This window comes from Somniosus microcephalus, chromosome 6 (assembly GCF_052327205.1).
Source record: "Somniosus microcephalus isolate GS21.2 chromosome 6, FLI_Smic_1.0, whole genome shotgun sequence".
Classification (NCBI taxonomy): Eukaryota; Metazoa; Chordata; class Chondrichthyes; order Squaliformes; family Somniosidae; genus Somniosus; species Somniosus microcephalus.
Genome location: NC_140992.1, coordinates 111061808 through 111133896, shown reverse-complemented (window position 1 = coordinate 111133896; position 72089 = coordinate 111061808). Strand labels below are relative to the sequence as shown.

The window sequence follows — 72089 nt, the reverse complement described above, 5'->3', positions numbered from 1 at the left end:
CCACTCGGAAAACGACCCGTTTATTCCAACTCTTTGCTTTCTGTCTGCCAACCAGTTCTCTATCCAAGTCAATACCTTGCCCCCAATCCCATGTGCCTTAATTTTGCACACTAATCTCTTATGTGGGACCTTATTGAAAGCCTTCTGAATGTCCAAATACACCACATCCACTGGTTCTCCCTTATCTATTTTACCAGTTACATCCTCAAAAAATTCCAGTAGATTAGTCAAGCATGATTTATCTTTTGTAAATCCATGTTGACTTTGTCCGATCCTGTCACTGCTTTCCAAGTGCACTGCTATTACATCTTTTATAATGGGCTCTAGCATTTTCCCCACTACCGATGTCAGGCTTACCAGTCTATAATTCCCCACATTTTCTCTACCACCTTTTTTGAATAGTGGGGTAACATTAGCTACCCTCCAATCCATGGGTACTGTTCCAGAGTCTATCGAGTTCTGGAAGATGACCAGCAATGCATCTACTATTTCTAGGGCCACTTCCTTAAGTACCCTGGTGTAATGTATGTACCTTTAAGGGGGGAACTACTTTTTACAGCTCATGTATACTGTAGTACCGGCAGTGACCACACCTGTATATAACGCTCAGTAGTAATCTGTACAGATCAGTTGCAGTGTGAGCCACGTTGAGTAAACACCGTTGTACCGTTCTCCGCAGTCTGTTTCTGATTATACACGGACGTAACATTGGCGACGAGGTAGGTCCGAACCTACCTGCAACTCTGCATCACCTCCCGGGGATTCGTTTCTGGAGATCAGTGGATTGGAGGTCAAGGCCAGAGACTCGGGCGTCGACCACGGGCAACCGACCAGTCATCCAGCAGAGACTCGAGAATTGCGGGGAAGGCTGTCGAGAGCCAGGCTTGGCATTCCAGTCAAGGTGGTCCAGCGAAACGGGCTGGCAACAGGTAGTGTGCAGACCCTTCCTGGACAGCGGCGGGCTAGAGCCCGACCGAGCGGCACAGCAAAGGGCCGAGCAGCGTCGACGGGGGAGAGAGAGAGAGGGCAGAGCGCACAGGGCGCAGCCGGTGTTCAGGGGCCAAGCAGCGTCAGAGAGAGGGAGAGAGAGAAGTGCGCGAAACCTACAGGGCGCCGCCATTGCCACGAGAACCGCCAGGAGCAGCGTCGGCAGCAGCGGGGGAGGAAGGAAAGCGCGGGAGATGCCATTTTAAGCCATTGGGAGATGCCATTTTAAACCACACCCAAAATGCCGAAGAGTGGCAGTATCACCGCATTTGACAATGAAGTCGAAGATTGGACTACATATGTCGAACGAATAGAGGTGTACTGCAAGACAAATGAGGTGTCAGATGACAAGAAAGCGTCGGTATTGTTAAATTTAATGGGTGCAAAGACGTATGGTTTATTACGAAATCTAGTAACCCCAACGGAGCCAATGGAAAAGAGTTTTGAAGACATAGTAACGATACTAAAGGAACATTTAAACCCCACACCGCTGCTGATAGCAGAAAGATTCAAGTTTCACAAACGGAACCAGCATAAGGATGAAAGCAATGCTGATTATTTAAAAGAACTGCGCAAACTATCGAAACACTGCCAGCTTGGAGCGGGACTGGCAGATACCTTAAGGGACAAGTTTGTGTGTGGGCTTCAAAGTGAAGGAACCCAGAAATGGCTTTTATCTGAAAAGGACCTTACGCTGGAAAAGGCTTTCAGCATTGCGGTATCATATGAAGCAGCAGCACGGGGCGCTGCAGAGATACAACAGAGACTGCAAGAATATGGCACAAATGAAATGTCATATGGAACAGAGAAGTGCTATCGCTGCGGCAGAACAACACACGACCAGAATGATTGCTGGTTCAAAGACAAAGTGTGCAGACAGTGTGGAAAAGTAGGACACATAGCACGAGTCTGCAGGTCGGGAAAGAAAACCAGCAATAAGGAAGCCTCCCCAAAGACTGAATTTATAAATAGACTATTTTCAGCTAATGTTGCATGTTAAAAGTGTTAATTGTAATTAGTTGATATTTAATTGTTAAATGAGTGTTATGGTACTTTTAATCTAAAAGGGGAGGAATTGTAATGTATGTACCTTTAAGGGGGGAACTACTTTTTACAGCTCATGTATGCTGTAATACCGGCAGTGACCACACCTATATATAACGCTGAGTAGTAATCTGTACAGGTCAGTTGCAGTGTGAGCCACGTTAAGTAAACACCGTTGTACCGTTCTCCGCAGTCTGTGTCTGATTATACACAGACATAACACCTGGGATGTAGATTATCAGGCCCTGGGGATTTATCGGCCTTCAATCCCATCAATTTTCCTAACATCATTTCCCTACAAATACTGATTTCTTTCAGTTCCACCCTTTCATCAGACCCTATGTTCCCCGGCATCTCTGGGAGGTTATTTGTGTCCTCCTTTTTGAAGACAGAACCAAAATATGTATTTAGTTGGTCAGCCATTTCTTTGTTCCCCATTATAAATTCCCCTGATTCTGACTGCAAGGGACCTATGCTTGACTTCACCAATCTTTTTCTCTTCACATATCTATAAAAGCTTTTACAGTCAGTTTTTATGTTCCCTGAAAACTTACTCTCATATTCTAGTTTCCCTTTCTTAATTAATCCCTTTGTCTTCCTTTGTTGAATCCTAAACTGCTCCCAATCCTCAGGATTATTGCTTTTTCTGGCCAATTTATATGTCCTCTCTTTGGATCTTATGCTATCCCTAATTTCCCTTGTTAGCCACGGTTGAGTCACCTTTTTTGTTTTATTTTTATGCCAAACTGGGATGAACAAATTCTGTAGCTCATCCATTCGGTCTTTGAATGTTTGCCATTGTCTAGCCACCATCAACCCTTTGAGTGCCATTCCCCAATCAATCCTACCCAACTCGCTCCTCAGACCATCGTAGTTTCCTTTATTTAAATTCAGGACCCTAGTCTCTGATTCAACTACTTCATTCTCCATCTTAATGAAGAATTCGATCATATTATGATCGCTCCGACCCAAGGGGCCTCGTACAACAAGATTGCTAATTAATCCTTTCTCATTACATAATACCCAGTCTAAGATGGCCTGATCTCTGGTTGGTTCCTCGACATATTGGTCCAGGAAACCATCCCGTAAACACTCCAGGAATTCCTCCTCCACAGTATTGTTACTAATTTGGTTGGCCCAATCTATATGTAGATTAAAGTCACCCATGATGACTGCTGTGCCCTTACTGCACGCTTCTTTAATTTCCCTTTTAATGCCATCCCCAACCTCCGCCTTACTGTTTGGAGGTCTATATACCACTCCCACTAACGTTTTTTTCCCCTTAGTATTCCTTAATTCTACCCATACAGATTCCACATCATCAGAGCTAATATCCTTCATTACAATTGTGTTAATCCCTTCTTTAACCAGTAATGCTACCCCACCTCCCTTTCCTTTTTGCCTATCTTTCCTGAATATCGAATACCCCTGAATGTTGAGTTCCCAGTCTTGGCCATCCTTTAGCCACGTTTCCGTAATCCCAACCGAATCATATTCGTTTACCTCTATTTGCGCAGCCAATTCATCCACCTTATTACAAATGCTCCTCGCATTAAGACACAAAGCCTTCAGGTTGTTTTTTTAACGCTCTTAGACCTATTAGAATTATTATTTACTGTGGCCATGTTTGATTTAAACCGTTGATTTCTCTGACTGCCACTTTTGTTTTTCTCCTTCCTATCTTTTGCTTTTATCCTTGTTTCCCTTTCCTCTGTCTCCCTGCTCAGGTTCCCAACCCCCTGCCATTTTAGTATAAACCCTCCCCCACAGCCTCCCCCACAGCACTAGCAAACACTCCCCCTAGGACATCAGTTCCAGCCCTGTCCAGGTGCAAACCGTCCGGTTTGAACTGGTCCCACCTCCCCCAGAACCGGTTCCAATGTCCCAGGAACTTGAATCCCTCCCCCTGGCACCATTCCTCTAGCCACGTATTCATCTGAAGTATCCTTCTATTTCTACTCTGACTAGCATGTGGCACTGGTAGCAATCCTGAGATTACTACCTTTGAGGTCCTGTTTTTTAATTTATCTCCTAACTCCCTATATTCCGCTTTTAGGACCTCATCCCGCTTTTTACCTATATCGTTGGTGCCTATATGCACCACGACAACTGGCTGTTCACCCTCCCCTTCCAAGATGTTCTGCAGCCGCTCGGAGACATCCTTGACCCTTGCACCAGGGAGGCAACACACCATCCTGGAGTCTCATTTGCGGCCGCAGAAATGCCTATCTATTCCCCTTACAATTGAATCCCCTATTACTATAGCTCTACCCGTCTTTTTCCTCCCATTCTGTGCAGCAGAGCCAGCCCTGATGCCAGGAAGTTGGCTGCTGCTGCCTTCCTCTGATAAGCCACCCCCCCAACAGTACTCAAAGTGGTATATCTGTTTGAGAGGGGGATGTCCACAGGGGACCCCTGCACTACCTGCCTGCACCTAGTACTCTGGCTGTTGGTCACCTGTTCCCTTTCTTCCTGTCCAACCTCTACCTGCGGTGTGTCCAACTCCTTAAATGTGCTATTCACGATGTCCTGAGCATCGTGAACGCTCCAGTATGCATCCAATCGCAGCTCCAGTGCCACAATGCGGTCTGTCAGTAGCTGCAGCTGGATGCACTTCCTGCACATGTAGTTGTCAGGGACACAGGAAGTGTCCCTGAGTTCCCACATATTGCAGGAGGAGCATATCACGGGGCCGGGCTGTCCTGCCATGACTTACCCTTTAATTAATTGAATTTAAATTAAATCAATCAATCCCACTAATTACACTACAGTTAACTGGTTTACCGACAGTCCCCGCTACACCAGAGAGACCTTAGCAACTATAAACCAGAGTTAAAGTTTAAAAAAGAGAGAAATACTCACCAACCAATCCCTTACCTGCTTCCTGGTGATGTCACACTTTGATTACTTTTTACCTCTCTCCCCTGCTGTTGAGTTGGTATGCCTCGCTTAATCTGCCACTTTTAAGCCTCACTGCTCGCGCTGCACTCCTCACCCAGGTCCGTCGCTCTGGTCGGGCCTCGCTGAATCTGCCGCTTTTAAGCCTCGCTGCTCGCGCTGCACTCCTCACCCAGGTCCGTCGCTCTGGTCGGGCCTCGCTGAATCTGCTGCTTTTAAGCCTCGCTGCTCGCGCTGCACTCCTCACCCAGGTCTGTCGCTCTGGTCGGGCCTCGCTGAATCTGCCGCTTTTAAGCCTCGCTGCTCGCGCTGCACTCCTCACCCAGGTCCGTCGCTCTGGTCGGGCCTCGCTGAATCTGCTGCTTTTAAGCCTCGCTGCTTGCGCTGCACTCCTCACCCAAGTCCGTCGCTCTGGTCGGGCCTCGCTGAATCTGCCACTTTTAAGCCTCGCTGCTCGCGCTGCACTCCTAACCCAGGTCCGTCGCTAGATGTTGGACAAGCAGTCTGACAATTTAGAGACCGTGGAGTGATCGAGAGAAGTGGTGGTGAGGTAGAGCTGGGTGTCGTCAGTGTACATGTGGAAACTGACGCAGTGTTTTCGGATGACGTCGCCAAGGGGCAGCATGTAGATGAGAAATAGGAGGGGGGCCAAAGATAAACACCAGAGGTAATGATGTGGGAGCGGGAAGAGAATCCATTGCAGGTGATTCTCTGGCTACGATTAGATAGGTAAGGATCAAACCAGGCGAGTGCAGCCCCACCCAGCTGGACAACGGTGGAGAGGCATTGGAGAAGGATGGAGTGGTCAACCATGTCAAAGGTTGCAGACAAGTCAAGAAGGCCGAGGAGGGATAGTTTACCTTTGTCGCAGTCACAGAGGATGTCATTTGTGACTTTGATCAGAGCCGTTTCGGAACTGTGGCAAGGGTGGAAACCCGATTGGAGGGATTCAAACATGGAGTTGTGGGATATCCATTCAAGTATGCATCCCTTGGACTTAAGGGAGCGAAGATGATGGCCATACCAAGGGGAACGGCCAGGGTGAGAGAGAGTAATTGTTTTAATAGGGACTAGGGCATCAAAGTTGGTGGTGAGGGTGTGGTTGAGCAGATCGGTAGCTGCAGAAATGTCATGGTGAATGGAGGGCCAAAGGCTGGATATTTGGGATTTCATAAGTGCAGTTCTAAAAGATTTGGGAGAGTTTTTTCCAGGGACGGAGACAGAAGGAAGTAGCGTTGAGGGTAGGGGCGGGGGGGGGTGGAGAAGGGGGATGTGGGTGGAGAACGATACGAGGAAGTGATCAGAGATGGCCTTATCTGCGATTGACATGATGGGAATAGCGAGGCCACGAGAGATGGGCTAGATACAGAGTACATGGGTTAGATACAGTGTAAAGCTCCCTCTACATTGTCCCATCAAACACTCCCAGGGCAGGCACAGCATGGGTTAGATACAGAGTAAAGCTCCCTCTACACTGGCCCATCAAACACTCCCAGGGCAGGTACAGCACAGGTTAGATACAGAGTAAAGAACATAAGAACATAAGACATAGGAGCAGGAGTAGGTCATTTGGCTCCTCGAGCCTGCTCCGCCATTCAATAAGATCATGGCTGATCTGATCTTGGCCTCAACTCCACTTCACTGCCTGCTCCCCTTACATTCAAAAATTTGTCTATCTCTATCTTAAATATATTCAATGACCCAGCCTCCACAGCTCCCTGGGGAAGAGAATTCCAAAGATTCACGACCCTCTGAGAGAAGAAATTCCTCCTCATTTCCATTTTATTCTGAAATTATGCCCCCTAGTTCTACAGTCCCCCACAAAGGGAAACATTCTCTCTGCATCTACCCTGTCAAGCCCCTTCAGAATCTTATATGTTTCAATAAGATCCCCTTTCATTCTTCTAAACTCCAATGAGTATAGGCCCAACCTGCTCAACCTTTCTTCATAAGACAACCCCTTCATCTCCAGAATCAACCTTCTCTGAACTGCCTCCAAAGCAAGTATATCCTTCCTTAAATAAGGAGATCAAAACTGTACGCAGTACTCCAGGTGTGGTCTCACCAATGCCCTGTACAGTTGTAACAGGACTTCCCTACTTTTATACTCCATTCCCTTTGCAATAAAGGCCAACATTCCATTTGCCTTCCTAATTACTTGCTGTACCTGCATGCTATCTTTTTGTGATTCATGTACAAGGACCCTCTGTACCTCAGCATTTTGTAATCACTCCCCATTTAAATAATAATTTGCTTTTTAATTTTTCCTACCAAAGTGGATAACCTTGCATTTTCCCACATTATACTCCATCTGCCAGATTTTTGCCCACTCACTTAGCCTATCTATACCCCTTTGGAGATTCTTTGCGTCATCCACACAATTTGCTTTCCCACCTATCTTTGTATCATCAGCAAATTTGGCTACATTACACTCGGTCCCTTCATCCAAGTCATTAATATAGATTGTAAATAGTTGAGGCCCCTCAACTGATCCCTGCGGCACTCCACTAGTTACAGTTTGCCAACCTGAAAATGGCCCATTTATCCTGACTCTTTGGGCTGGATTTTCTCAATGGAGACGTGCTGGAGGCGGGACTTCTGGTTTCCAGGTTTCAGTCCCGCCCCCAGCGACATTTGACCAACCCACGTTATTTTCCCTTGATTGGTCTTGTTAAGCCCCCTACGGGCTTACCAGCCAATTAAGGGAAAGCCAGTGACAGATGACGTCAGTGTATGATGCTTCATCTGTCAAAATTATTTTGACAGATGAATTGTCAGCGTTTGACAGCTTTGAGAAGCTGTCAAACACTGACAATCTCTGTTCTAAACTGAGCCCTTTCACACAGGCTCACCAAGACCTCTCTCCTCTGCAGAAAGTAGATGGCTGCTGCATCTGAGAATGCAGCAGCCATTCTGTCATCTCTGCCGTTGAGATGAGGCACCTCCGGATCCTCAAAGGTTGAAGCCTGCAGAAAAGAGCAAAGGAAGGAAACTTTTTCCAACATTTTACACTCATCTCTCATACTTACCTGTCCACACTTGCACCCATCACTCACCTCTACAGCTGACATTTCAGCCCCTCTCACCCCCGCAGACACACTGCTCACCTCGCTGACCCTGATGAGGTTCGCAGCCATTGGGAAGCCCGCAATTGCAGGCGTAAAATGGGGAAAAGCCTCAAAACTGCCTGTTAACTACCTACGACTCGAGGACCCGTCTCCCGGGAAGATGGCACAGAGGCGGGATGGGAGAGGGGTCGGTACCCGCTCCTAGTTTCTGCCATTTTCCCGGCAGTCCCGTCTCCATACCCGCCTCCCGAGGGCTGTAAAAGTTCCCCCCTCTGTTTTCTGTTAGTTAGCCAATCCTCTATCCATGCTAATTTATTACCCTCAACCCCGTGACCTCTTATCTTGTGCAGTAACCTTTTATGTGGCACCTTATCGAATGCCTTCTGGTAGTCCAATTACATGACATCAACTGGTTCCCCTTTATCCACCATGCTCGTTACATCCTCAAAGAACTCCAGCAAATTTGTCAAACATGATTTCCCTTACATAAAACCATGCTGACTCTGCTTGACTCTATTATGCTCCCTCTACACTGCAGGTACAGCATGGGTTAGATACAGAGTAAAGCTCCCTCTACACTTTCCCACTTTCCCATCAAACACTCCCAGGGCAGGTACAGCACAGATTAGATACAGAGTAAAGCTCCCTCTACTCTTTCCCATCAAACACGCCCAGGGCAGGTACAGCAGAGATTAGATACAGAGTAAAGCTCCCTCTACACTGTCCCATCAAACACTCCCAGGGCAGGTACAGCACGGGTTAGATACAGAGTAAAGCTCCCTCTACACTGTCCCATCAAACACTCCCAGGGCAGGTACAAATCTGGTTAGATACAGAGTAAAGCTTCCTCTACACTTTCCCATCAAACACTCCCAGGGCAGGTACAGCACAGATTAGATACAGAGTAAAGCTCCCTCTACACTGTCCCACCAAACACTCCCACAGCAGGTACAGCACGGGTTAGATACAGAGTAAAGCTCCCTCTACACTGTCCCATCAAACACTCTCAGCTCAGGTACAGCATGGGTTAGATACAGAGTAAAGCTCCCTCTACACTGTCCCATCAAACACTCCCAGGGCAGGTACAGCATGGGTTAGATACAGAGTAAAGCCCCCTCTACACTGTCCCATCAAACAATCCCAGGGCAGGTACAGCACAGGTTAGATACAGAGTAAAGCTCCCTCTACACTGTCTCATCAAACACTCCCAGGGCAGGTACAGCACGGGTTAGAAACAGAGTAAAGCTCCCTCTACACTGCCCCATCAAACACTCCCAGGTCAGGTAAGCAGAGTAAAGTTCCCTCGCTGTGCCACAGGCTCACTTTAGTAAATCACCCCCTAATACACTTCTGTGACATGTTCCATTTCCCACAACACCTGTTGGATGGCCTCTCTGAACGAGATTGTCAATTTAGTGCCAGATTAGGGGCAGTTTCATACCTTATGCACATGTCCATTATGAAATTTTCTAAACTGATTGTGGACTAGATCCTTGCATCCAGCCGGGGCTTTCATCTCATCAGCCCCATCTGCATCTGAAACCAGATTTAGAGGATTTCAAGATTAAGGAGGCAATTGCCAAACCTGATTGTGGTGAAGGGTTCAAATTCCAAGTGACAGAAGTTAAAAATGAGGAAGTTAGGTGTAATGAAAGGAATGTTTTCACCCAAAGGGTAATTGAGTTGTGGAATACGCACCTTGGAATGAATTGTACAAATGGAGTCAAGAGACAATTAGGGAGTAAAAGTTCTGCTTCTGTACTCCACATTTGAGACAGCAAATCACAGGCTGAAACTCCAGTTTCATGATCAATGCTCCCAGGATATGCAAAGTGGCAGAATGTTTCACCCCAGGTGTGTTTCTGCAAATACAAGAGATTGAAGGTAACAGTGAGTGGGTGGGTAGGCAGGATTCAGAGATATGGTGAGAGGGTGGGTAGGTGGGGTGGAGTTGTTAACATGTTTTCCTGTTCATAAAGGCAAGAATCACTCTCAGCTCCACCTGTTCGCAGCTGAATTCCATTGATTTGTTCAATGGCATATTTCAAATTCCTGTTGCTTGAGTGAGTTTGTGGAATTCAGCCACTCACATTAAATCGATTTACTATTCAGTCATTAACAGAGTGCCACCAAAACAATCACAGCTGCAGGAGGGCTAAACCAGTTGCAGTGCTGTGTAACTGCAGCATTTTTTTATACGTTCCTGGAATGTGGGCGTCACTGGCAAGGCCAGCATTTATTGCCCATCCCTAATTGCCCTCGAGAAGGTGGTGGTGAGCCGCCTTCTTGAACCGCTGCTGTCCGTGTGGGGAAGGTACTCCCACAGTGTTGTGAGGGAGGAAGTTCCAGGATTTTGATCCAGTGATGATAAAGGAACGGCGATATACTTCCAAGTCAGGATGGTGTGTAACTTGGAGGGGAACTCGGAGCTGGTGGTGTTCCCATGCACCTGCTGACCTTGTCCTTCTAGGTGGTAGAGGTCGCGGGCTTGGGAGGAGCTGCCAAAGAAGCCTTGGCAAGTTGCTGCAGTGCATCTTGTAGATGGTACACACTGCAGCCATGGTGCGTCGGTGGTGAAGGGAATGAATGTTTAAGGTGGTGGATGGGGTGCCAATCAAGCGGGCTGCTTTGTCCTGTATGGTGTCGAGCTTCTTGAGTGTTGTTGGAGCTGCACTCATCCAGGAAAGTGGAGAGTATTCCATCACACTACTGACTTGTGCCTTGTAGATGCTGGAAAGGCTTTGGGAATTCAGGAGGTGAGACATTCACCACAGAATACCTAGCCTCTGACCTGCTCTTGTAACCACAGTATTTATGTGGCTGGTCCAGCTGGTCCAATGGTGATCCCCAGGCTGTTGATGGTGGGGGATTCGGCGATGGTAGTGCCATTAAATGTCAAGGGGAGGTGGTTAGACTCTCACTTGTTGGAGATAGTCATTGCCTGGCACTTGTGTGGCACGAATGTTACTTGCCACTTATCAGCCCAAGCCTCAATGTTGTCCAGGTCTTGCAGCATGCGGGGACGGACTGCTTCATTATCTGAGGAGTTGCAAATGGAACTAAACACTGTGAAATTATCAGCAAACATCCCCACTTCCAACCTTATGATGGAGGGAAGGTCATTGATGAAGCAGCGGAGATGGTTGGGTCGAGGAAACTGCCCTGAGGAACTCCTGCAGCGATGTCCTGGGGCTGAGATGATTGACCTCCAACCACCACAACCATCTTCCTTTGTGCTAGGTATAATTCCAGCCAGTGGAGACTTGGCTGCAGTGGTGCTGACCCAGTTGCAGTCCTGTGTAACCGCAGCTGCGATGGTGCTTGTTTTCAAGTTCTCACAATCCATTTTGAAGAGAGGACTATTAAGGTTTTCACAGGACTGCATTTGCACATGATCGGAATCTGAGTGCCATTAGTTCAAATTGTTTTCATATTGTAGTGTCCGAGTATCAATAATACACGGACTGCAGGAGAACAATAATAACAGGTATTTACTGAACAGAGGGTAACTTAAGACAGAAGTACAGACGCCTGCTATGGCTTTATATACAGGGGTGGTCACTGCCGGTACTGCAGTATAGAATCAGTTCTTCTCTTAAAGGTACATACACAACAATTCCTCCCCTTTTAGATAAATAGAACATAACATTCATTTAACAACTAAATAATAACTAATTACAATTACAATTTTCGCTGTACTATATACATCAACTGAAATAATCATTTATAAGTGCAGTCTTTGAGGAGGCTTCCTGATCCTGACTGGATAGCGCCTTTCTCGAGTATCCTGTTCTTGCGACGGAGTTGATTCTGGCTCATTGTCATTGGTTGGTTCGTCAGCTTCCAATACCACTGCTTCTGAGGCAGACGCAATCTGTCCTTCGGGTTTATTATCAGGTGCACCTGCTCGTGGTATGGGTTTGGCTTGTTCCTGTGACTCTAGAATCTGGTCAGCATGGCGTCTCACAATGCTCTCTCCAACGTCCACTGTGTACATTAGTGGTCCCTGCTGTGTGCATATCGTTCCTGGCTGCCACTTTTCTGTTCGGTAGTCGCGGGCCAAGACTGGTTGCCCTATCTTGAAGCTCCTGGTTGGCTTCTCATTTATGTGCTGGAATTGCTTGTCCTCAACATCTCGCCTTATGTTTGGTTTGAGCAAATCCAGGCGACATCTTAGCCTTCAGTTGAAGAACATTATGGCTGGAGCTTGGTTGGTGACTGCATGTGTTGCATTCCGGTAAGCAAACAAGAAATTATCCACCTTGTGTTGTAGTGGTATGTCGTCGTTATACATCGCCTTTATTGCCTTTTTAAAGGTCTGAACAAACCTCTCAGCCAATCCATTTGTGGCTGGATGATATGGGGCAGATGTGTAATGTTTCACCCCATTATTCCTTAGAAACCTCCGGAAATCCTCGGACACAAACTGTGGCCCATTGTTGGAGCAAATCTGTTCTGGCAAGTCATTCCTGGCGAAGATGGTCCGTAGGACTGCAATAGTTTTCTCCGTGGTGGTGGAGGACATTTTGATGACCTCTGGCCATTGCGAATGGGCGTCCATGGCGATTAGGAACATGGAGTCCATAAATGGACCAGCAAAATCAATGTGTACCCGTTGCCATGGAGATGAGGGCCACTCCCATGGATGTAGCGGGGCCTGTGGTGGAGCATTTTGGACCTTCTGGCATCCTGTGCATCTCTTGGTCATATCCTCGATTTCTTTATCAATTCCCGGCCACCACACAAACGCCCTGGCTAGGCTCTTCATTTTTACCCCTCCCAGATGACCCTCATGAAGCTCATTGAGCACTCTATCTCTCAACTTGGGTGGAATTACCACTCGGGATCCACACATCAAGGTCCCCCGGCACACTGACAACTGTTCTCTCCTTGGCGAGAATGCTGGCAACAGTGAGTCGCCATGTGCTGGCCATCCCTTCACCGTCAAATCATAGACCTGAGAGAGTGTCGGGTCATTTCGGGTTTCCTTCTCTATACTTGAGTTTGTAACAGGTAGACATTCGACTATGGCCGCATGGAATATCTCAACAGGGTCCACTGCAGGTGCTTCCTCAACCGTAGGCAACGGTAGGTGCGACAGCCCATCAGCATTTCCATGCTGTTTCATACCCTTGTACTCTATGTCGTACTGATGTGCCCCTAGAAAAAGTGACCATCTTTGCAGCCGTTGCGCCGTCATCACCGGAACGCCCTTCTTTGGGTTAAAAATGGAGACCAGGGGCTGATGCTCAGTCAGTAGGGTGAATTTCTGCCCGTGCAGATAGTGATTGAACTTCTTCACCCCCCACACCAAGCTGAGGGTCTCCCTGTCAATCTGGGCGTAGTTACGCTCGGCTGAGGTTAACGAGCGCGACGCAAAGGCTATTGGCCTCTCTGAACCGTCAAGGAATTTGTGTGACAGCACCGCTCCAATGCCGTAGGGAGACGCATCACATGCTAACCGAATCGGTAGTGTTGGATTGTAGTGGGCCAATACTTCTTTTGAAGTGATTAGGCATTTACATTTCTGAAAGGCACGCTTACACTCATCACTCCATTTCCATGTTACTCCAGTTTGCAGCAGGGCATTCAGTGGGTGCAGAATTGTAGATAAATTCGGCAAGAACTTATGGTAGTAGTTCACCAACCCGAGGAACGACCTCAGTTGCGACACAATTTCCGGTGCTGGAGCCTTGACTACAGCCTCAATCTTGTCCGGCGACTTATGCAACCCTTCCTCATCAATCATGTGGCCACAATACGAGATTTGTCTCCTGAAGAACTCGCATTTAGGGCGGTTGGCTCATAGCCCATATTCCTGTAATCTAGTGAGCACCTGCTCCAGGTTGGCAAGGTGTTCACTGTCATTTTCGCCCGTAACCAGGATGTCGTCCAAATAGCACTGGGTCCCCGGGATCCCTTGCAGGACTTGTTCCATCGGCCTCTGCCAAATAGCCGGGGCTGATGCTACCCCGAATACCAGTCGATTGTACTGGTAAAGGCCTTTGTGAGTGTTTATCGTGAGGTATTTCCTAGATGCTTCTTCCACCTCCATTTGTAGATACGCTTGGGCCAGATCAATCTTTGTAAAGCGTTTCCCTCCAGATAGTGAGGCGAAAATATCTTCTATCTGTGGAAGTGGATATTGTACTGTGTGCAGGACTGGGTTCACAGTTACCTTGAAGTCCCCACAGATGCGAACCTTCTTCGGCTCCCCAGGCGTGCTGCTCAATGATTTCTTCATTACAGGAACGATGGGTGTGGCCCACTCGCTCCAGTCCACCTTGGACAGCACACCCGAACGCTCCAGACTCTCCAGCTCTGCTTCAACGGCTGAACAGATCGCGTAAGGTACCGGTCTGGCCTTAAAAAATTTTGGGTTTGCGTTATCTTCGATTTTTATCGTTGCCGTTACTCCTTTTAGCGTCCCAAGTCCTTGTTGGAACACCTCTTTCGCGTCAGTTAGAATTTTTGACAGTCGTCCAGGTGTGACATCATCATCCTTTTTGCCAGTCACAGTTAGCGCCTGAATGGAATGCCAATCTAATTGTATTTTTCGGATCCATTCACGTCCCAATAATGGTGGTCCTCCATCTTGTAGTATATATAGATACAGTTTCTGTGTTTCCTTGCCGTTGTATTTAACTGGCACCCTTATTTTTCCTCTGGGGTAGACTTTTTGCCCCATGTATGTCTTCAATACAATGGACGTGTCCTTCAAGGGTATGTGTGAGAATAGCCGTTCATAGTCTCATCGATTCATGACAGTTAGGGCTGATCCTGTGTCCAATTCCATATTTACTGGGGACCCTGCTATCATGAGGGTGACCCAAATGGTTCGGTGATCCTCCTTTGCGATCACGTTGTGTAACTTTAGACAACTTAGTCTCCTGCTCCCGGAGCCATTATCACTCTCCTGATCTTCCGAACTACTGTCTGTCAATTTCTTTACTTTCTTGTACTTTTCCTTAGTAGTTCTTGTAGTGTTGGTTTTCTTTCCCGACCTGCAGACTCTTGCTATGTGTCCCATTTTCCCACATTGCCTGCATACTTTGTCCTTAAACCAGCAGTCCTTCTGATCATGGGTTGTTCTGCCGCAGCGATAGCACTTTTCTGCTCCATACGCCATTTCGTTAGCGCTGTATTCTTGTGGTTTCTGTTGTATTCCCGCAGCTCCCCGTGCTGCTGCTTCATAGGATACTGCCATGCTGAAAGCCTGTTCTAGCGTCAGGTCCTTTTCCGAAAGTAGTCGTTTCTGGGTTCCTTCACTCTGGAGCCCGCAGACAAACTTATCCCATAAGGTGTCTGCCAGTCCTGCTCCGAACTGGCAGTGCTTCGATAACTTGCGTAGTTCCGTAAGATAGTCAGCATTGCTCTCATCTTTGTGCTGGTTTCTTTTATGGAACTTGAATCTTTCTGCTATCAGCAGCGGTGTAGGGTTTAGATGTTCCTGTAAGATATTGACAATCTCTTCAAAACTTTTCTCCATTGGTTTAGCTGGGGTAATTAAATTCCGCAATAGGCCGTACGTTCTCACGCCCATCAAATTTAATAATACCGACGCCTTCTTTCCATCGGCCACCTCATTTGCCTTGCAGTACACTTCAATTCTTTCCACATACGTGGTCCAGTCTTCTACCTCGTTGTCGAAAGCAGTGATACTGCCACTTTTCGGCATCTTGGGTGATTTAAAATGGCGCCTCCCGCGCTTTTTCTTCTTCCCCAATGGATTAAAATGGCGCCTCCCGCGCTTTTTCTTCTTCCCCAATGGAATAAAATGGCGCCTACCGCGCTTTTCCTTCTTCCCCTTGCTGCCACGCTGCTCCTAGCGTCCTACAGGGTAATGGCGGCGACCCGCGGCTTCGGCGCGTCTCACTTTTCCTTCACCTCGTTTATCTTTGCTACGCTGCCCGGTTCTTGAGCACCGACCGCGCCCTGTGCGCTCCACCCTCTCTCTCTCTTTTCCTCCCGACGACGCTGCACGGCCCCTTTGCAGAGCCGCATTCCGGAAGGTTCAGCGCACTACCTGCTACCAGCACGATTTGCTGGAACTCCTTGACTGGGGAGCCAAGCCCAGCTCTCCACAGCCTTTCCTGCAACTCTCCGAACTCCGATGGATCCTTGGGCGGTTGCCCGCGGTCGACGCCCATTGCTCTGACTTCGACCTCAAAGAAGCTTCTTCTCAGGGAAAGATCCCCGTGAGGTGATGCAGTACTGCAGGTGAGTTCGAACCTGTTCCTCGCCAGTGTAGTGTCTGAGTATCAATAATACACGGACTGCAGGAGAACAATAATAACAGGTATTTACTGAACAGAGGGTAACTCAAGACTGAAGTACAGAAGCCTGCTATGGCTTTATATACAGGGGTGGTCACTGCCGGTACTGCAGTATAGAATCAGTTCTTCTCTTAAAGGTACATACACAACACATATCAGGTCATCACATAGTGTTTTCACATGATCACCACTGGGACCTGGTGGAATTTCCTGCAAATGGAGTTGATATTCTTTAAATTTTGGAAAAAATATTTTCATTTCAGTTGGTTCCATGCCAGGAAATGTCAGATTTACCTGTTCAAATTGTACCACAGTGCACAGCCAAAACGGACCAGCTCTGCACTTGTGCACTCCTTTAATCTTTTTGGCGGGGTGGGGTATTCATTAGTGTGAGAGATGTCTGGCCTCAGTCCTGTGATAAACCTCCCTCTATTCTTCCCCCAGTATGCCTTATCCTGAACATCAGCAAAGCCCCTTACTGTGTGACATTTTCCATTTCCCACACATCCTACCACCTCTCACAGTGAGATTGACAATCAGAGAATGATGCAGCACAGAAAGAGGCCATTCGGCCCATCGTGCCTGTGCCGGCTCTTTGAAAGAGCTAGCCGATTAGCCCCACTCCCCCGCTTTTTCCCCATAGCCCTGCAAATTATTCCACTTCAAGTATTTATCCAATTCCCTTTTAAAAGTTATTGAATATGCTTTCACCACACTTTCAGGCAGTGCCAATCAGTGTCAATTAGTGGTGAAATAGGGATAGTTTTATACTGCAAACTTGAATCCACTGACAAGAGGGTTGTGATGAAATATTCCATTCATCACTGCCTGTGACTGTGGTTGGTTTCAGTTTCATTTCCCTTACCTCTGTTCCGTTTCCTCACCATTGTATTGTACTATGTGTAGGGCTCCGCCCATACCTGGCCCATTGTATTGTACTATGTGTAGGGCTCCGCCCATACCTGGCCCCTATGTAAGCTGGCCCAGCCTGCAGCACATCCAGTACGGCAGAGCTCTGGATGGAAGATACCTCTCTCCTGTGTGTTACCTTCTAAGTCAATAAAAGCCTTGTTTTGTTTCGCTAACATCGAGTCTCGGATTTATTGAGGCACATCAAGGGTTAAAGCTGTTGGTAACTGCTCAAGCTCCAGTCATTGCCCTCATTACAGCAGACGCACAAAGGAGTCTTTGATCCTATCAATCAGGGCTGGATTCAGAGGTGAAAGACCAGTGCTCTCCTTCCATTCACTAATTTAAAGCTTTCCTCTTGCTATATCCCCTCCTGGTTTCTTTTTCCCATCGATTAACTCTTTCTCTTCACAGATAAATTGACTGGACCTAATTTACAGGTATTACAGTATTCTAGTTGAGCTGCGACACTCCCAAACCCCTCCCAGAGCTAACAAAAAGCCCTTGTTTATTTTAACCTGACACACATAGGCTGCACGAGCAGTGAGCAGAGACACTCAACAAGAGCCACAAGACTGCAGGAATCCGGAAACAGACTGTCAGCATGTGGTCGTCAAACAGGGACAGGCTGGGCTGGTACAACAGATACTTGTCGGGGATAAAAGCCCACCAGGACATGAAGATAATTGAAATACAGAAATGCGAAGATGTTCTCTTTACGATTCTTGACAGGGTCCAGCAGCAGGACTACAGGTTCCAGGTGGACTATTCCAGGGAGCACGCCTGCTTCGACTACACTATCAGGACAGAGTTTGACGAGTTGGACATGGAGGTGCCTCTGTGGCTCAACGATTTGTCCTTGAGGGTTGAAGAGAGCTGCGATACCCACTACACTGTGGATGGAATCACTCATAAAACCCCACCCAGAAAGGGGTCTGTTTACCTGGCCGTTCCGAAGGAAGGTGAAAGCAGATGGTCTGGGAGTGACATATTCTACCCGCTTCCTGAGTCCTCCCAGTGCAGTGGGCACGTTGTCCCTGGCAGAATCATAAATGTTCTGAAGGAGCTTCTTAAAGGAGCCATTGTTTACTGTGAGCAGAACTTCTTTCTTAGCCCAGGTAAGGAGCAGGTGTCAGAGCCTCTCTCACCTTCTTTAAATAAATACTTGGCAATAATACTACTCGCTCAGTGGGTGAATACATGGCCAGAAGTACTACTGAGCCGTACCAATGAGTAAAGACCCAGGGTTCGGTGTAATACGGAACACTGATCTACCCAGGGGTCAGATAGTGTATATAAAGGGGTAATGGGCACCGTCAGTGTAATACAGGGCACTGAACTACCCAAGGGTCAGCTAGTGTATATAGAGGTTAATGGGCACCATTAGCGTAAAAGAGAGCGCTGAACGAGCCAAGGGTCAGATGGCCTACATAAGGGGTAATGGATACTGTCAGTGTAATACACAGCACTGATCCACTCAGGGTTGGCTCTTGTATATAGAGGGTAATGGATATCTCCCAGTGAATTATGAAATGTTGATGCATTGATGGTGAGCCCCTAAGTATGTAGGTACCTTGTATAACAGAGAACCATCTATTATCGTCTGGCTATCCTTTACTTCATTTGTGTTATCCTTCTCCGCTACCTAATTGCAAATATGCTGAGAGTTGATTAGTCTACAGTAGGTGACCCACCTTCATCTCTATTCATCATTATTCATACATACCAATACATGAACCTGTAGCTTTGATGCAGTAAAGCCATATAACCATAGGATGACATTCCATTAACTCACCTTTACTGATTCTACTTTGAGGTCATAAGAACATAAGAACATAAGAAGTAGGAGCAGGAGTAGGCCATACAGCCCCTCGGGCCTGCTCTGCCATTCAATAGGATCATGGCTGATCCGAACCTAGACTCACATCCACTTCCCTGCCCGCTCCCCGTAACCCCTAATTCCCTTATCAGCTAGGAAACTGTCTATCTCCGTTTTAAATTTATTTAATGTCACAGCTTCCACAGCTCTCTGAGGTAGCAAATTCCATAGATTTACTACCCTCTGAGTGAAGAAGTTTCTCCTCATCTCAGTTTTGAAAGGGCAGCCCCTTATTCTAAGATTATGCCCCCTAGTTCTAGTCTCACCCATCAGTGGAAACATCCTCACCGCATCCACCCAATCAAGCCCCCTCACAATCTTATATGTTTCGATAAGATCGCCTCTCATTCTTCTGAATTCCAATGAGTAGAGGCCCAACCTACTCAACCTTTCCTCATAAGTCAACCCCCTCATCTCTGGAATCAACCTAGTGAACCTTCTCTGAACTGCCTTGAGAGCAAGTATATCTTTTCTTAAATATGGAAACCAAAACTGTACGCAGTATTCCAGGTGTGGCCTCACCAATACCCTGTATAACTGAAGCAAGACTTCCCTGCTTTTATACTCCATCCCCCTTGCAATAAAAGCCAAGATTCCATTGGCCTTCCTGATCACCTGCTGTACCTGCATACTAACCTTCTGTGTTTCATGCACCAGGACCCCCAGATCCCTTTGTACTGTAGCACTTTGCAGTTTCTTTCCATTTAGATAATAACTTGCTCTTTGATTTTTTCTGCCAAAGTGCATAACCTCACACTTTCCAACATTATATTCCATCTGCCAAATTTCTGCCCACTCACTTAGCCTATCTATGTCCTTGTGCAGGTTTTTTATGTCCTCCTCACTCACTGCTTTCCCTCCCATCTTTGTATCATCGACAAACTTGGATACGTTGCACTCGGTCCCTTCCTCCAAATCGTTAATATAGATTGTAAAGAGTTGGGGTCCCAGCACTGACCCCTGCGGGACACCACTCGTCACTGATTGCCAACCCGAGAATGAACCATTTATCCCAACTCTCTGTTTTCTGTTAGATAGCCAATCTTCCACCCATGCCAGTATATTATCCCCAATCCCGTGATTTTTTATCTTGTGCAGTAATCTTTTGTGTGGCACCTTGTCAAATGCCTTTTGGAAGTCCAAATACACCATATCCACTGGTTCCCCTTTATCCACCCTGTTTGTTACATCCTCAAAGAATTCGAGCAAATTTGTCAAACATGACTTCCCCCTCATAAAACTATGCTGACTCTGTCCGATTAAATCATGCTTATCCAAATGTCCTGTTACTGCTTCCTTAATGATGGACTCCAACATTTTACCAACCACAGATGTTAGGCTAAGTGGTCTATAGTTTCCAGCCTTTTGTCTACTTCCCTTTTTAAATAAAGGTGTTACATTAGCAGTTTTCCAATCTGCTGGGACCTTTCCTGAATCCAGGGAGTTTTGGAAAATTACCACTAATGCATCTACAACCCCTACCGCTACTTCTCTCAAGACCCTAGGATGTAAGCCATCAGGTCCAGGGGATTTATCCACCTTTAGTCCCATTATCTTACCAAGTACCACCTCCTTAGTGATTTTAATTGTGTTTAACTCCTCCCCCCCTATAGCCCCCTGTTTGTCCAGTGTTGGGATATTTTTAGTGTCCTCTACTGTAAAGACTGATACAAAATATTTGTTCAGCGTTTTTGCCATCTCCATGTTCCCCACCACTAAATTCCCGGTCTCGTCCTCTAAGGGGCCAACATTCACCTTAGCCACCCTTTTTCTTTTTATATAACTGTAGAAACTCTTGCTATCTGTTTTTATATTTTTTGCTAGTTTACTTTCATAATCTATCTTCCCTTTCTTAATTCATCTTTTAGTTATTCTTTGCTGGCTTTTAAATGCTTCCCAATCTTTTATCCTCCCACTAGATTTGGCTACTTTATATGCCCTTGTTTTCAGTTGGATACTATCTATATATATAAAGGAGTCGATCTGTCTTTCCTTCTGTCTGTCCTTCTGTCTGTCCTTCTGTCTGTCTGTCCTCGGGTGTGCGTCTGTCCGGCTATGCGCTCGAAAGTTACAGAGCGTACCTACGCGTGCGTTATGTCGAAAGAAAGCTCACCGTTCCGAAACCCTGGTAAGCGTATTTACGTTTCGGCCGGACGAAAATTGCGCCCGCGGTATCCGAAAAACCTTCAACATTCCGCTCATTATCCACTCATTACCATAGAGTGACACTGAGGTCGACCAATCATACGGTCGACCAACCCGATGGTCGACCAATCAATGCGTGGTGGGGGCGGGTTCGTCGCATGTGCGGCCGGGCCGTCCTAGAGTCGAGTGACAGGATGATTGACCAATCCTATGCTTCGGTGACATGACGATCGACCAATCAGTGCGTGTGTGGGCGGGCCTTATCGTTCTGAACTGAGGTGAGTGGCCGCCATCTTTATTCTCACCTTCTGTGTGTTTATTTGTTAGGAGCGATTTTTTTTTTTTTAAATGTGTAAAAACGTCAAAACACAATGTCTAAAACGTTAAAACACAATGAAGATGGTGTCCCATCTTCTTAACAGCCGTTTAAAAAAAAATAACTTTTGGTGTTTTCAGCAAGAATGCGCGTTCCTTCTCCGTGGCAGCTTTTTAAAAACATTAAAAAACTTTCAAGATGGCCTCCCATCTTCTTAACACCTGTTTATAAAAAAAAATTAAAAAGTATCTGTTGGTTTCACAGACTGCGCGTTCCTTCTCCGTGGCAGCTTTTTTAAAAAAAATTAAAAAAATTCTGTTCGTTTCAGACTGCGCGTTCCTTCTCTGTGGCAGCTTTAAAAAAAGAAAAAAAATTTTCTGTTGGTTTCACAGACTGCGCGTTCCTTCTCCGTGGCAGCTTTTTAAAAACATTAAAAAACTTTCAAGATGGCCCTCCCATCTTCTTAACACCCGTTTTTGAAAAAAATTTTTTTTTGCTCTTTCGCTGACCCCCTCAAAACACTCCTCCCCTCCTCCCACTCTCCCTCCTCCTCCTCCCCCCCTTCTCACTCTCTCCCCCCCTTCTCACTCTCTCCCCCCCTTCTCTCTCTCTCTCTCTCTCTCTCCCCCCCCGGCCCCCCTCGCCCCCCCTCTCCCTCTCCCTCGCCCCCCCTCCCTCGCCCCCCCCTCTCCCTCGCCCCCCCCTCGCCCCCCCTCTCCCTCGCCCCCCTCTCCCTCGCCCCCCCTCTCCCTCGCCCCCCCTCCCTCGCCCCCTCTCCCTCACCCCCCCTCTCCCCCCTCTCCCTCGCCCCCCCTTCCCTCGCCCCCCCTCCCTCTCCCTCGCCCCCCCTCGCACCCCCCTCTCCCTCGCCCCCTCCTCTCCCTCGCCCCCCCTCTCCCTCACCCCCCCCTCCCGCGCCCCCCTCTCCCTCGCCCCCCCTCCCTCGCCCCACCCTCCCTCACCTCCCTCTCTCCCTCGCCCCCTCTCTCCCTCGCCCCCCCTCTCTCCCTCGCTCCCCCCTCTCTCCCTCGCTGCCCCCTCTCTCCCTCGCTCTCTTCCCCCCTCTCTCCCTCGCTCTCTTCCCCCCCACAGTCGCTCGCTCTCCTCCCCCCCCACAGTCGCTCGCTCTCTTTCCCCCCCACAGTCGCTCGCTCTCTTCCCCCCCCCACAGTCGCTCGCTCTCTTCCCCCCCACAGTCGCTCGCTCTCCTCCCCCCCACAGTCGCTCGCTCTCTTCCCCCCCCACAGTCGCTCGCTCTCTTCTCCCCCCCCACAGTCGCTCGCTCTCTTCCCCCCCCCCACAGTCGCTCGCTCTCTTTCCCCCCCCCAGTCGCTCTCTCTCTCTCTTCCAACAACATGTCCTCAAAAAAGCCTCGGCACCGCCGGGCACTCCAGCTAGTCCTTTATAATAGCAAAATACTGCGGATGCTGGAAATCTGAAATAACAACAGAAAATGCTGGAAATACTCAGCAGGACAGGCAGCATCCGTGGAGAGAGAAACAGAGTTAACGTTTCAGGTCTGGGACCCTTCATCAGAACTGGAAAAAGCTGGAGATGTAACAGATATTAAGCAGGTGCAGAGACAAGGGGGGGGGCGGGGTTTAGGAGGGGAGGAAGGAATAGAAAGAACATCCTTTACTTTTGTAAGAGGCAGGAAAGATAAAATGTTGCAAATGGGAGTGGCAAAAATCATACTGCATGAAAAATGGGGGCAGGGATAATTATCTGAAATTGTTGAACTCAATGTTGAGTCCGGCAGGCTGCAAAGTGCCCAATCGAAAGATGAGGTGCTGTTCCTCGAGCTTATGTTGAGCTTCATTGGAACAATGCAATAGCCCGAGGACAGAGAGATCAGAGTGGGAGTGAAGTGATGAATTAAAGTGACAGGCAACTGGAAGCTCAGGGTCACCCTTACGGACTGAACGGAGGTGTTCCGCAAAGCGGTCGCCCAATCTGCATTTGGTCTCCCCAATGTAGAGGACACTGCATCGTGAGCAGCAAATACAGTATATTAAATTGCAAGAAGTACAAGTAAATCGCTGTTTCACCTGGAAGGGGTGTTTGGGGCCCTGGACAGTGGGAAGGGAGGAGGTAAAAGGGCATGTGTTGCATCTCCTGCGGTTGCACGGGAAGGTGCCAGGTGAAGGAGAAGGGCTGTTGGGGGTGATTGAGGAGTGGACCAGGGTGTCGCGGAGGGAGTGGTCCCTTCGGAATGCTGAGGGCAGGTGACGGGAAGATGTGTTTGGTGGTGGGATCACGTTGGAGGTGGCGGAAATGGCGGAGGATGATCCGTTGAATGTGGTGGCTGGTGGGGTGAAAGGTGAGGACAAGGGGAACCCTATCGTGGTTCTGGGAGGGAGGGGCAGGGGTGAGAGCAGAAGTGCGGGAAATAGAATGGACACGGTCAAGGGCCGTGTCAACCACAGTAGAGGGGAATCCTCGGTTGAGGAAAAAGGAAGACATGTCGGAAGCACTGGTATGGAAGGTGGCATCGTCAGAACAGACGCGGCGGAGACGGAGAAACTGGGAGAACGGAATAGAGTCCTTACAGGAAGCAGGGTGGGAGGAAGTGTAGTCCAGGTAGCTGTGGGAGTCGGTGGGCTTGTAGTGGATGTTTGTTGAAAGCCAATCGCCAGAAATGGAGACAGAGAAGTCAAGGAAGGGAAGGTAAGAGTCGGAGGTGGACCATGTGAAGGTGAGGGAAGGGCGGAAATTGGAAGTAAAGTGAATGAACTTATCTAGTTCAGGGCGAGAGCAGGAAACGGCACCAATACAGTCATCGATGTACCGGAAAAAGAGGTGAGGGAGGGGACCTGAGTAGGACTGGAACAAAGAATGTTCCACATATCCCATGAACAGGCAGGCATAGCTAGGGCCCATGCGGGTTCCCATAGCAACACCTTTAATTTGGAGGAAGTGAGTGGAGTCAAAGGAGAAGTTGTTCAATGTGAGAACAAGTTCAGCCAGGCGGAGGAGGGTGGTGGTGGATGGGGATTGGTTGGGCCTCTGTTCAAGGAAGAAATGGAGCGCCCGAAGGCCGTCCTGGTGGGGGATGGAGGTGTGGAGGGATTGGAAGTCCATAGTGAAAAGGAGACGGTTGGGGCCAGGAAACTGGAAACTGTTAAAGTGACGGAGGGCGTCAGAAGAGTCGTGAATGTAGGTGGGAAGAGACTGGACAAGGGGAGAAAAAATAGAGTCAAGAAAGGAAGAGATAAGTTCCGTGGGGCAAGAACAGGCTGAAACAATGGGTCTACCAGGGCAGTCCTGTTTGTGGATCTTGGGAAGGAGGTAGAAGCGGGCTGTGCGGGTTTGAGGGACTATGAGGTTGGCGGCCATGGAGCGACGATCTCCAGAGGAGATGAGGTCAGTGACACACTTGGAAACAATGGCTTGATGTTTGCTAGTGGGGTCATGGTCCAGGCGGACAACTACATAAAATAATAAAGCAGCAGAGACTGAGAGTAACTTCAAGAGATCTTTACTGGGTAACTGGAACTTCAGCACTGACTATACAAATCGATATGCATCTGTTATATACGCTCGCAACTAAGGATGTACATCCGCAAAACAAAGTAGTCCCTTCAGTGTTGTGTACATTACGCTTCCTCCCCCTTTAGTTTAATAGTATATTAACGCAAAATTTCTATAATTAACATACAGAGCCTGTCTTTACAGTAACTTTTTTGTTTTCTTAAAAGTAACAAAATTTAAATTCCAACATAACATTTTATTTTGTCAACAGCCCTTTTACAAGTCAAGTCTCTGGGGAGGCCTCCTCTGCCTCTCTGGGTAACGTCTCTCCAGACTCTTTTGCTTTGGGGAATGAGACTGTACAGGTACAGGTGCATCAGGTGAGCTATCAGCACAGGTAGAGCTCTCAGCTGTGGATGAGGCTGGTGCTGATGCTGAAGAATCAGGAGTGTCTGTTTCCATGTCAGGTGAGTCTGGGCGAGGTATAGGGGTGTTTTTCACTTGAACATCCAGAATTTGGTCCACATGACGTCTCAAAACATTCTCTCCCACATCCACAGTATACATCAGTGGTCCCTCTCTTGTGGATATTGTCCCTGGTTGCCACTTTTCCATCCGGAAATCACGAGCAAGAACTGACTGTCCCACACTGAAGCTTCTTGTTGGCTTAGCATTCAAACGTTTGAACTGTTTGTTCTCTACATTACGACGTACATTCGGTTTAAGAAGGTCCATGCGAGATCTCAGGTTCTTGTTCAGAAACATCATCGCTGGTGTCTGATTAGTGGCTGCGTGTACTGCGTTCTGATAAGCAAAGAGGAAATTGTCTATCTTGTGTTGCAGTGGTAGATTCTTGCTGTACATTGCTTTGATGGCCTTCTTGAAAGTCTGTACGCATCTTTCTGCCAAGCCATTTGTAGCTGGATGGTACGGGGCAGATGTGTAGTGCTTGATTCCATTTTTCCTCATGAAACCTTGGAATTCGTCAGAGACAAATTGTCATCCATTGTCTGTGCAGATTTGTTCTGGTAGGCCAGTTCTAGCGAACATGGTCCTCAGAACTGAAATGGTCTTTTCAGATGTGGTTAATTTCATTTTAATGACCTCGGGCCATTTGGAATGTGCATCGACTGCAATCAAGAACATGGAGTCCATGAACGGTCCAGCAAAGTCGATGTGCACACGTTGCCATGGTGATGAGGGCCATTCCCATGGATGGAGAGGGGCTTGTGGTGGTGCGTTCTGGACCTTTTGACATCCTGAGCAGCTCTTTGTCAGGTCTTCGATCTGTTTGTCAATTCCCGGCCACCACACGTATCCACGAGCAAGGCTTTTCATCTTTACCGTACCTAAGTGGCCTTCATGCAGTTCATCTAGCACTCGGTTACGAAGCTTGGGAGGAATCACAACTCGTGAGCCACACATCAGTGTTCCCCGACACACTGATAACTGCTCCCTCCTAGCTGAGAATGCTGGAAACAATGAGTCACCATGCGCTGGCCATCCCTTCACAGTGATGTCATAAACTTTTGACAATGTAGGGTCATTGCGTGTTTCTCTTTCAATGAGGGAGTTTGTCACTGGTAACTGCTCAACTATTGTTGTGTGATATACCTCTGCTGAGTCAACTGTTGTAGTTCTTTCTGAGGTCGGCAGTGGTAAACGTGACAAACCATCGGCGTTGCCATGTTGCTTGGTCCCCTTGTATTCAATGTCATACAGGTGAGCTCCTAGGAAGAGTGACTATCGCTGCAGCCGTTGTGCCGTCATCACTGGAACGCCCTTCCTTGGGTTGAAGATTGAAACGAGAGGTTGGTGGCCAGTTAACAGTGTAAACTGTTGACTATACAAGTAGTGGTTGAATTTCTTGACTCCCCACACAAGGCTGAGGGCTTCTCGGTCAATCTGTGCATAATTGCGTTCAGCTGTAGTCAATGATCTTGAGGCAAAGGCTATTGGTCTTTCTGAGCCGTCTGGGAACTTATGTGACAACACGGCACCAATGCCATGGGGTGAAGCATCACATGCTAGTCGAATAGGTAAGGATGGGTCAAAGTGAGCTAGCACCTCTTCTGAAGTAATGAGTCTTTTACTCTCTTGAAAAGCTTGTTCACAGCTGTCACTCCACTTCCATTGTGACCCTGTCTGTAGCAGTGCATTTAGTGGATGTAACACTGTGGATAGGTTGGGCAAGAACTTGTGATAGTAGTTCACCAGTCCAAGATATGATCTCAACTGAGACACATTTTCAGGTGTTGGTGCATTAATCACAGCTTCAATCTTGTCTGGAGACTTGTGTAAACCGTCCTTGTCAATCACATGTCCACAGTGTGAGATTTCCTTTTTGAAAAACTCACACTTGTCTCGGTTCGCTCGGAGCCCATACTCCCGTAACCTGATGAGCACCTGTTCAAGGTTGGAAAAGTGGTCGTTGTCATTCTTGCCAGTAATGATGATGTCATCAAGATAACACTGAGTACCTGGGATCCCCTGCAGGACTTGGTCCATTGCCCTTTGCCAGATTGCAGGAGCTGATGCTATTCCGAATACCAGCCGATTGTACTGGTAAAGGCCTTTGTGCGTATTTATTGTCAGGTACTTCTTTGATGCATCATCAATTTCCATTTGGAGATAGGCCTGGGCCAAGTCAATCTTTGTGAAGCGTTCCCCTCTTGACAGGGAAGCAAAGATGTCCTCAATGCGAGGCAATGGGTACTGTACTGTGTGGAGGACTGGGTTAACAGTCACTTTAATGTCTCCGCAGATGCGCACTTTTCTTGGCTTTCCTGGTTTTGTGCTGGAGGTTTTCTTCATCACTGGAACTATAGGTGTGGCCCATTCACTCCAATCCACCTTGGACAGGACCCCTAACTGCTCCAAGTTCTCCAGCTCTGCTTCTACTGAAGGGCGAATTGCATAAGGCACTGGTCTGGCCTTGTGGAACTTTGGATTTGCGTTCTCCTCAATCTTAATTTTTGCTTTCTTGCCCTTAAGTGTTCCTATTCCCTTCTTGAACACTTCCTGAGAGTCAGAGAGTATTTGTGACAGTCTCTCCGGAGTGGCGTTGCTGTCCTCCTTTGCTGACACAAACAGTGCTTGGATGGTGTGCCAATCCAACTGTATTTTCCTGAGCCATTCGCGTCCCAGCAATGGTGATCCTCCATTTTCCACTACATAGAGGTTCAATTGCGGTATTTTTTTTTCTTTGTATGTCACTGTCACTTTTATTTTACCTTTGGGGCACACTCTTTGTCCTGTGTATGTCTTTAACAGTATCCTTTATTACTTTACTTAGTCACGGATGGCTGTCTTTTCTTTTACGCCTCTTTTTCCTCAGTGGAATATATTTTTCTTAAAAGTTGTGAAATATCTCCTTGAATGTACACCACTGCTCATGTACCGTCTTACACTTTAATCTATTTTCCCAGTCCACTTTAGTCAACTCTGCTCTCATACCTTCATAGTCTCCTTTATTTAAGCTTAGTACGCTGGTTTGAGATCCAACTCTCTCACCCTCCAACTGAATTTGGAATTCAACCATGTTATGGTAACTCATTCCAAGGGGATCCTTTACTAGGACATTTTTTATTAATCCTGTCTCATTACACAGGACCAGATCTAAGATTGCCTGCCCCCTGGTTGGTTCAGTAACATACTGCTCAAGGAACCCGTCCCTAATGCACTCTATGAACTCTTCCTCAAGGCTGCCCTGCCCAATTTGATTTGTCCAGTCAATATGAAACTAAAATCCCCCATGATTATAGCTGTTCCCTTATTACAAGCCCCAACTATTTCCTGATTTATACTCCGACCAACAGAGTTGCAACTGTTAGGAGGCCTATAGACTACGCCCACTAGTGACTTTTTCCCCTTATTATTCCTTATCTCCAACCAAACTGTTTCACTATCCTGATCCTTTGACCCAATATCATTTCTCACAATATTGCAGTGATTCCATCCTTTATTAACATAGCCACCCCACCTCCCTTTCCTTCCTGTCTGTCCTTCCTAATTGTCAAATACCCCTGGATGTTTAGTTTCCAGTCATGGTCACCTTGCAGCCATGTTTCTGTAATGGCCACCAGATCACACCCATGTGTAGTTATTTGTACCGTCAACTCGTCTATTTTGTTACGAATGCTGCGTGCATTCAGATAAAGAACTTTTAAATATGTATTCTGACAATTTATTCCTGCTTTTACCCCCTTTACTACTTTACCTTTATCTTTATACATGCTGTCCCTTCCTGACATGCTCTGATTTTTAATTCCCCCACTGCTACCTTGCTCTATTGCCTTCTCCGCTGACATTTTTATTTTTTGCTCTGGCAATCAAACCACATGAGAATAGCTGTCAGTAGTTACAGGGATAAGCTCAGGATAAGGATAATGTACTGCTTGTTATACCACAGCCTTCTCAGTGTATCTGATCCTTACTATTTTAGGAATGCCTCATGCAGTTGTCATAGAAACATAGAAACATAGAAGATAGGAGCAGGAGTAGGCCATTCGGCCCTTCGAGCCTGCTCCGCCATTCAATGAGATCATGGCTGATCATCCAAATTCAGTACCCTGTCCCTGCCTTCTCCCCATATCCCTTGATCCCTTTAGCCTTAAGAAATATATCCAACTCTTTCTTGAATATATTTAATGAACTGGCCTCCACCGCCCTCTGTGGCAGAGAATTCCACAGGTTCACCACTCTCTGGGTGAAGAAATTCCTCCTCATTTCAGTCCTAAATGGCTTACCCCTTATCCTTAGACTATGACCCCTGGTTCTGGACTCCCCGGCCATCAGAAACATCCTTCCTGCATCTAGTCTGTCCAGGCCTGACAGAATTTTATAGGTTTCGATGAGATCCCCTCTCAATCTTCTAAACTCCAGTGAGTATAAGCCCAATCGACACAATCTCTCCTCATACGTCATTCCTGCCATCCCAGGTATCAGCCTGGTGAATCTTCGCTGCACTCCTTCCATGGCAAGAACATCCTTGTTGAATCCTAAACTGCTCCCAATCCTCAGGATTATTGCTTTTTGTGGCCAATTTATATGTCCTCTCCTTGAATCTTATGCTATCCCTAATTTCCCTTGTTAGCCACGGTTGAGTCACCTTTTTTGTTTTATTTTTATGCCAAACTGGGGTGAACAAATTCTGTAGCTCATCCATTCGGTCTTTGAATGTTTGCCGTTGCCTAGCCAACGTCAACCCTTTGAGTGCCATTCTCCAATCAATCCTACCCAACTCGCTCCTCAGACCATCGTAGTTTCCTTTATTTAAATTGAGGACCCTAGTCTCTGAGTCAACTACTTCATTCTCCATCTTAATGAAGAATTCGATCATATTATGATCGCTCCGACCCAAGGGGCCTCGTACAACAAGGTTGCTAATTAATCCTTTCTCGTTACATAATACCCAGTCTAAGATGACCTGATCTCTGGTTGGTTCCTCGACATATTGGTCGAGGAAACCATCCCGTAAACACTCCAGCAATTCCTCCTCCACAGTATTGTTACTAATTTGGTTGGCCCAATCTATATGTAGATTAAAGTCACCCATGATGACTGCTGTGCCCTTATTGCACGCTTCTTTAATTTCCCTTTTAATGCCATCCCCAACCTCCGCCTTACTGTTGGGAGGTCTATATACCACTCCCACTAATGTTTTTTTCCCCTTAGTATTTCTCAATTCTACCCATACAGATTCCACATCATCAGAGCTAATATCCTTCATTACAATTGTATTGATCCCTTCTTTAACCAGTAATGATACCCCACCTCCCTTTCCTTTTTGCCTATCTTTCCTGAATATCAAATACCCCTAGATGTTGAGTTCCCAGTCTTGGCCATCCTTGAGCCACGTTTCCGTAATCCCAACCAAATCATATTCGTTTACCTCTATTTGTGCAGCCAATTCATCCACCTTATTACAAATGCTCCTCGCATTAAGACACAAAGCCTTCAGGCTTGTTTTTTTAACGCTCTTAGACCTATTAGAATTATTATTTACTGTGGCCACGTTTGATTTAAACCATTGATTTCTCTGACTGCCACTTTTGTTTTTCTCCTTCCTATCTTTTGCTTTTATCCCTGTTTCCCTTTCCTCTGTCTCCCTGCTCAGGTTCCCAACCCCCTGCCATTTTAGTTTAAACCCCCCCGAACAGTGCTAGCAAACCTCCCCGCAAGGATATTTGTCCCGTTCTGGTTCAGGTGCAACCCGTCCGACTTGTACAAGTCCCACCTTCCCCAGAAGCAGGCCCAGTGATCCAGGAAACTAAAGCCCTCCCTCCTGCACCAACTCTTTAGCCATGCATTCATCTGCTCTATCCTCCTATTCCTATACTCACTAGCACATGGCACCGGGAGTAATCCAGAGATTACAACCTTTGAGGTCCTGCTCTTTAATCTGCTACCTATCTCCCTAAATTCTTGCTGCAGGACCTCATCCCTCTTCCTACCCATTTCATTGGTCCCAATGTGAACCACGACCTCTGACTGTTCACCCTCCCCCTTCAGAATGCCCTGCAGCTGTTCAGTGACATCCTTGACCCTGGCACCAGGGAGGCAACAAACCATCCTGGAGTCACGTCTATGGCCACAGAAACGCCTATCTGTTCCCCTTATGATGGAATTCCCTACCACTATTGCTCTCCCACTCTTTTTCCTCCCTTCCTGAGCAGCAGAAGCACCCCTGGTGCCAGGAAGTTGGCTGCTGCTGCCTTCCTCTGGTAAGTCATCCCTCTCAACAGTATCCAAATCGGTATACCTGTTTGAGAGGGGGATGGCCACAGGTGTCCCCTGCACTACCTGCCTGCCTCTACTGCTCTGCCTGATGGTCACCCATTTCCCTTCTGCCTGTGCAGCCCTTACCTGCAGTGTGACCAACTCACTAAACGTGTTATCCACGACCCTCTCAGCATCATGAATGCTCCAAAGCCCATCCATCCGCAGCTCCAGCGCCGTAATGCGGTCTGCTGGTAGCTGCAGCTGGATGCATTTCTGGCACACATGGTCGTCAGGGACACCGGCAGTGTCCCTGAATTCCCACATAGAGCAAGAGGAGCATAACACGGGGCTGGGCTGTCCTGACATGACTTACCCTTTAATTAATTTAAATTAAATCAATACCACCAATTTAATGATATACTCAAGGGTGCTTGCCTGCCAGCAGTCCCCGCTACACCACAGAGACCCTAGAAACTATAAACCACAGAATTTAAGTTTTGGTGATCAGCTAATACCCACAGTGAGGTATTAATCTTCACATCTACTTTTCTAGTAGGGCATTAAGGAAGGATTGTCATTTAAATGGATCCAGGCTGGATTTCGAACTGTGTAAGTTTACATCACAGCAAGGGGCCCTCTGGCCCATCCTGTCAGTACTGTCTTTCTGCTACAGCAATCCAGAACTAATCCCATTGCCCTGTACTGTCTCCATAGCCCTGTATCTTCCTTTGCTCCAGTATTCTTCCTACATTACAACAGTGACTACGCTTCAAAAGTACTTAATTGACTGTAAAGCGCTTTGGGACATCTTGAGATAGTGAAAGGCGCTATATAAATACATGTCTTTTTTTCTTTCTCTTAAAAGATGTAATTGTATTTGCCTCAAAAGTTCCATGTGGCAAAGCATCCCATACTCGAACAACCCTGTGAGCAAAGAAATTTCTTCTATCCTCTCCTCACTTTCAGTGACAATTGTAAATTGATGAATCCTTAACTCTGACTCCCGATTCACCCAATCAAAACCATTTATAATTGAAAAGGCAGTTACTAAATCTCCTCTTAGCCATCTGTGCTCTAGTGCCAGTATCTCAAGTCTCTCTTCAGAACTATAATTTTCCATCCCTGGCTATTCTGATGAATTTACACTGTATACTCCCGATGGCATTAATATCTTTATTATAACGTAGTACCCAAAACTGTACTCAGTCCACTAATTATGGTCTAACCATTGCATTATATGACTTTATTATCTCTTTCTGTTTGTACGCTATACCCCTTTTTATAAAACCCCAAATGCTCTTGGCCTTTTTTTTATGGCTTTATTAACCTGCACTCACACTTTATTTGAAACCCTAGATCCCTTTGATCTTTCAAACCCTTCACTGCCTTTCCATTGAGTGGATATGCCCATTGCTTGTTATTCCGCAGAAAATACATGCCCTCACCTGTCTGCCTCTTCCAATAATCCGTCTAGGTCCTCCTCACTGTTTGCCAAACATCCGACTTTGGTGCTGTCACAAATTTTGATAACGTGCTCCCTATGCCCAAGTTCAAATGAGAGAGAAGAGAATAAAATTTGACCCAGCACTAACCTCTAGGATAAATCACTTCCAACCACTCTTCAATTGAACAACACCCATTTCGTTCCCTGCCCATCAATCGATTTACTATTCATGCTGCTGCATTTCTTCTTACACCATACAACCGAATTTTGGTAACAACAAGAACTTGCATTTATATAGCGCCTTTAACATTGTGAAACGTTCCCCAGGAGCTTCACAGGAGTGTTACCAAATAAAATTTGGCACCAAGCCACATAAGGAGATATTAGGACAGGTGACCAATAACTTAATCAAATAATTTAAGGAGCGTCTTAAAGGAGGAGAGAGAGGTAGAGAGGCGGAGAGGTTTAGGGAGGGAATTCCAGAGCTGAGGGCCGAGGCAGCTGAAGGCACGGTCACCAATGGTGGGGTTACTAAAACCGGGGTTGCACAAGAGGCCAGAATTGAAGGAGTGCTGAGATCTCGAAGGATTGTAGAGCTGGAGGAGGTTACAGGGATAGGGATGGGCGAGGCCATGCAGAAATTTGGAAACAAGGATGAGAATTTTAAAATCGAGACATTGCCGGACTGGCAGCCAATGTTGGTCACGCTTCATGTAAGACACCTTTTCAAATGTCTTTTGAAAATAAAAGCTTCATGCATTTACAGGTAGACTATCCTTTATCCGAAAACCTCGGGACCAGCCGAGTTTCGGATAAAGGAGAATTTCGGATTTCGGAAGGTGGGTCGGCGGGGGTCCGCGGGGGGGGGTTGGCGGGGGGTCGTGCGCACGACTTACGCTGACGCTCAGCGTAAGTCAGTCGGGGTCGGCGGGGGTCGGGGCCGGCGGGGTACGCGGGGGGGGGGTCGGCGGTTGTTGGGGCTGGCGGGGTCCGCGGGGGGGTCGGCGGTTGTCGGGGCTGGCGGGGTCGGCGGTTGTCGGGGCTGGCGGGGTCCGCGGGGGGGTCGGCGGTTGTCAGGGCTGGCGGGGTCGGCAGTTGTCGGGGCCGGCGGGGTCCGCGGGGGGGTCGGCGGCTGGCGGGGTCGGCGGTTGTTGGGGCTGGTGTTGTCCGCGGGGGGGTCGGCGGTTGTCGGGGCTGGCGGGGTCGGCGGTTGTCGGGGCTGGCGGGGTCCGCGGGGGGGTCGGCAGTTGTCGGGGCTGGCGGGGTCGGCGGTTGTCGGGGCTGGCGGGGTCCGCGGGGGGGTCGGCGGTTGTCGGGGCTGGCGGGGTCGGCGGTTGTCGGGGCCGGCGGGTCCGCGGGGGGGTCGGCGGCTGGCGGGGTCGGCGGTTGTCGGGGCTGGCGGGGTCCGCGGGGGGGTCGGCGGTTGTCGGGGCTGGCGGGGTCGGCGGTTGTCGGGGCCGGCGGGGTCCGCGGGGGGGTCGGCGGTTGTCGGGGCTGGCGGGGTTGGCGGTTGTCGGGGCTGGCGGGGTCGGCGGTTGTCGGGGCTGGCGGGGGGGTCGGCGGGGGGTCGTGCGCATGACTTACCCTTTATCCGAACTTCCGCAACCGGAACCCTCTAAAAACCGAAGGTTTTTTCCTTCAGCGTAAGTCGTACGCACGACTTACGCTGAACGAAAAAACCTTCGGTTTTTAGAGGGTTTCGGTTTTCGGAAGTCCGGATAAAGGGTAGTCTACCTGTATTACTTTTGGAATACATTCGCTGCTCAATCATGTCAATCATATTTGCACTGTTATTGTGACCATATGACAGAGAAGCTGCAATATAACAGGAATGAGAGGTTATAGTTATCAAGTAAGACTAAAAAAATTGGGCTTTTTCACCAGAACAGAGAAAGTAAAAGGTATGTAATAGAGGGTTTCAAAGTGATGAAACATTTTGAGAGGGTAAATAGAGTTCTTCTATTGGTTGGCAAGTGGGTAACAAGCAGGCATAGACTGAGGATTATTATCAGAAGAATAAAAGGGAAAGTTAAAAGAAATTTTTCACACTGTGGGTTATTAGAACATAGAATGCTTTACCGCACGTTGCTATCTGAGGCAGAGGTTATAACAGCATTGAAAAGGGAATTGGGTCAATATTTGAAAAGTAAGAATATAAAAGGATATGGGGAAAGGGTGGGGAAATATGATTGCAGCAGATAGCTGCAGTTGAAGAGCTAGCATCGATGGGCACAATGGGCTGAATGTCCTCCTTTTGTTTTATGGGTTCCGTGATTCCATAATTCATGAACTAGGTGATCTCCAATCCTGTTCTCCTGGGTTGGTGTGTTGATTTGTTTTGATTTAATTTGATAATTTTGAATTGATTTGAAAAAACTGGATGAAGGAAAATTCTCTGCTCTAGCAGCTGCCTAAACGTTCCTTCCCCTACCCCAGGTTAATATTTACTTTCCGCTTCGTGGGTTGCACAAACTGATTGGGCGAGACAACTTGCGATGAAACTCTGTAAAACTGGTTTAGCTGCCGGGAGCTGATTTCACAGCACTGGGAGTTGGGAGTTTCTTTAGTTTGGCATTCTGATACCTGAGATCTCACCTGGCTGCAGGGTACATCGCACCTAAAACAAATAACGCAAAACTGAATCGCTTTCAACCAATTGGAGAATAGCTCATTTGCATCTGTCTTTCAGTGACCGCTCAAAGCTGAATAATTCAGTTTGAGTAATGAAGCTCAACGCAAGCTTGAGGAACAGCACCTCATATGAACATAAGAAACAGGAGCAGGAGTAGACCAATTGGCTCCTTGGCATCTTTGTACTATGCACTTTACAGCCTTCTGGCCTTAACATTGAGTTTAACAGCTTTAGATCTTAACCACATTCCCATTTTCTCATGGACATTCCGTAAACATGTACACCTCCTCTGGACCCATATTTTATTTCCATGTTTGTCCCATTATCACCTTCTTTTGCCTTGTACCATCACTCCATTTTCTATTTAACCCCTCCTGCCCTCCACCCTATCACAGACCTTTTCCTTTTGTTCTTTCCCTGCCTCCCTTTTCGTTGGTGTTATAGTTGCTTAAAAACTGTTCCTCGCTAGCATCTTCCAGTTCTTAACTCTGTTTCTCTCTCCACAAATGCTGTCTGACCTGCGAAGTGTTTCCAACATTTTCTGTTTTTATTTCATAATTCAGTTCGAGACTGACTAATTCAGCCAGTGACTAATTCAGCCCTTGCCGACCATCCCACTTTCAGGTTGTAATTAAAGGGGACGAAGGGTGGGAATCTGAGTTTCGCTTTCGTTACGCGGTACTCTGCCCTCTTTTCATTCTGGCAAACGCGGATAATGGAAGTCTCAGTCAGGAGAACCGGGTTTCAAACTGGGCGAAGCAATGGGATTACGCAATGCTTTGGCGTTTTGACTTGAAAGTGAGTCAGTGTGGCAGTAATTTGTTCACAAATACCAGCACGTGGCCCCCTCCCTCCCCGAATAGAAAGAATTATACCAGGTCTGGTATCTGGGTCCTGAAACAGCACCTCCAGTGCAGCTGCAGCACAGTGGGAGCAGAAAATTGGGAATTTTATTCTGGTACGTGCTGTAGATTTTGTGTTGAGAGGCTCAAGAGTCTTGTGTTGCTGCTTGGGGACAAGCTTCATCTCAATATGTATTAGGTGCGTTCTTGGGGTGGCTCCAAGCTTCTTCAGGACTTGCAGTGCCCTGCGGTTTTGGTGAGCTAATGCAGGCTTGTGCAGTGTGCCAGCTTATTTTGCAGGCTACTCTTGTGTTACTAAAGCTTTAAGGGCCGGTTTTTAACTCCCGGCAGGAGTCGTGCGGGCAAGGGCTGAGGCGGAGGGCAAACCGTCCATCCCACCCCCCTCCCACCCCCTCATAGCCCCCCGTCAGTCTCCCGCACGAACCCGGCGGGCAGCAGGATTTCGTGCGGCAGGAGGCTGCTGGTGAGGACCCGCAGGAACGGTCCCCGGCAATCAGGCATGTGGTGGTGGGGAGGGGGATCGAGTGAGCATTGTAGTTGGAGGAGGAGGAGGAGGAGGAGGAGGAGGGGCAGGGGGAGGCCCAAGGTTTCATTGTGTGGTCCGGAGGAACACTCCTGCTCGCCCTGGCCAACAATGAAACAACAAAAAATAAAATTAACTCACCTTTCTGGGCACCTTTTGGTCCCAGCTTCTCGTTCCACCAGAAACACATGCTTTGGGTTAAAATTTCAATTGGGCCTCGATGACATCATTGAAGCCCAATTTGCATAGTTAAAGAAGGAATATAGGAACATTAGGAACAGGAGGAGGCCATTCAACCCCTTGAGTCTGCTCTTCCATTCAATTAGCTTATGGCTGATCTGTAATTCCGCCCCATTTACCCACCTTTCAAAAGTCAGGGGCATACTTAAAAAAGAAATTAGGAGGGCGAGGAGGGGCCATGAAATAACACTGGCGAGCAAAATAAAGGAAAATCCTAAGATGTTTTATAAGTATATTAAGGGCAAGAGGATAACCAGGGAAAGGGTAGGGCCCATTAGGGACCAAAGTGGCAATCTATGTGTAGAGCCAGATGATGTAGGCGGGGTTTTAAATGAATTTTTTGCATCTGTGTTCACTATGGAGAAAGACGATGCAGACATAGAAATCGGGCAAGGGGACTGTGACATACTTGAACATATTAGCATCGAGAGGGAGGAGGTGCTAGCGGTTTTAGCAGGCCAAAAAGTGGATAAATCCCCAGGCCCGGACGAGATGTATCCCAGGCTGCTGTGGGAGGCAAAGGACACAAATTTTCAGAACCTCTCTGGCCACAGGGGATGTACCAGAGGACTGGAGAACAGCTAACGTAGTACCATTATTCAAGAAGGGTAGCAGGGATAAACCAGGGAACTACAGGCCAGTGAGTCTAACATCTGTGGTGGGGAAATTATTGGAAAAAATTCTGAGGGACAAAATTAATCTCCACTTGGAGAGGCAAGGATTAATCGGGGATAGTCAGCATGGCTTTGTCAAGGGTAAGTCATGTCTGACAAATCTGATTGAATTTTTCGAGGGGGTGACTACGGGGGTGGATGAGGGAAATGCTGTGGATGTGGTTTACATGGACTTCAGTAAAGCTTTTGACAAAGTCCCGCATAGGAGGCTGGTCAAGAAGGTAAGAGCCCATGGGATCCAGGGTGCCTTGGCGCGTTGGATCCTAAACTGGCTGAGTGGCAGGAGGCAGAGGGTGATGGTCGAAGGTTGCTTTTGTGACTGGAAGCCTGTGTCCAGTGGGGTACCTCAGGGATCGGTGCTGGGTCCCTTGTTGTTTATGATCTACATAAATGATTTGGATGAGAATGTAAAAGGTATGATCAGTAAGTTCGCAGATGACACGAAAATTGGTGGGGTGGTAAATTGCGAGGAGGAAAGCCTCAGGCTACAGGACGATATAAACGGGTTGGTCAGATGGGCGGAAAAGTGGCAAATGGAATTTAACCCTGAAAAGTGCGAGGTGATGCATTTTGGACGGACAAATAAGGCAAGGGAATACACAATGAGTGGTAGGACCCTAGGAAGTACAGAGGGTCAGAGGGACCTTGGTGTACATGTACATAGATCCCTGAAGGCAGCGGAGCAGGTAGATAAGGTGGTTAAAAAGGCATATGGGATACTTGCCTTCATTAGCTGAGGCATAGAATATAAGAGCAGGGAGGTTATGATGGAGCTGTACAAAACGCTGGTGAGGCCACAGCTGGAGTACTGTGTGCAGTTCTGGTCGTCTCACTATAGGAAGGATGTGATTGCTTTGGAGAGGGTGCAGAGAAGATTCACCAGGATGTTACCTGGGATGGAGCGCCTCAGCTATGAAGAGAGGCTGGACAGGCTGGGGTTGTTTTCCTTGGAGCAGAGAAGGCTGAGGGGGGACCTGATTGAGGTGTACAAAATGATGAGGGGCATAGATAGGGTAGATAAAGAGGAACTTTTCCCCTTAGTGGGGGGGGTCAATAACAAGGGGGCATAGATTCAGGGTAAGGGGCAGGAGATTTAGAGGGGATTTGAGGAGGAACTTTTTCACCCAGAGGGTGGTTGGAATGTGGAATTCAATGCCTGAAAGGGTGGTAGAGGCAGGAACCCTCACAACATTCAAGAAGCATTTGGATGAGCACTTGAAATGCCATTGCATACAAGGCTATGGACCAAATGCTGGAAAATGGGATTAGACTGGACAGGGATGGATGGGCGGCGCAGACACGATGGGCCGAAGGGCCTCTTTCTGTGCTGTAAAACTCTATGACTCTATGACTCTATGACCTTTGCTCCATATCCCTTGATACCCTTACCCAACAAAAATCTATTGATCTCAGTCTAGAAAGCTCCAATTGTCCCAGCATCCACACCCTTTGGCAAAGAGAGTTCCAGATTTCAACTACCCTTTGTGTGAAAAAATGCTTCCTGATTTCACTCCTGAATGACCCAGCTCTAATTTTAAGATGGTCACCTTGTTCTTGATTCCCTCGCCAGAGGATATACTTTCTCTGTATCTACCCAAAGAAATCCTTTTAACATTTTAAATACCTCGATCAGATCACCCCTTAATCTTCTATATAAGTTACCCCCCTGCCTTCTAGGCAGTAGTCCCTCTCACCTGCTCAAAAGAGCAGGTTAAACTTGCAACCCATAGGAAGACAGTGAGATCGGTGTGGGTAAGTCGTTGCAGCCATTTCAACTGCCTGCCCATCCAGTTTCCAACAGGTGGCCAGGGTTACAATCGGCCCTTTAGAATTGCTGTTTTCTGATCAGATAACTAGGAATGGGAAAGGTTACAGACCAAGTCATTCTCAGGGGTCAGGTAGCTAGCAAAGCCCAGTAAGAGCACAGTTGACAACACATGACAATGTAATGATAAAGTTGTACCTCATAAAGAAGGCACTGGATAGTTGGTGAAGTACAATAGATGTTGTAGGTCTGAGAAGGGGGTAAAACCAGTCCATCCTTACGAAACAAGGCTGTTCAGAAGAGAAGATTAAACAAGCTATTAACTGTACCAGGCTATTAGATGGAAAGACTGGTCTCCCCTGAGTAATCAGAGAAGTCCTGCTAGATATTGTACTTGGGTTCAACATTACCAACCATTCCTGTAAGCGGTCCTTGTGGCGCCAATGAAGTAGAGAAGCTTTGTCAATGTAATCCAGTTGACGTTCCCATGTGATTCTCCCCATCTTCAGTAGACAGCTTGAATGGGAGTGAAATTCATCTTGCACGGAGCACAAATGGGCAATGGTGAATCCCCAGCTCGTTTTGTGCGATCAGTCATAAGAACATAAGAACATAAGAAATAGGAGCTGGAGTAGGCCATTCAGCCCTTCGAGCCTGCTCCGCCATTCAATGAGATCATGGCTGATCTTCTGCCTCAACTCCATTCACCAGCCCTATCGCCATATCCCTTGATGCCCTTACTAGTCAGAAATCTATCGACTTCTGTTTTGAATATACCCAGTGACTGAGCTTCCACAACCCTCTGGGGTAGAGAATTCCAAAGATTCACCACCCTCTGTGAGAAGAAATTTCTTCTCATCTCAGTCCTGAATGGCCTACCCTTTATCTTGAGGCTATGGCCCCTGGTTCTAGACTCCCCAGCTAAGGGAAACATTCTCCCAGCATCCATCCTATCAAGCCCTGTAATAATTGTGTATGCTTCAATGAGATCCCCTCTCATTCTTCTGAATTCAAGAGAATACAGGCCTAGTTTACTCAATCTCTTCTCATACGACTGTCCCGCCATCCCAGGAATCAATCTCGTGAACCTTCGTTGCACTCCCTCTATGGCAAATATATCCTTCCTTAGGTAAGGAGACCAAAATCGTACACAGTACTCCAGGTGTGGTCTCACCAAGGCCCTATATAATTGGAGTAAGACTTCTTTACTCCTGTACTCAAATCCTCTTGTAATGAAGGCCAGCATACCATTTGCCTTCCTAATGGCTTGCTGCACCTGCACATTCACTTCCAGTGACTCATGTACAAGGACACCCAGGTCCCTTTGAGCATCTGCATTCCCCAATCTTTCACCATTTAGGAAATACTCTACCTTTCTGTTTTTTTCTACCAAAGTGGATAACTTCACATTTATCCACATTATATTCCATCTGCCATGTTCTCGCCCACTCACTGAGCCTGTCGAGATCCCCTTGAAGCCTCTTCATATCCTCTTCGCAACTGACACTGACACCTAGCTTTGTATCATTAGCAAATTTGGAAATGTTACATTTAGTCCCCTCATCCAAATCATTGATATAGATTGTGAATAGCTGGGGCCCAAGCACCGATCCTTACGGTACCCCACTAGTCACAGCCTGCCATCCTGAAAAAGACCCGTTTATCCCTACTCTTTGTTTTCTGTCTGTTAACCAATTCTCAATCTATGCTAGTATATTACCCCCAATTCCATGTGCCCTAATTTTGTTCACCAACCTCTTGTGTGGGACCTTATCGAAGGCCTTCTGAAAATCCAGATACACCACATCTACCGGTTCCCCTTTGTCTACTCCACTAGTTACATCCTCAAAGAACTCCAATAGGTTTGTCAAACAGGATTTCCCTTTCATAAATCCATGTTGACTCTGCCCAATCTTACTATTTGGTTCTAAGTGCCCAGTTATTGCAAGCTTTATAATAGATTCCAGCATTTTCCCAACTACTGATGTGAGGCTAACAGGTATGTAGATCCCTGTTTTCTCTCTCCCTCCTTTCTTAAGTAGCAGGGTTACATTTGCTATCCTCCAATCTGCAGGAACCATTCCAGAATCTATAGAATTTTGGAAGATGACAACCAATGCGTCCACTATTCCAATGGCCACCTCTTTTAAAACCTTAGGATGTAGGTCATCCGGTCCTTGGGATTTGTCGACTTTTAGTCCCATTAATTTTGCTAGTACTGTTTTTTTACTAATAATAATTTCTTTAAGCTCCTCATTCTCATCACCCCCTTGGTTTTCTCGTATTTCTGTGAGGTTTTTTGTGTCTTCCTCCGTGAAGACAGAAACAAATTATTTATTTAACTTCTCTTCCATTTCCTCATTCCCCATTATAAATTCTCCCATCTCTGTCTGTAAAGGACCTACATTTACCTTTGCCAGTCTTTTCCTTTTCACATACCTATAGAAGCTTTTACAATCCGTTTTTATATTTTTCGCTAGTTTGTGCTCATATTCCATTTTCCCTTTCTTTATCAATTTCTTGGTCCCCCTTTGCTGACTTCTAAAAGATCCCAATCCTCAGGCTGACCACTTTTTCTGGCAACTTTATAAGCTTCCTACTTTGACTTAATACAAGCTTTAATTTCTTTTGTTAGCCATGGTTGGATCACTTTTCCTTTTGGGTTTTAATGCCCTAGAGGAATATATGTTTGTTGCAAATTATGCATTATTTCCTTGAATGTTAGCCATTGTATGTCCACCTTCATACCTTTTAGTGTAGTCTCCCAATCTACCATGGCCAACTTGTCCCTCATACCCTTGTAGTTTCCTCTGTTTAGATTGAAGACCTTAGTTTCAGATTGGACTACATCACTCTGAAACTTAATGTAAAATTCAATCATATTATGGTCACTTGTCCCTAAAGGCCCCTTTACCACAAGACTATTGACTAGCCCTTTCTCATTACACAGTACCAGATCCAGAATAGCCTGTTCCCTGGTTGTTTCCTCCACATACTGATCCAGGAAACCATCTCGCATGCATTCCAAGAATTCGTCTTCCACACCATTAGTGGTACAGGTAGACTACCCTTTATCCGGACTTCCGAAAACCGAAACCCTCTAAAAACCGAAGGTTTTTTCGTTCAGCGTAAGTCGTGCGTACGAACGAAAAAACCTTCGGTTTTTAGAGGGTTCCGGTTTCGGAAGTTCGGATAAAGGGTAAGTCGTGCGCACGACCCCCCGCCGACCCCCCCGTGGACCCCGCCGGCCCCGACAACCGCCGACCCCGCCAGCCGCGACAACCGCCGACCCCCCCGCGGACCCCGCCGGCCCCGACAACCGCCGACCCCGCCAGCCCCGACAACTGCTGACCCCCCCGCGGACCCCGCCGGCCCCAACAACTGCCGACCCCCGCCGACCCCGACTGACTTACGCTGAGCGTCAGCGTAAGTCGTGCGCACGACCCCCCGCCGACCCCCCCGCGGACCCCCGCGGACCCCCCCGCGGACCCCCGCCGACCCACCTTCCGAAATCCGAAATTCTCCTTTATCCGAAACTCGGCTGGTCCCGAGGTTTTCGGATAAAGGATAGTCTACCTGTAATTTGATTTGCCCAGTCAATATGTAGATTACCGTATTGCCCTTGTTACATGCACTTCTAATTTCTTGATTGATACTGTGCCCTACATTACCATTACTGTTTGGTGGCCTATACACAACTCCCACCAATGTTTTCCACCCTTTGCTGTTTCTTAGCTCCACCCAAACTGATTCCAGTTCTACATCACGATCTGCCAAGCCAAAATCTTTTATCTCTACCATACCAATCTCATCCCTTATTAACAGCGCTACGCCACCTCCTTTTCCTTTTTGTCTGTCCTTCCTAAATGTTGAGTACCCTGGAACATTCAGTTCCCAGCTTTGGTTACCCTGCAACCATGTCTCTGTAATGGCAATTACATCATACTCATTTACTTCTATTAGTGCCATTAATTCATCCACCTTGTTGCGAATGCAATGTGCATTTCGATAAAGTGCCTTCAACTTTGCCTGTTTAATATTTTTCTGCACTTTGACCCTCTTTACTGTTGGCCTTTGTTTCTGCTCCCTACTAGTTTTGCTGACTACTTTTCTAACTTGCACTTCCAGCTTTGTTTCTCTCCGTTCTGGGCCCAGTCAAGACGGATTTCATCCTCAGTGTACTTTTTTTTAATCACACCCAGTTTCAGACAATCACTAACATGTGCCAGGTAAATGAACAGTATATTTACAGTAATTATATACTTTACTGTTCTCCTTAATAAAATCAAACTCTTCCTCTGAGCTATCTCTAAACACGTGGTTATGGTTGTTCACTTCTTGGATGTTGAAATATTAGAACTGAGCCACTGACTGCAGTCTCAATGCTAGCTTCAGACTGATTGGTGAACTGGGTGTGGTTGGCAGCTCTATACTAGAAGCTGACAACCACACAGCTGTCCATCAAAGGAGGCCGATTATTGAACTTGCGCTGTTTCACAGGTTTTGAGGCACATGTCAATCAAAACCGCCAGTTGGTTCTTTGATCTGTGCTACACAACATAAACTACCTGTCGCAACCTGAGAAGACATATCAGGGCAATAGACATTCATAAACTAACTCCTTTAATTACAATAGATTGTTTGGAATCCATTTTTTTTATTCGTTCCTGGAATGTGCGCATCATTGACAAGGCCAGCATTTATTGCCAATCCCTAATTGCCCTTGGGAAGATGGTGGTGAGCCGCCTTCTTGAACTGCTGCAGTCCTTGTGGTGTTAGGGAGGAAGTTCCAGGGAATGGTACCATAGTGGTTATGTTACTGGATTAGTAATCCAGAGACCTGGACTAATAATCCGGAGATGCGAATTCAAATCCCACCACGGCAGCTGGGGAATTTAAATTCAGTTAATTAAATAAATCTGGAATAAAAAGCTAGTATCAGTAATGGTGACCATGAAACTATCGATTGTCGTAAAAACCCATCTGGTTCACTAATGTCCTTTAGGGAAGGAAATCTGCTGTCCTTACCCGGTCTGGCCTATATCTGGCTCCAGACCCACAGCAATGTGATTGACTCTTAACTGCCCTCTGAAATGGCCTAACAAGCCACTCAGTTGTAAAAAACCGTTAGCAGAAACAATAATAAGAACAAATGGGACAGACCACACGGCATTGACCTAGGCACCAGCTTCGGACACAACAAAGGCACATCCAGCAAAGTCCTCCTCACTAACATTTGGGGATTATGCCAAAAACAGCCTGACAGTCACATTCACAGAATCATACCTTTCAGCCAATGTCCCATCACCATCCCTGGGTATGTCCTGTCCCACCGGCAGGACGGACCCACCAGAGGTGGCGACTCAATGGTATACAGTCGGGAGGGAGTGGCCCTGGGAGTCTTCAACATTGACTCTGGACCCCATAAAGTCTCATGGCATCAGGTCAAGCATGGGCAAGAAAACCTCCTGCTGATGCCCACCCTCAGCTGATGAATCAGTACTCCTCCATGCTGAACACCACTTGGAAGAAGCACTTAGGGTAGCAAGGGCACAGAATGTACTCTGGGTGGTGGATTTCAATGTCCATCACCAAGAGTGGCTCGATAGCACCACTACTGACTGAACTGGCCAAGTCCCAAAGAATACAGCTGCCAGATTGGGCCTGTGGCAGGTGGTGAGAGAACCATCACGAGGGAAAAACCTACTTGACCTTCTCCTCACCAATCTACCTGTCACAGAAATCATCTGCTCATGGCAGTATTGGTAGCAGTGACCACCGCATAGCCCTTGTGGAGACGAAGTCCCATCTTCACAATGAGGATACCTTTCATCGGGTTGTGTGGCACTACCACCGTGCTAAATGGGATAGATTCAGAACAGATCTAGCAGCTCAAAACTGGGCATCCATGAGGCGCTGTGAGCCATCAGCAGCAGCAGAATTGTATACCACCACAATCTATAACCTCATGACCTGGCATATCCCTCACTCTACCATTACCATCAAGCCAGACGGAAGTAGCATGCTATAGACAGAGCGAAGTGATCCCACAACGAACGGATCAGATCAAAGCTCTGCAGTCCTGCCACATCCAGTCGTGATTGTGGTGGTATACAATTCTGCTGTTGTTGATGCCTCACAGCGCTTCATGGATGCCCAATTTTGAGCTGCTAGATTTGTTCTGAAGCCTTCAAGGGGTCTGGAGTCAGTGTTCAGGACTCCCAGGGCCACTCCCTGTATACCACTGTGCCGTCATCTCTGGTGGGCCTGTCCTGCTGGTGGGACGGAACATACCCAGGGATGGAGGAGACCAGGACATTGGTTGAAAAGTGTGATTCTGTGAGTATGACTATGTCAGGTTGATGCTTCACTAGTCAATTTTGGCACAAGCCCCTATATGTTGGTGAGGAGGACTTTGCAGGGCCGACAGGGCTGGCTGTGCTGTTGTCGTGTCCGATCCCAGTGCCGAGATCGATGCCGGGTAGTCTGTCCGGGTTTATTCTTATTGGGCCAGTAATTCCTGTCCCAAGGCGTGAGTATGGACGGGGTACTCACGCGTGGGCCCGGAGGAATTGCCGGTTTTCAGCATGCACAGCGCATGCGGGGAAAACCGGCATTTCCTCTCCTCTGACCCAAGGGGTTAAGAGGCGGAGCACGTACGACGTATCAGGCAGCACGTGCGCGCTGAACTTCCCTTTTTTTATTAGAGTTGCCCGTGGGGAAAAGACTCCAGTTTTTACGCGTGGAAAAAGCAGCCGTAAGTACTTACTTTTAACAGGTAAGTGGTCTATTAAGTTAAATTAGAAAATTTTTCCACAGGTTCTTTTTTTTTGAAGACTTTACAGTAAGGTAAGTGTATTTTTAGCCCCGATTTTTTATATAATAATTTTTTTCAAAATTTAAAATTATTGTTTAAAATAGTTTTTTACAGTTATTTATAGTTTATTTAAGTAGTGCGATGTTTTTTTAAAATTTTCTTTCAACTTTAAGTAGTGTTTTGGGGCCAGGAGTTTTCATGAGTTTGACAGTTCTTACTATCAAACTCATGAATGAACTTTTGCAACCTCCCATTGGTTGCCCAGTGCTCACGTGATCCCAGCCGGCTCATCGCACTAAGTACGCCGCTGGGTCACGCACGCACGCAGGACCTGAAGCAGGCCAGTGACAGGAAATGCAATGCGGGCCAGGATTGAAATGTCAGCGCGCCGGGTAAGTGCGCGCCGGGTAAGTGCACACCGGGGGCTTGCACGCGCGGCAAGCCCCCGAACCTAATTTCTGGCCCATTGTTTTCCATAGCGGTTTGGTACAATTGAGTCATTTCAGAGGGCAGTTAAAAGTCAACCACATTACTATGGGTCTGGAGTCACATATAGGTCAGACCAGGTAAGGACAGCGGATTTCCTTCCCTAAAGGACATTAGTGAACCAGATGGATTTTTACGACAATCCAATAGTTTCTTGGGGGGAGAAATTGAGTCGCGACCCAGAAAAATTAGCTCCCCCACGGCCAAAATTGAGTGGTAGCGCCCCAAGAGGGAAGCTGGGCGCTACTGGAAGCACCCCGCCTCCCTCTTGGGGTGCTGCAAGGGAATATCGTGGTGCTACGTGCCGTGGTATTGCAGGCCTTCCTCCCCTTCTTAAAGGGGAGGGGCCTTGCGCTGCGCGACCCGGGGCCCACTCAAGAGAAGTGCCGGGCTCATGGAGCACAGCCGGCATTCCGCAGGGGAGCGGGTCAGGAGGCTGGGGGCAGGAGCGGAGGCAGGTGCTGGCAGGTGGCCAGCAACAAAATGGCCACCCGGCACCTCACCTTTAAATAGCGCCGCCTCGACTGCAGGCAGGCCAAGCCTCTGTATTGCTAGTCCAGTAACATAACCACTATGCTACCACTATGTACTCATAGTGCTTAAAAACAGGCATTGCTTGTGTAAAAAGTCTGGTGCTGGCTGGGTCAGTAGTACCAAAATGGATGGCTTGATCCATTTAAATAATGAACATATTAAATTCTCTTTTGCTTGACAGGAGTCAAAACTTGAATGCATATTAATTGACTTCAACCTGCCAGAGTGAAATGTGTATCTGTATCTGTACCTTGCAGAAACAGCTAAAAAAAAAACCTTCCCACTGTCCAGGGCCCCAAACACTCCTTCCAGGTGAAACAGCGATTTACTTGTACTTCTTGCAATTTAGTATACTGTATTCGCTGCTCACGATGCGGTCTCCTCTACATTGGGGAGACCAAACACAGATTGGGTGACTGCTTTGCGGAACACCTCCGTTCAGTCCGTAAGGGTGACCCCGAGCTTCCGGCCGCCTGTCACTTGAATTCTCCGCTCCACTCCCACTCAGACCTCACCGTCCTCGGCCTCCAATGAAGCTCAACGTAAGCTCGAGAAACAGCACCTCAGCTTTCGATTAGGCACTTTACAGCTTTCTGGACTCAACATAGAGTTGAACAATTTCAGACCATAACCTCTGCACCATCCTTTTTTTCCCATTTATTTTATTTATTATACATTTTTCTCTTTCTCCCACATGGCAGCTGTCTCTCCTTCTGCCAGTGTCATTTACACTTCATCTAGAGCCATCTTTTCTTAACTTGTCCCATTGCCATCTCCTTTTGCCTTAGAAACATAGAAGATAGGAGCAGGAGTAGGCCATTCGGTCCCTTGAGCCAGCTCCGTCATTCAATGAGATCATGGCTGATCATCCAAATTCAGTACCCTGTCCCTGCCTTCTCTCCATATCCCTTGATCCCTTTAGCCTTAAGAATTATATCTAACTCCTTCTTGAATATATTTAATGAATTGGCCTCTACTGCCTTCTGTGGTAGAGAATTCCACAGGTTCACCACTCTCTGGGTGAAGAAATTCCTCCTCATCTCTGTCCTAAATGGCTTACCCCCTATCCTTAGACTGTGACCCCCTGGTTCTGGACTCCCTGCATCTAGTCTGTCTAGTCCTGTTAGAATTTTATCAGTTTCAATGAGATCCCCTCTCATTCTTCAAACTCCAGTGAGTATAAGCCCAATCGACCCAATCTCTCCTCATACGTCATTCCTGCCATCCCAGGTATCAGCCTGGTGAATCTTTGCTGCACTCCCTCCATGGCAAGAACATCCTTCCTCAGATAAGGTGACCAAAACTGCACACAATACTCAAGATGTGGTCTCACCAAGGCCCTGTACAACAGCAGCAAGACATCCTTGTTCCTGTACTCAAACCCTCTTGCTACGAAGGCCAACATACCATTTGCCTTCTTAACCGCCTGCTGCACCTGCGTGCTTACCTTCAGCGACTGGTGCACAAGGACACCCAGGTCTCATTACACTTCCCCTTCTCCCAATCTATTGCCATTCAGATAATAATCTGCCTTCCTGTTTTTGACACCAAAGTGGATAACCTCGCATTTATCCACGCTGCCTTGCACCATCTCTTAATGTCTCTTAATCTCTCCTGCCTTCCATCCTATCACAGACCTTCCCTTTTGTTCTTTCCTCCCCTCCCCCCCTTTCCCTGCCCCTACACGTGCTTAAAAACCTGTTCGATCTCCAGCTTGTTCCAGTTCTGACGAAGTGTCATCGACCTGAAACCTTAACTGTTTCTCTCTCCACAGATGCTGCCTGACCTGCTGAGTATTTCCAGCATTTTCTATTTTTAGCTTAGATTTCCAGCATCCGCAGTATTTTGCTTTCGTAAAAAAAAATGAATTTTGAGTCAATTGGGCCAACAATAAAGAAACCAATTCATAAACTTGCATTTAAAAATGCTTATTTATTTGCATCGTCATCCTCAGCTTTTGTTATCATGGCATTGGACATTTCACACTGACAGTAATTTGCCCAGTCTCTGTACTACTTTCATTGCAGTTTGGTGTAAAGCATTCCATGGCACGTTTTCAAGAAGAAAATATTCTCCTTTCTCAACCGCCAGCACCAAAAACAGATTATCAAGTCATTGTGATTCAGTTGCCATTTGTGGGATCTTACTACTCACAAAGTGGTTGCTGCATTTGTCTATCTGACAACAGTGACTGCACTTGAAAGTACTTCATTGTCTGTGAGGTGTTTGGGATGCCCTAAGGATGTGATAAGGCATTACGTTCTTTCTTTCCTTGACCCTTATAATGCCCTGTAGTGCAATCCCACCAATTCAGCATCCTCAATATCTTAGCTGGATGAGAAGTAAGGTGCCAGAGGATTAAAGACATTGCTCCAATATATTCTAAGTGTCCCATCATAGAGACCCTCACCTTCTTGCCTCTTTGACTGGTCTGGATCAATTCTAGAGATGACAAGACTTTGACAAACCTTGTGGTATAGACCTTGCTGTAGAACATGTTTCACAAATGATACAGGCACAGTTCTGGGGTTTATGATATGTTATAATGCTATAAATCCTCTCCATCACCAAGACTGCCTACGTATCATCGCCCATCTCCGTCCCTACCTCAGCTCATCTGCTGTTAAAGCCCTCACCTCATCCATGCCTTTGTTACCTCCAGACTTGACTATTACAATGCTCTCCTGGCCGGCCTCCCATCTTTCACCCTCCGTAAACTTGAGCTCATCCAAAACTCTGCTGCCCGTGTCCTAACTCGCACCAAGTCCTATTCACCCATCGCCCCTGTGCTCGCTGACCTACATTGGCTCTCAGTCCAGCAATGTCTCAATGTTAAAATTCTTATCCTTGTTTTCAAATTCCTTCATGGCCTCGCCCCTCCCTATCTCTGTAACCTCCTCCAGCCCTGCAGTCCTTCGAGATCTCTGCGCTCCTCCAAATCTGGCCTCTTGCGGATGTGCCTTCAACTGCCTCGGACCTAAGCTCTGGAATTCCCTCCCTAAATCTCTCTGCTACTCTACCTCTCTCTCCTCCTTTAAGACACTCCTTAAAACCAAGCTTTTGCTCACCTGTCCTAATATCTTCTTATGTGGCTTGATGTCAAATTCTGTGTGATAACGCTGCTGTTGTAGGTTGTTGTAAATGTGAATGTAGAGTGTTGTGTATCTGTGATTAACCTCAAGCACTTATATCCAGATAATAGGAAATCCTAGTGATAATGCTACTTGATGTCAGCAGTCTTTGTCTAAAGCCACACTAGTCTGTTACAGTGACTCTACTTCAAGAAAGTGTAATAGGTTTAATCACATACCTTGCTTGAGTTTAGTGTAATCTCTCACCACTGTACACCTCTTCCTCGACAGGAGATGTGAATGCTTCTTTGTTAAATTTTGATGGTCCTCGAATAACACTGGTTCTAAGAAATGGGATGAAGCCTTTACGAGTTAACATCATTCCAGTGGTTCGGAGAGCAATAGAGAAGTTTCTTAGGGATGGAAATCAGAATGAGAAGGTTCTTACAGAGACAACTAAGCAGGTAACACCTGAGAACATTGACATCAGCAATGGGACTTACTACCGATGGAGGTAAATGCAGCTTCTTCCCATATTATAATTGGGGCTTCTGATTTACAGTGACTGATTTTCATTACTCAGGTTTCTGGGATTTTTGCCAGTGTTTTGGGAATCAAATTCTGTAATTCTATCCACATTTCCATCGAAATAAAAGTTCTTTTTTTTTTGCAGTTTATGATGCAAATAGAACACTGAAAATAGGTTGGTGCTTATCGTTCAATTCCACCAATTCAGCATCCTCACTGTGATTTGGATTTGAAGTGAGGTGTTAGAGATGAAAGGATGTAAATCAATGGCTTCAATAATGATAATATAATGGATTTTGTCCTGTACCCCAGTCACCTCTGGGGAAGCTTGGCCTTTGTTTTTGTGTTTAACTTCACAGACAGAAAGTTTCATTTTGAACCGTTCACATACTGTACTCTTTGGTTATTTGCAATGTTATAAGGATCACACTGTTTAAACTCTTTATTAATGATATTATTAAGATTAAATTGGCACTTGTGAGATGTCCAGAATCCAGACTGTGAAGTCTCCTTTGCTGGCCAGGATCCAGGTTAAATCCCTTGGCATGGTTAGCCTCGGAGCAGACAAAATGCTAAAGTTAGGATAATCTCAGAAGTGACCTGGTGGTCAGCCTAATGAAGGTGGGCTGATGATCCATTGCCATGGTACCAGTGTTGGGATCTATCATCAAGGTGAGCAGTAGTGCTGGTGTCTAATGCCATGATGAGCAGCAGTACCCAGTCGCAATTCAGGTTGGAGCATCTTGCAAAAGTATCTTGCAGGATGAAGCACCATAAAGCCAAGTCAGGGTACGCAATAAGCGTCTGCCATTACACTATTCTCAAATGACCTAAAAAACTTGGTCCAGATTACATTCTTACATATTACAGGCAACTTTCTGCTGAATATTATAGTAGACTCAGTACCGCTTCATGATAGATCTCCCATTACCATCACCATCACCAGCCCCACCACCACCGCAGGGTGCACTATCTGGGCGCCTGGGGAATGCCAATAGTCATTAATGTCAAAACCTACTACCTTCGACACTTCCTATCTCAGGTCTACCTTAGAAGAACTAAGGTGTTGCCATGAAGGTGATCCATGTTGTGTGTTCCAAATCCAGATTTTGTTTTGAACGACCGGTGTGGAAGTTGCTGGAGAAAGCGGATGCTGATGGGGGTCATCGTCTGGACAGCCTGTGCCTACTGGACAGGATTAAAACTGACCGCTGGCTTCCAGAGGAACACAAGAGAGGACTCACATTTAAGCAGCTGCAGGTGAGTAATCTATTTCTATATAAAAATAGTATGTGTATATTGAATCTGTAGTAAGAGTCCTTTTAAAGAGAGAGTGACATAATCATCCAAGGGTCAAACCAAACGTAGATAAACCATAGAATTTCATCTGTAGTCCCAAATGGCTCATATGAGTTTGTTCATGTATAATTTCGATTACCTCAACCATTCCTTTGGATGGGTATATCCTTGCCATCTATGGGGACTGCATTGTGATTGATTGTCTGGAGATCTGGATGTATTGTGTATATTTCATTGTTTGATTGGAGGAGGCGGAACTGAGGCTGTCCGTGCACAGCTCCTCTCAGCTGGCATTGTTGCATTCTCCATTTCTACCACTTACAGTGTAAATCCTTAGGCCGCATCACATACCTCACATAGTTATTTCCCACCAAACCCTCCAACTGCACGCTGCTATTTCCTGCACCATTGGATCTCAGTGAGCAGACTAGCAGAATTCTGACCTTGGAGGTGAGAAGACGGATATGTATTAAAAAAAATCCCATCATCCCTTTGATAATCATCTGATCAGCTAGTTTTATAAGAAAGAAAGACTTGCATTTATATAGCGCCTTTGATGACCACCAGGCGCCCCAAAGCACTTTACAGCCAATGAAGTACTTTTGAAGTGTAGTCACTGCTGTAATGTGGGAAATGTGGCAGCCAATTTGTGCACAGCAAGGTCCCACAAACAGCAATGTGATAATGACCAGATAATCTGTTTTTGTGATGTTGGTTGAGGGATAAATATTGGTCAGGACACCGGGGATAACCCCCCTGCTCTTCTTCGAAATAGTGCCATGGGATCTTTTATGTCCACCTGAGAGGGCAGACGGGGCCTCGGTTTAACGTCTCATCTGAAAGATAGCACCTCTGACAGTGCAGTACTCCCTCAGCACTGCACTGGAGGTCAGCCTAGCTTTATGTGCTCGAGTCCCTGGAGTGGGACTTGAACCCACAATCTTCTGACTCAGAGACGAGGGTGGTACCCACTGAGCCACAGCTGACACTTGAGGGATAAATATTGGGCAGGACACCGGGGATAACTCTCCTACTCTTTTACGAAATAGTGCCATGGGATCTTTTACATCCACCTGAGATGTCTCAGTTAGTCACTCAATTATGACAACAGTGCCAAATAAAACAACTTCGAACCATCCCATACCATCCTCAGATGAGCAGGCTGGTAGAGGGTTTTAACGGGATCCTGACTCGGATGCAGAGCCCCGAGTGTTGGGATAAAACGTTGCCGCATTTACTCAGGGTGGTATTCCGAGGATTTACAGGGTTCTGACCATTTGACTTGCTATATGGACACTGCGTGCGCAGTCTGCTCCTACTAATCAGAGAGGAAGGGTCAGGGACAACCAACTAACAAAGACAGAAATGTACTTGAATTGATGGATGACCCAAGTACGTGTTCAGACTGTTTGTTGAGCAAGCATTGGATAATTCAGAAGGTACACAGGGCTCCCAGGAAGACTGCTATGACCAGGAGTACCAGATGGGCCAGAGCATGTTGGTTCTATTGCCAGTCAGGCATCACAAATTATAGGCTCTGTAGGTAGGCCTGTATCCATTGATAGAAAGGCCTAGTGAGATGAGTTACATAGTCAATATCCACGAGACATCCACCAGGACCGCCAAAGAGAGTTGCTGTCCGTCCCACTTGCTAATGGCCCTGTATCTAAATGTGAATCATCTAAAGGAGAGAGAGTGAAAAGCAATGCAGCAACTTGCCAAAGCTTTTTCGAGAAACACCATCACCTCCAAATTCCCCTCCATGTTACACACCTTCCTGACTTGGACATATATCGCTGTTCCTTCATCGTCACTGGGTCAAAGTCATGGAACTCCCCACCTAACTGTGCTGTGGGAGTACCTTCACCGCACAGACTGCAGCGGATCAGGAAGGCAGCTGATCATCACCTTCTCAAGGGCAACTAGGGATTGGCAATAAATGCTGGCCTTGCTAGAGACGCCCAGATCCCAAGAATAAGTAAAAAGATTTTTTTTAATAAAGTTATTTAAGTCCCATGCCTGACAATGATCTGTTTTGGATTCAGTGAACGTTAGCAATCCTATGTGAAATTCTTTCCGGTTAGCAGCTATACTTTTTATTTTACCAGATGGTGTTGCTCTGGGCCATGAAGTTTTTTCCAGCTCCAGAAGACTGGGTTGACCTGGAGTCGTCTGTTTATCGGATGTTGGTGGTGCTGCTCCGGTGCCTTGTGCTCAGGAATCTCCCCAACTACTTCATGCACGAGATCAACCTTTTCCATGAGGATTTTCAGCCTCAGTTTGACTTTCAAACCATTTATAGCAAGGTGGAAGATTTCACTGATAACCCCGAAAAATACCTACAGATACATGTGACCCACCTCTTACCCGCGCAGCGCCAGCACATTGACAGTTACGTGAAGATGCTACTACACATCCAGGACGGTGAGGGACTTTACTGGAAAACAGCCTACTTTGACATCATCCTAAACAAGGTAAACTTCTGGATCTTGTTTTGGAAGGGATTGAGGAGAGAACATGGGGGACTGAAAAACTAATCAACATTCCTGTCCAATCAAAAATCCCCAGATCAGGTACAGCATGCGTTAGATACAGAGCAAAGCTCCCTCTACACTGTCCCATCAAACACTCCCAGGGCAGGTACAGCATGGGTTAGATACAGAGTAAAGCTCCCTCTACACTGTCCCATCAAACACTCCCAGCTCAGGTACAGCACAGGTTAGATAGAGAGTAAAGCTCCCTCTCCACTGTCCCATCAAACACTCCCAGGGCAGGCACAGCATGGGTTAGATACAGAGTAAAGCTCCCTCTGCACTCTCCCATTAAACACTCCCAGGGCAGGTACAGCATGGGTTAGATACAGAGTAAAGCTCCCTCTGCACTCTCCCATTAAATACTCCCAGGGCAGGTACAGCACATGCTAGTAACAGAGTAAAGCCCCCTCTACACTGTCCCATCAAACACTCCCAGGTCAGGTACAGTACGGGTTAGATACAGAGTAAAGCTCCCTCTACACTCTCCATTAAACACTCCCAGGGCAGGTACAGCACAGGTTAGTTACAGAGTAAAGCTCCCTCTACACTGCCCCATCAAACACTCCCAGGTCAGGTACTGTACGCGTTAGATAGAGAGTAAACTCCCTCTACACTGTCCCATCAAACATTCCCAGGGCAGGTAGAGCATCGGTTAGATAGAGAGTAAAGCTCCCCCTACACTTTCCCATCAAGCACTCCCAGGGCAGGTACAGCACAGATTATATACAGAGTAAAGCTCCCTCTACTCTCTCCATCAAACACTCCCAGGGCAGGTACAGCACACATTAGATACAGAGAAAAGCTCCCTCTACACTGTCCCATCAAACACTCCCAGGGCAGGTACAGCATGGGATAGATACAGAGTAAAGCTCCCTCTACACTGCCCCATCAAACACTCCCAGCTCAGGTACAGCACGGGTTAGATACAGAGTAAAGCTCCCTCTACACTGCCCCATCAAACACTCCCTGGGCAGGTACAGAATGGGTTAGATACAGAGTAAAGCTGCCTCTGCACTGTCCCATCAAACACTCCCAGCTCAGGTACAGCACAGGTTAGATACAGAGTAAAGCTCCCTCTACACTGTCTCATCAAACACTCCCAACTCAGGTACAGCATGGGTTAGATACAGAGTAAAGCTCCCTCTGCACTGTCCCATCAAACACTCCCAGCTCAGGTACAGCACAGGTTAGATACAGAGTAAAGCTCCCTCTACACTGTCCCATTAAACACTCCCAACTCAGGTACAGCATGGGTTAGATACAGAGTAAAGCTCCCTCTCCACTGTGCCATCAAACACTCCCAGGTCAGGTACAGCATGGGTTAGATACAGAGTAAAGCTCCCTCTACATTTTCTCATCAAACACTCCCAGGGCAGGTACAGCACAGATTAGATACAGAGTAAAGCTCCCTCTACACTGTCCCATCAAACACTCCCAGGGCAGGTACAGCATGGGTTAGATACAGAGTAACGCTCCCTCATCACTGTCCCATCAAACACTCCCAGGGCAGGTACAGCATGGGTTAGATACAGAGTAAAGCTCCCTCCACACTGTCCCATCAAACACTCCCAGCTTAGGTGCAGCACGGGTTAGATACAGAGTAAAGCTCCCTCTACACTGCCCCATCAAACACTCCCAGGGCAGGTACAGCATGCGTTAGATACAGAGTAAAGCTCCCTCTACACTGTCTCATCAAACACTCCCAACTCAGGTACAGCACGGGTTAGATACAGAGTAAAGCTTCCTCTGCACTCTCCCATTAAACACTCCCAGGGCAGGTACAGCACGGTTTAGATACAGATAAAGCACCCTCTACACTCTCCCATTAAACACTCCTAGGGTAGGTACAGCACAGGTTCGTAACAGAGTAAAGCCCCCTCTACACTGTCCCATCAAACACTCCCAGCTCAGGTACAGCACAGGTTAGATAGAGAGTAAAGCTCCCTCTCCACTGTCCCATCAAACACTCCCAGGGCAGGCACAGCATGGGTTAGATACAGAGTAAAGCTCCCTCTGCACTCTCCCATTAAACACTCCCAGGGCAGGTACAGCATGGGATAGATACAGAGTAAAGCTCCCTCTGCACTCTCCCATTAAATACTCCCAGGGCAGGTACAGCACATGCTAGTAACAGAGTAAAGCCCCCTCTACACTGTCCCATCAAACACTCCCAGGTCAGGTACAGTACGGGTTAGATACAGAGTAAAGCTCCCTCTACACTCTCCATTAAACACTCCCAGGGCAGGTACAGCACAGGTTAGTTACAGAGTAAAGCTCCCTCTACACTGCCCCATCAAACACTCCCAGGTCAGGTACTGTACGCGTTAGATAGAGAGTAAACTCCCTCTACACTGTCCCATCAAACATTCCCAGGGCAGGTAGAGCATCGGTTAGATAGAGAGTAAAGCTCCCCCTACACTTTCCCATCAAACACTCCCAGGGCAGGTACAGCACAGATTATATACAGAGTAAAGCTCCCTCTACTCTCTCCATCAAACACTCCCAGGGCAGGTACAGCACACATTAGATACAGAGAAAAGCTCCCTCTACACTGTCCCATCAAACACTCCCAGGGCAGGTACAGCATGGGATAGATACAGAGTAAAGCTCCCTCTACACTGCCCCATCAAACACTCCCAGCTCAGGTACAGCACGGGTTAGATACAGAGTAAAGCTCCCTCTACACTGCCCCATCAAACACTCCCTGGGCAGGTACAGAATGGGTTAGATACAGAGTAAAGCTGCCTCTGCACTGTCCCATCAAACACTCCCAGCTCAGGTACAGCACAGGTTAGATACAGAGTAAAGCTCCCTCTACACTGTCTCATCAAACACTCCCAACTCAGGTACAGCATGGGTTAGATACAGAGTAAAGCTCCCTCTGCACTGTCCCATCAAACACTCCCAGCTCAGGTACAGCACAGGTTAGATACAGAGTAAAGCTCCCTCTACACTGTCCCATTAAACACTCCCAACTCAGGTACAGCATGGGTTAGATACAGAGTAAAGCTCCCTCTCCACTGTGCCATCAAACACTCCCAGGTCAGGTACAGCATGGGTTAGATACAGAGTAAAGCTCCCTCTACATTTTCTCATCAAACACTCCCAGGGCAGGTACAGCACAGATTAGATACAGAGTAAAGCTCCCTCTACACTGTCCCATCAAACACTCCCAGGGCAGGTACAGCATGGGTTAGATACAGAGTAACGCTCCCTCATCACTGTCCCATCAAACACTCCCAGGGCAGGTACAGCATGGGTTAGATACAGAGTAAAGCTCCCTCCACACTGTCCCATCAAACACTCCCAGCTTAGGTGCAGCACGGGTTAGATACAGAGTAAAGCTCCCTCTACACTGCCCCATCAAACACTCCCAGGGCAGGTACAGCATGCGTTAGATACAGAGTAAAGCTCCCTCTACACTGTCTCATCAAACACTCCCAACTCAGGTACAGCACGGGTTAGATACAGAGTAAAGCTTCCTCTGCACTCTCCCATTAAACACTCCCAGGGCAGGTACAGCACGGTTTAGATACAGATAAAGCACCCTCTACACTCTCCCATTAAACACTCCTAGGGTAGGTACAGCACAGGTTCGTAACAGAGTAAAGCCCCCTCTACACTGTCCCATCAAACACTCCCATGGCAGGTACAGCACGGGTTTGATACGGAGTAAAGCTCCCTCTACGCTGCCACATCAAACAATCCCAGGGCAGGTACAGCACAGGTTAGATACAGAGTAAAGCTCCCTCGACACTGTCTCATCAAACACTCCCAACTCAGTTCAGCATGGGTTAGATACAGAGTAATGCTCCCTCTCCACTGTGCCATCAAACACTCCCAGGGCGTGTAAAGCATGGGTTAGATACAGAGTAAAGCTCCCTCTACACTCTCCATTAAACACTCCCAACGTAGGTGCAGCACGGGTTAGATACAGAGCAAAGCTCCCTCTACACTGTCCCATCAAACACTCCCAGGGCAGGTACAGCACGGGTTAGATACAGAGTAAATCTCCCTCCACACTGTCTCATCAAACACTTCCAACTCAGGTACAGCATGGGCTAGATACAGAGTAAAGCCCCCTCTACACTTTCCCATCAAACACTCCCAGGGCAGGTACAGCACAGGTTAGTTACAGAGTAAAGTCCCCTCTACACTTTCCCATCAAACACTCCCAGGGCAGGTACTGCACGTGTTAGATACAGAGTAAAGCTCCCTCTACACTGTCCCATCAAACACTCCCAGGGCAGGGACAGCATGGGTTAGAAACAGAGTAAAGCTTCCTCTGCATTCGCCCATTAAACACTCCCAGGGCAGGTACAGCACGGGTTAGATACAGAGTAAAGCTCCCTCTACACTCTCCATTAAACACACCCAGCTCATGTACAGCATGCATTAGATACAGAGTAAAGCTCCCTCTACACTGTCCCATCAAACACTCCCAGCTCAGGTACAGCACGGGTTAGATACAGAGTAAATCTCCCTCTACACTGTCTCATCAAACACTCCCAACTCAGGTACAGCACGGGTTGATACAGAGTAAAGCCCCCTCTACACTTTCCCATCAAACACTCCCAGGGCAGGTACAGCATGGGTTAGATACAGAGTAAAGTCCCCTCTACACTGTCCCATCAAACACTCCCAGCTCAGGTACAGCACGGGTTAGATACAGAGTAAATCTCCCTCTACACTGTCTCATCAAACACTCCCAACTCAGGTACAGCACGGGTTAGATACAGAGTAAAGCCCCCTCTACACTTTCCCATCAAACACTCCCAGGGCAGGTACAGCACAGGTTAGTTACAGAGTAAAGTCCCCTCTACACTTTCCCATCAAACACTCCCAGGGCAGGTACAACACGGGTTAGATACAGAGTAAAGCTCCCTCTACACTCTCCATTAAACACTCCCAGGGTAGGTACAGCACAGGTTAGTTACAGAGTAAAGCCCCCTCTACACTGTCCCATCAAACACTCACAGGGCAGGTACAGCACGGATTAGATACAGCGTAAAGCTCCCTCTACACTCTCCATTAAACACTCCCAGGGCAGGTACAGCACAGGTTAGATGCAGAGTAAATCTCCCTCTACACATTTTCCCGTCAAACACTCCCAACTCAGGTACAGCATGCGTTAGATACAGTGTAACGCTCCCTCTACACTGCCCATCAAACACTCCCAGCTCAGGTACAGCATGGGTTAGATACAGAGTAAAGCTCCCTCCACACTATCTCATCAAACACTCCCAACTCAGGTACAGCACGGGTTAGGTACAGAGTAAAGCTCCCTCTCCACTGTCCCATCAAACACTCCTAGGGCAGGTACAGCACGGGTTAGATACAGAGTAAAGCTGCCTCTCCACTGTCCCATCAAACACTCCCAGGGCAGGTACAGCACGGGTTAGTTACAGAGTAAAGCCCCCTCTACACTGTCCCATCAAACACTCCCAGGGCAGGTACAGCATGGATTAGATACAGAGTAAAGCTCCCTCTACACTGCACCATTAAACACTCCCAGCTGAGGTACAGCACAGCTTCGGTACAGAAACCCCTATTCTAGCACATTTCATCTTTCCTCACTAAACATCCCTGGGATCTATTTGAGTGACATTTTAATTTATTAAGAATGCCAGTTAAAGGATACTGACATTAATACACTTCCTGAGCCCACAAAAATATTTTTAAAAAGTGACGTACCTGTTTCAGGAGTGTCCTCCAATGGTCCCTTTAAGGAACTCTGGTTAGGCCACTCATTACTCAGTGCCACTGGGCTTAGCCTGCTTATTGGTACAGAAAAATGAACTGGGTGTGAAAAGCGGTGTTCACCAGAGATCTGTCCTGGGGCCTCAACTTTTCACCATATTTATTAATGACTTGGATGAAGGAGTAGAGAGTTGTATATCCAAGTTTGCAGGTGACACTAATTTAGGAAGGACAGTAAGTAGTGCAGGTGGGATCAGGAAGTTGCAAAGGGACATAGACAGGTTAAGTGCGTGGGCAAAGCTATGGCAGATGCAGTTTAATGTGGGCAAGTGTGAGGTCATCCACTTTGGACCCAAGAAAGATAAATTGGAATAGAAACATAGAAACATAGAAGATAGGAGCAGGAGTAGGCCATTCGGCTCCTCGAGCCTGTTCCGCCATTTAATGAGATCATGGCTGATCATTCAAATTCAGTACCCTGTCCCTGCTTTCTCCCCATATCCCTTGATCCCTTTAGCCTTAAGAAATATATCTAACTCCTTCTTGAATATATTTAATAAATTGGCCTCAACTGCCTTCTGTGGTAGAGAATTCCACAGGTTCACCACTGTTTGGGTGAAGAAATTCCTCCTCATCTCAGTCCTAAATGACTTACCCCTTATCCTTAGACTGTGACCCCTGGTTCTGGACTCCCCCGCCATTGGGAACATCCTTCCTGCATCTCGTCTGTCTAGTCCTGTTAGAATTTTATAAGTTTCAATGAGATCCCCTCTCATTCTTCTAAACTCTAGCGAATATAAGCCTAATCGACTCAATCTCTCCTCATACATCATTTCTACCATCCCAGGTATCAGTCTGGTGAATCTTCGCTGCATTCCCTCCATGGCAAGAACATCCTTCCTCAGATAAGGCGACCAAAACTGCACATAATACTCAAGGTGTGGTCTCACCAAGGCCCTGTACAACTGCAGCAAGACATCCTTGCTCCTGTACTCGAATCCTCCCGCTACGAAGGCCAACATACCATTTGCCTTCTTAACCGCCTGCTGCACCTGCATGCTTACCTTCAGCGACTGGTGCACAAGGACACCCAGGTCTCGTTGCACTTCTCCTTTTCCCAATCTATTGCCTTTCAGATAATAATCTGTCTTCCTGTTTTTGCCACCAAAGTGGATAACCTCGCATTTATCCACATTATACTGCATCTGCCATGCATCTGCCCAATCACCCAACCTGTCCAAATCATATTGGAGTTTCTCTGCATCCTCCTCACAGCACACACGCCCACCCAGCTTTGTGTCATCTGCAAACTTGGAGATATTACATCTAGTTCCCTCGTCTAGATCATTAATATATATTGTGAATAGCTGGGGTCCTAGCACCGATCCTTGCGGTACCCCACTAGTCACTGCCTGCCTCTCGGAAAAAGACCCGTTTATTCCAACTCTTTGCTTCCTGTCTGCCAACCAGTTCTCTATCCAAGTCAGTACCTTACCCCCAATCCCATGTGCTTTAACTTTGCACGCTAGTCTCTTATGCAGGACCTTGTCGAAAGCCTTCTGAAAGTCCAAATACACCACATCCACTGGTTCTCCCTTATCTATTCTACCAGTTACATCCTCAAAAAATTCCAGTAGATTAGTCAAGCATGATTTACCTTTTGTAAATCCATGTTGACTTTGTCCATCTTTTATAATGGACTCTAGCATTTTCCCCACTATCGATGTCAGGCTTATTGGTCTATAATTCCCCGTTTTCTCTCTACCACCTTTTTTAAATAGTGGGGTTACATTAGCTACCCTTCAATCCATGGGAACTACTCCAGAGTCTATAGAATTTTGGAAGATGACCAGCAATACATCTACTATTTCTAGGGCTACTTCTTTAAGTACCCTAGGATGTAGATTATCAGGTCCTGGGGATTTATTGGCCTTCAATCCCGTTAATTTCCCTAACACCATTTCCCTACAAATACTGATTTCATTCAATTCCTCCCTCTCATTAGACCCTATGTTCCCCGAAATCTCTGGAAGGTTATATGTGTCCTCCTTTGTCTAGACAGAACCAAAGTATGTATTTAATTGCCTGCCATTTCTTTGTTCCCCATTATAAATTCCCCTGATTCTGACTGCAAGGGACCTACGCTTGACTTCACCAATCTTTTTCTCTTCACATGTCTATCGAAGCTTTTACAGTCAGTTTTTATGTTCCCTGCAAGCTTACTTTCTAACTGATGAGAAATTAGGAACTGTACAGGAGCAAAGAGATTTGGGAGTCCAAGTGTACAAATCACTTAAAACTATAGGACAGGTCCAAAAAGACCAATGCAATGTTAGTCTTTATCTCAAGGGAGCTGGAATACAAAGGGGAGGAAGCTATGCTTCAGTTGTATATACTTGGGTATACAGGCCATAATTTCAAAGTTTGCAGATGGCACGAAACTCAGAAATGTAGTAAATAGTGAGGAGAATAGCGACAGACTTCAGTAGGACATAGACAGACTGGTGAAATGGGCAGACACATGGCAGATGCTGTATCATTATACTATGTCTGGAAGTCATAATTGATATGTTGCTGCCCTAGTGCCAGGGTAAAAGACATTACAGCAAGGTTGGAAAAACTCCTGGGAAGGGTCCATGTTGGAACCAATGACGTGGACTGAAGTATGTTTGAATTCTTGCAGAGGGAGTTTAAGGAGTTAGGGTCAGTGCTGGATTTACCTTTGTTCTCTGTGTATATGGATGCTTTGGACTTCCCCACTCAGATCTCAATTAAAATTGCAGTCGGATCCCGATGACGTCATTGGGACTTGTCCATGCATATGTAAAGAAGAACTCACCAGCTTTGGGCTGGTGTCCTTGCTGCCTGTTCAAGAGAGCAGGTTGAAATTGCAGATGATGGGGTCCTGGTGGGCAAGTAACCTGGGCAATTGCAACTGCCCACCCGCCAGACCTCCGCTGGGTGAGTAGGGTTAAAATTACCCCCACAGTTACTGCAGCAAATGGGTAGCTAATACCTAGCTGGATCTTGCTACAAGCACTGCTGGCTTATTCACTGGCTGTGCTGACGAGTGTACAGGCAATGAAACCTGGGCTAAAAAGCTGGTTTTCTGTGGCATTATATTGCTTTGAATCCCCAGGACCTGATGGTTTCCACCACAGGGTTTTAAAGGAAGTAGAGGATGAAACTGCAGATGCTTCAGCTATAATCTTCCAAACCCCTCTCGATTCAGGAGTTGTCCCATTGTCAAAGGAAATTTCTGTGCACTCACCATCTAAATGCGATGGTACACAGGCCTGTTGGGTATACTACCTGAATTAGGAACTGTAAATGCCATTCACATTTGTAGCTACTTTCACAGATGAGCTGTAAAGGACGCTGAATATTCATTTTCTTCCACTCTCTCTAGTTTCAGGTTTACCATGTCCAGGATGCTGACAGAATTGGGGCCATGCAGCTCGTCTGGTCCAGAACTACCAAACTAGTGACCGATGAAGGATGCTCATCATAACCCGTCATGGAGGAGATCACTCATATCTGCACCTTCTGCAGATTAGACAAAAACCCTTCTCCACACCTACTGTAGACTGGACCACAGCCCCATGTCCCCACCCACCGTAGACTGGACCACAGCCCCATGTCCCCACTTACCGTAGACAGAACCACAGCCCCATGTCCACACCTACTGTAGACAGAACCACTGCCTCATGTCCACACCTACTGTAGACAGAACCACAGCCCCCTGTCCCAACCTACTGTAGACTGGACCACAACCCCATGTCCGCACCTACTGTAGACTGGACCACAGCCCCATGTCCACACCTACTGTAGACAGGACCACAGCCCCATGTCCACACCTACTGTAGACTGGACCATAGCCCCATGTCCACACCTACTGTAGACTGGACCACAGCCCCATGTCCACACCTACTGTAGACAGAACCACAGCCTCATGTCCCCACCTACTGTAGACAGAACCACAGCCCCATGTCCACACCTACTGTAGACTGGACCACAGCCCCATGTCCACACCTACTGTAGACAGAACCACAGCCTCATGTCCCCACCTACTGTAGACAGAACCACAGCCCCATGTCCACACCTACTGTAGACTGGACCACAGCCCCTTGTCCACACCTACTGTAGACAGGACCACAGCCCCATGTCCACACCTACTGTAGACTGGACCACAGCCCCTTGTACACACCTACTGTAGACAGGACCACAGCCCCATGTCCACACCTACTCTAGACAGAACCACAACCCCATGTCCACACCTACTGTAGACTGGACCACAGCCCCATGTCCACACCTACTGTAGACTGGACCACAGCCCCATGTCCACACCTACTGTAGACAGAACCACAGCCTCATGTCCCCACCTACTGTAGACAGAACCACAGCCCCATGTCCACACCTACTGTAGACTGGACCACAGCCCCTTGTACACACCTACTGTAGACAGGACCACAGCCCCATGTCCACACCTACTCTAGACAGAACCACAACCCCATGTCCGCACCTACTGTAGACTGGACCACAGCCCCATGTCCACACCTACTGTAGACTGGACCACAGTCCCTTGTCCACACCTACTGTAGACAGGACCACAGCCCCATGTCCACACCTACTGTAGACTGGACCACAGCCCCTTGTACACACCTACTGTAGACAGGACCACAGCCCCATGTCCACACCTACTCTAGACAGAACCACAACCCCATGTCCGCACCTACTGTAGACTGGACCACAGCCCCATGTCCACACCTACTGTAGACTGGACCACAGCCCCTTGTCCACACCTACTCTAGACTGGACCACAGCCCCATCTCCACACCTACTGTAGACTGGACCACAGCCCCATGTCCACAGCTACTGTAGACAGAACCACAGCCCCATGTCCACACCTACTGTAGACAGAATCACAGCCCCATGTCCACACCTACTGTAGACTGGACCACAGCCCCATGTCCACAGCTACTGTAGACAGAACCACAGCCCCATGTCCACACCTACTGTAGACTGGACCACAGCCCCATGTCCACAGCTACTGTAGACAGAATCACAGCCCCTTGTCCACACCTACTCTAGACTGGACCACAGCCCCATCTCCACACCTACTGTAGACAGAACCACAGCCCCATGTCCACACCTACTGTAGACAGAACCACAGCCCCATGTCCACACCTACTGTAGACTGGACCACAGCCCCATGTCCACAGCTACTGTAGACAGAATCACAGCCCCATGTCCACACCTACTGTAGACTGGACCACAGCCCCATGTCCACACCTACTGTAGACTGGACCACAGCCCCATCTCCACACCTACTGTAAACTGGACCACAGCCCCATGTCCACACCTACAGTAGACAGAACCACAGCTCCATGTCCCCTCCTACTGTAGACTGGACCACAGCCTCATGTCCACACCTACTGTAGACTGGACCACAGCCCCATGTCCACACCTACTGTAGACTGGACCACAGCCCCATGTCCCCTCCTACTGTAGACAGAACCACAGCCCCATGTCCACACCTACTGTAGACTGGAGCACAGCCTCATGTCCACACCTACTGTAGACAGAACCACAGCCCCATGTCCACACCTACTGTAGACTGGACCACAGCCTCATGTCCACACCTACTGTAGACTGGAGCACAGCCCCATGTCCACACCATGTCCATTTCTTCTTTTTCTTGTGTTCTAATTTAGATTTGTACATAATGATTGAAGCCACCTTGCTTTCATCCTTGGAACCATGTGCGGGAAGCTGGGATGAGGAGAGCTGTTCCGATTTGGAATCTATTGGCTGAAACTGGGAAATGTCAACTTCAAAGCATCATAGTTTGGCCACTATTAAAATGAGTCAATGAATTAGCGGTACATCGATGTCAATTCCTGCAGCATTAACAGAATAAGGGCCTAATGGCTGATAACATTTAAGGGTTTCAGATTGTAACTAGAGCTGGCCAGATTGAACCACATATAATGTGCCATGGGATATTTACTACATTTAAAGGCACTATCAAAATTGTTGTTATAATGGAACTGTGGCGGTACCACCGGTTGTCCCTTACATTGAGATACATAATTCCCTTTAACTTACCTTACTGTATGTCTGTTACTATACTCAGGCTTCTCTCCTGTACTCTGACGTCATGACGTCAGAGCTCGGAACCTTCCAACAGTAGAGCTCGGAACCTGCTGGCAGTTGAGCTCGGAACCTGCTGGCAGTTGAGCTCGGAACCTGCTGGCAGTTGAGCTGGGAAACTTCTAGTTAGTCCTCGTGGAGTCCCCGCTGGGACAAGACCTACACCACGGTGCTCCTACAGTCAGCTATCTTACCTGCTATCTTACCTGCTGTAATTATCCTGTTCTGGTAAATAAACAACTTATTTATAGTTCGTCGATCTCAAACTCTCTTATTTAGTGGCAATCTACATGAACCGCTACAGAACCATATATAACTGGAGTGATCTACATATAACTGAAATTGAAATCCAGATCAATTCAAACTGACAGGAAGTTCCTCCATCTCGCTTCCTGCACATTCTTTCGTACTATTTCTTTTCCTTATGTTTTTTTAACTTTATTTATGTAATATTATGCACCAAATAAAATATTCATGAAATCACTGTTTGGGATCTCACTACAGGATTGCTTAATGTGATAGACAGGAGGTCATAGGAACATAAGAAATAGGAGCAGGAGTAGGCCATGCAGCCCCTCAGGCCTGCTCCACCATTAAATAAGATCATGGCTGATCTTCTACCTCAACTCCACTTTCCTGCCCTATCTCCATATCCCTTGATTCCCTTAATGTCCAAAAAGGTCATATGAGCAGGGCTGTTCCGGGAGACCATCCCACCATTTAACGTCACAGATTTAAAACTCAATGGGCTAGAAATTAGGTGCATTTGTGCCTCTCGTTAGCAAGGGCATTAATGGGGCGCAAACGACTTTTTGCCCGGGCGCAGCACCACTAATGACTCCTGCTAAATTCAGCGGGAGTTTAGCGGTGGCGGTAACCGGTAGCACCTCGCTCCACTGCGCAGGCGATGATGACATCATCACAGTGCGCAGCGCCCTGTTTTCGCTCCGCCTGCAATATTGGCCCGTGCCCCCTGAATCTGCGCCGGGCAATGACAGCGACCGATTCAGGGGGCGGGAACAGAGTGGCAGGAGGCTCACGGGGCGATAACTAAAGGGGAGGTGGCGGTCGGGAAAAAGAAATCGACCAACTTACTTGCTGTGTCTTTGAACGCGGGGTCCTTGCCGCGATCTGGCAGCCCGGCATTCCGCTTGTGTGCCGGTCTGCTGGCACGGCACCCCGCTCCCCGGTGGTCCAGGTAGGGCCCCGCAGAGTTGTGGGCTTGGGCCCTCCCCTTTAATGAGGGGAAGAGCCCTTTCCTTTGCGGCAGTGCTACATGGCCCAGTGCGTAGCGCTGCATAACGCATCACCCCAATATTCGGGGTTAGCGCTCTAAGAAGGAAGTGGAGCGCTTGAATTAGCACACCACCTCCCTCTTAGGGTGCTAAAACTGAAGTTAGCGATCGCCGGCACTATTTTTCCAAAATGGTCGCTAATGAATTTTCCCCCCAACATGTCAGGCTACCGTGGCCTCTGGTTAAAAGGTTAACAGGTATCTCAGCAGGCCCATGGCCTCAGATTAATCCCCACTTTAGTTGCCTTCAGAGAAGCTGCTGGCTCGGTGACATCACACGACCACCGCCGCGGAGAGCCACAACTGGCTGGTGTGCAGGCAACAGGCAGGAAGGGGCTGCTGGAGAGTCTGGGGTGGGGGTCCAGGGAATTGACTCACTCACCTGAGGATTTAATATCCAGCGCAATTGGGATAACTGAAGCTGCAGAGGCAGGAGGGTTTTGCATTCATCAAATGCCTCTTCTAATTCTTATTATGGACTATTCAGAGTTTCACATAGTTTCACGTTATAGTTTAGGTGCATTTGAAGTCCAGTCATTATCGGTTTCTATTGTATTTCTGAGGACCAGATCAAGAGAGGCTTTAAAGTAGGCCACCTCTCCTCTACTGGTGTGGAGATGGAGACTGGGGACTGGGGTAGAGAGAGAAACTGGGAAATGGGGCTCGGGGAGACTTGTGAATGGGGGAGAGGGAGAGAGGGAGACTGGGAATGTGGGCTCGGGGACAGAGGGAGACTGGGGATTAGAGGCTCGGGGGAATAGGGAGATTGGGGATTAGAGGCTCGGGGGGAGGGAGACTGGGAATGTGGGCTCGGGGGGAGAGGGAGACTGGGGTTTAGAGGCTCGAGGGAGAGGGAGACTGGGAATTGGGGGTCAGTGGGAGATGGAGACTGGGGAATGGGGGAGAGGGAGACTGGGGAATGGGGCTCGGGGGGAGAGGGAGACTGGAGAATGGGGCTCGGGGGAGAGGGAGACGGGAATAGGGCTTGGGGGGAGAGGGAGACTGGGGAATGGGGCTCGGGGGGAGAGGGAGACTGGGGAATGGGGCTCGGGGGGAGAGGGAGACTGGGGAATGGGGCTCGGGGGGAGAGGGCGACTGGGGAATGTGAGCTCGGGGGGAGAGGGAGACTGGAGAATGGGGCTCCGGGGGAGAGGGAGACTGGGGAATGTGAGCTCGGGGGGAGAGGGAGACTGGGGAATGGGGCTCAGGGGGAGAGGGCGACTGGGGAATGTGAGCTCGGGGGGAGAGGGAGACTGGGGAATGGGGCTCGGGGGGAGAGGGAGACTGGGGAATGTGAGCTCGGGGGGAGAGGGAGACTGGGGAATGGGGCTCGGGGGGAGAGGGAGACTGGGGAATGTGAGCTCGGGGGGAGAGGGAGACTGGGGAATGGGGCTCGGGGGGAGAGCGCGACTGGGGAATGGGGCTCGGGGGGAGAGGGAGACTGGGGAATGGGGTTCGGGGGGAGAGGAGGACTGGGGAATGGGGCTTGGGGGGAGAGGACGACTGGGGAATGTGAGCTCGGGGGGAGAGGGAGACTGGAGAATGGGGCTCGGGGAGAGGGAGACTGGGGAATGGGGCTCAGGGGGAGAGGGAGACTGGAGAATGGGGCTCGGGGGGAGAGGGAGACTGGGGAATGGGGCTCAGGGGGAGAGGGAGAGGGAGACTGGGGAATGGGGGTCGGGGGAGAGGGAGACTGGGGAATGTGAGCTCGGGGCGAGAGGGAGACTGAGGAATGGGGCTTGGGGGGAGAGGGAGACTGGGGAATGTGAGCTCGGGGTGAGAGGGAGACTGGGGAATGGGGCTCGGGGGAGAGGGAGACTGGGGAATGTGAGCTCGGGGGGAGAGGGAATGTGAGCTCGGGGGGAGAGGGCGACTGGAGAATGGGGCTCGGGGAGAGAGGGAGACTGGGGAATGGAGCTCGGGGGGAGAGGGAGACTGGGGAATGGGGCTCGGGGGAGAGGGAGACTGGGGAATGGTGCTCGGGGGGAGATGGAGACTGGGGAATGGGGCTCGGGGGGAGAGGGAGACTGGAGAATGGGGCTCGGGGGGAGAGGGAGACTGGAGAATGGGGCTCGGGGGGAGAGGGAGACTGGAGAATGGGGCTTGCGGGGAGAGGGAGACTGGGGAATGGGGCTCGGGGGGAGAGGGAGACTGGGGAATGTGAGCTCGGGGGGAGAGTGAGACTGGGGAATGGGGCTCGCGGGGAGAGGGAGACTGGGGAATGGGGCTCGGGGAGAGAGGGAGACTGGGGAATGTGAGCTCGAGGGGAGACTGGGGTATGGGGCTCGGGAAGAGAGGGAAACTGGGGATGGGGGAGAGAAGGGAACACTGGGTCGGGGGATTGAGGCTCAAGTGGGGGGGAGAATGGGGTGGGGATGGGAGTGGGGACCAATATTTCCTGCAGAGCCTGGAGCAGCAGCAGATGGTGAGTGCAGAGCCTGGAGCAGCAGCAGATGGTGAGTGCAGAGCCTGGAGCAGCAGCAGATGGTGAGTGCAGAGCCTGGAGCAGCCAAATAAAGGGGGTCAGTGAAACCTGGGGACTTTAATGTGGGTAAATAGTGAGAGATTGTTTCCACTGATGGGCAAGTGGGGAACTACGGAACATAAACCAAGGATTCTCACTAGAAGAACCAAGAGGGAAGGTTCTTGAACACGACGCTATTCGGCCATGGAATCCTTCACCACATGAGGCTATTGAGGTAGAGATGGAAACTTCATTTAAAGGAGAAGGGGATAAATACACAAAAAGGAGGAATATAAAAGGATCTGGGGGGATCTGGCCCCATCGCCAACTTCCATTTCCTCTCCAAAGTCCTTGAGTGTGCTGTCCCCTCGCTCGGTTTCCCCTCTTCCCCGCCCTCAATTTTCCCTATTCCCCTCCCTCTGTTTCCCCTCTTCCCTGTCCTCAGTTTCCCCTCTTCCCCGCCCTCAGATTCCCTTCTTCCCCGCCCTTGGTTTTCCCTCTTCCCCTCCCTCGGTTTCCCCTCTTCCCCTCCCTCGGTTTCCCCTCTTCCCCACAGAGGGTTAGTACCCACCACATCAGGTAGCCATGACCATGAGTTAAACCGGCCGTAGTTGGCAGCATAGCCAAGGGTTAGCACCCACCACTGCAGGCAGCTGTGGCCTCTGGTTCAAACCCACCACCGCAGGCTGTTGCGGCCTCAATTAATACCCATGACAGCAGGCAATCACGATATTAGGTTAACACCCATCACTGGAGTCAGTCACAGCCTTGGGTTAATACCCATTGTTAAGTCTGTGTGTTCCAGTTATGGTTAATATGAATCACTGCACACAGACCACAAGAATAACTTTAACAGGTCTTTACTAGTCGAAGGTCAGGGCTGAACTACTCAGCAAATTACTACACAGCACTTATATACCGGTGTGGTCACCACCGGTATTACCGTATATACAGCAGCCAGAGAAAGTAGTACATCTCTTAAGGTGGAACAGGTTTAAGTTCTCTTAAGGTGGAACAAGTTACATACACCACAATCCTCCCTTTTTAGCTTAACAGTTATATCCCCATTTAACATAACATAATAACATATACACATATACAACTTCATGTAGAAACAGTTCAAAGGTTCAGCCTCTCAGGAGGCCTCCTGATTCGAGTTGGATAACGCCTTTCAGGGGTCTCTGATTCTTGTTGCTGAGGTGACTCCTCTAGTTGGTCTCTTATGTCTTGGACATCATCATCAGGTACATTCACTGCCGAGGTAGATGCTTCAGGTTCACTAACTTCTTCCACGGTTGTCTCTGTCGTAACCATGGGTTCGACCCTTGTTCTCGATTCCACCAGTTGGTCAG

General features: G+C 47.8%; 1 protein-coding gene across 1 annotated transcript; it reads left to right on the top strand.

The window, feature by feature from the left end:
* The first annotated feature begins 17724 nt into the window (after positions 1–17724).
* Positions 17725–67464, top strand: LOC147115990 (protein mab-21-like 4). Its single transcript, XM_085990682.1, has 5 exons — positions 17725–18300; positions 51057–51279; positions 52400–52553; positions 54701–55066; positions 64236–67464. The coding sequence occupies exons 1-5, from the start codon at positions 17787–17789 to the stop codon at positions 64335–64337; spliced, it is 1359 nt and encodes a 452-aa protein (XP_085846808.1). The 5' UTR covers positions 17725–17786; the 3' UTR covers positions 64338–67464.
* The last annotated feature ends 4625 nt before the right edge of the window (positions 67465–72089 follow it).

Bases quoted from the DNA above. Each gene is read 5' to 3' on its own strand.
- LOC147115990 (XM_085990682.1), top strand. From the start codon at position 17,787: ATGTGGTCGTCAAACAGGGACAGGCTGGGCTGGTACAACAGATACTTG. The intron at 51,280-52,399 runs GTAAATGCAGCT...TTCCAAATCCAG, and splicing joins GGGACTTACTACCGATGGAG to ATTTTGTTTTGAACGACCGG. The intron at 52,554-54,700 runs GTGAGTAATCTA...TTATTTTACCAG, and splicing joins TCACATTTAAGCAGCTGCAG to ATGGTGTTGCTCTGGGCCAT.